This window comes from Ischnura elegans, chromosome 1 (genome assembly GCF_921293095.1).
Source record: "Ischnura elegans chromosome 1, ioIscEleg1.1, whole genome shotgun sequence".
Lineage (NCBI taxonomy): Eukaryota > Metazoa > Arthropoda > Insecta > Odonata > Coenagrionidae > Ischnura > Ischnura elegans.
Window position 1 is genome coordinate 166,970,213 of NC_060246.1, and position 72,089 is coordinate 167,042,301.

At 38.0% G+C, this 72,089-nt stretch overlaps 2 protein-coding genes across 2 annotated transcripts; one reads left to right on the top strand and one right to left on the bottom strand.

Annotated features, from left to right (window-relative positions):
* The first annotated feature begins 16,309 nt into the window (after positions 1-16,309).
* LOC124172359 lies at positions 16,310-17,857 on the top strand. Its single transcript, XM_046551840.1, has 2 exons — positions 16,310-16,649; positions 16,869-17,857. The coding sequence occupies exons 1-2, from the start codon at positions 16,607-16,609 to the stop codon at positions 17,855-17,857; spliced, it is 1,032 nt and encodes a 343-aa protein (XP_046407796.1). The 5' UTR covers positions 16,310-16,606.
* Positions 17,858-19,206: 1,349 nt separating this feature from the next.
* On the bottom strand, positions 19,207-21,581 carry LOC124154045. The gene is made up of 2 exons (XM_046527533.1): positions 21,234-21,581; positions 19,207-20,768 (listed from the first exon to the last, which is right to left on the bottom strand). Exons 1-2 carry the CDS (start codon positions 21,456-21,458, stop codon positions 19,344-19,346), a joined length of 1,650 nt encoding a protein of 549 aa, XP_046383489.1. The 5' UTR covers positions 21,459-21,581; the 3' UTR covers positions 19,207-19,343.
* Between the last annotated feature and the right edge of the window lie 50,508 nt (positions 21,582-72,089).

Here is a 72,089-nt window from a genome sequence, read left to right on the forward strand (position 1 = left end):
GTGGTAAAATATACCATAAATCAGAAATATGCAAAATTATTTGAAATAAATCAACGTGTATGCATTTTACAATAATGCATGCAGGGTATTGCTGTTGAGGAGAGAATGATTCTACATGATTTCATTATTTCTATTCCTTTGAACAAATTCCGAATACGAACAAAGAATTCACATGCTTACAGGGAATTCGTGGATACATGGCTTTTCCTTTTGTTTGTGGAAAAGGTAAGAGTAACTCAGGCCCTTTTTTAATCTCTAATATGCGTATGCAAATAATATCTGTCAATATTTATACGAATATGTCTTCTCTTAATACTTTTCTTCCCTCCCATAAAGAAATTTCACGGGCCAGAGTTGGAAGGTAAGCGTGGATCATTCACATAGATTTTTCCGAAAACTATAGTTGTGCAGATGAAATGCGTTAGTATTTGCTTTTAAAAGAAAATATACGGCTTTCTTGCCTCTCTTTGCAATATTCACAATAAAAGTTTTCCGTGGTCAAGGTGTTTGTAGCAGGATATCATTGGTTATGCATTGGCAACAGCACCGTGAGTAGTAGCATAGAGTCGAATGTAAGTAAATTAGAGATTTGGTTCAATTAAAAAAAGAAAATATATATATTTAAATGCGATAGGAAGCGGAAATGTACTGATTTTAGTACTTAAAATACAGGCGTTACGATAACAGTCGTCACAACTATATAAAATGCACACTTACTCTTAAGTGCCCGTTGGTGTTGTTTGCTAATCATTGTCTGAAGTAATGATTTTATTTTAGCATTTGTTCATGAATATCATTGGATTTTGCTGATCATTAAGTTGGTGAAAGGCGTAAAGAACTCTTTTAAAGTGAACATGCTCTCAAATTTTCGGCAAATTATCTTGTTGTTGCAAAATTGAAGTAAACACACATATTATTACCGTTGATAATAATTCTAGTCAAATTTCTGTTAAAACATCAAAAAAATGTTATTTATATGGAGATAACCGATAAAAACAGTAATACCAAGGCATCAATATTTTTAAGATCTAATTATAATAAGTTCCAACCGCCGTGACGGAGTTCATCCAGGTGTAATTTTTTCATGTTGCTAAATGATATAAGCGATGAAAGTCGCAATTATTTCCGGTTGATAATGAAAGAGCAAAAGCGTGCTCTGTCGCCTTTGCACGTTTTCGCATCGTTTATGCTAATTTGTGCGATGCGCAGCATGGCAGTAGCAGTAATGAAGGCGTGACGACGAAAAATTTAAACGAATTGGTTTATTTATTTTTCTTGTGCTTTGCCTCAGCGGCACAAAGCATTCGTTTAAATGTTTCGCTCGAGGTTTTCATACTCGTCTTAATGTAGTAAAGTAGCTTATCAGGGACTCTAGCATAAAACGCTCGCCGTAATTAATATTTACTCCTCATTTCACTAGATAAGTAACTAGTAAACCTATCTGTTTATAAAGCAAAGAATTGGTAACAATTAAACGTAGTAATTATTTGATTTAATTATAATTTAATGATGCATCTCCTTTCCAAGGACCATGGCAAGTATAAGTTACGACATGTTTCCTGAATTTTTTGGTATCTCCCTGGATATCTTTTTCAGCATGTTACGCTGCGTCTCTAATGCCAATTACTTCGACAGTGATTTCGCTCTCTCGATGAAAATTTACACCGAATTTCAAGATGATGACCTCAGTATGGCTATTGGGAGCCTTGAAATCCACCGAAAGCCTTCTATATTTGTTTTACAGCACCAAATAATTTTAGCAATGAACTTTATGAGTAAAACGCAACTCATTCCATTCAAAACACTCAATAATCGTCAGTATTTTAAGCGCCAAAATATTATTATATCTAATAGTCTTAAACTTCGTGGCCAGGAAATTTTTTGGGGCCATAAAATATAAACTATAATAACAAAATGCTGGATATAAATAATTTTGAATAATCGGCAAGAATTTTCACGGAACTTATGATAAATATCAAATTAAATTATTCGGCACTAGGCTATTTTTTCGTCCCATAAAAATTAAACTTGAAAGAGTTCAGCTGCTGGCGTTTTTGGGAAGTTGGCCTCTTCATGTTTACTTCACGGAGGTTGAAATTCTGGTCTCTGAGATAAACGAAGAGGGAGAAAGTTGTTTACTGTTTCTATCGGCAATACAAATTAGGTGGTTAACAAGACGGTTTAAGGATGAAAGTTACTACTCATGCAGAGGAAAGCTGTTTAGCATTAAGGTCAGTAGCACTTAACTTATTCTTCTCGTTTAATTACAAGACGTTTTCGCTGTCTTTAATGTAAAGTGAAAGGAGCACCAGGGTTGGTGTACATTAACAAAACATAGACAGTTAAAAATTAGAAGAAAAAAACAGGTTTAACAGCAAAGGAAGTTTTTTCAGCAACATTTCCCCACACTAACGCTAAACATTTAATTTTTTCGTTTAAGTCTTTAAAGGTACCTGCTATTAGGGGTAAATTACAACATTACGCATTTTGAATGGCAATATTTAGTAGGAAAATGATAACATGTCAGTTTTAAAATCCATTTATCGCTATATTCGTTCGTCAAATATTGATTAAATACAATGAACCTCTAGCAGGAAAATCAATTGAAAATGCACCAATGTACTTCGAAGAAATTTTTCGAAATAGTTTTGACGTTTTTTCATGATTGGGAAGTGGATGAGAAGTTCCCTTGTGTGCAGTTTGACCCCACCTTTAGATAAGTGTTTGGTGATATTGAGTTTAAAAGAGCATTTTTGTATAATATTCAACTTTTATGGGATTATTTTTGTTATGCTGAATTTAAAGTGAGTTAAATATCTCATCCAATAACTGTTACAACCACCACCAAAATTATTGCGAAAATCTAATCTCTAATAGAGTGAAAATTCATTTACATTAGTAAGTAGTGTCTTTCATCAATTAATTGTGAGATAAACCAATTTATCTTGGAAAAAAATACCGGATGCTCACCGTTCAATAATTTTAGCCTGAAAATAAATGAGTTTTAATTGGCAAAGTGAAGCTTTGATGCATTATCTTTAGTTCATATACATGTTTGAAGTTTTTTATTTCATAGACATTTGCATGAAAAATTATACTGACTGATTTTATTAATTGGAAATTGAAAAAAAAAAGACTTATGTGAAGCAGCTAGGGTGAAGGAAGTTATGTTTTGCTACTTTAAAATACCCTTGAATGACCAAAAATACCTTAAAGTAATATAATATTATCACCGTAATCTTTGCTCACATCATTGCACCTCACTAAATTTTGAAACTTGAGTTTAACATTAAAAAATGAAGTTTATTTCTAATCATGCAAATTAAAGTGCTGTAAATTTGATCTTTCCATGATTATACATACCTTAAAATTTCGCATTATTAATTTACACCGAATAGTCAAAGTTAACCCTGGCAGTACTTGATTTTGTTTCCTATCTATTATCTCATCAAATAAACTATTTTCACGGTTTCAATGCATTTCAATCGCCTTATCTCGTCGTCTCTGATACGTATTAAATTTTCTTGTGTACCTTAGTCTCTCTTGAGTCATTCACCTAAATAATTAAGGAAGTCCTCTCAAATATTTGCTTTTGCTTGGAGCCCTTTCATTTTCTTTCATCTTCCTTCAGGCTTTTCTTCTGACAAAGTTGAGCTCCCGGTTAAAATTGCCTCATCTATCGCTGGACCTTTTTTAAAAATATATATATTTCTTTATTTATTTGCATGAATCGATTTGATTTTTTTTCAAAAAATACAAAAAGGCGTCAGGAGATAAAATCCAAGGAGAAAAATTGACACGACACGATTTTCCGGCGGCATAACAGTGATTTAAGAGACTGAGAAGGAATTGAAGAAGATTTTAACGAATATGGGGATGATATCGGATCCGGTGCAGAGTGATGTGAACTAACTTAAATAAAAAGGAAAGCTGCACGAATCGTGAGAAACTGCAATTGGTGAACGAAGAGCTCTTCATATTTTTTACGCGAATTAGGCCGCTAGAGACTTGGAGATCACGTATTACTAATCAGTTCAACTGATTCGGACGTAAGATAGTGGAAGTTAGTCGTATTGGAATGAAAGATAGTGGCACTTTTTCATAAGTATTCAATGCGTTCGACGCGTTTCGGCACAAGGCCAGATGACGTCTTCTACGATCTGACAACTCTTGTACCAGATGATAGATCTGTGAGCCGTAACGCGTCGTTGGCATTGAATACTTATGGAAAACTTCAAATCCTTTCATTTCAATATTAATAATTAACCTATCAAAGATTTTAAATAGAGCCATTGGTTTCGGCGATAGGCTTGTGTTATTTACCAAAAACGTCTATATTTGTAATGATTTAAACAATTCGTTTTGTGCAAACAGGTATAAATGTAGTTATTTATATTAAACTGCAAGCTGTGGGATAACTACGGAAGTACTAACCGCTCAAAGTTGGACATCGTTAATTTACGCGCAAAGACAGGTACATGTGTTTTTTTAATTTAGTGCAAGATACATTACTAGTACTAGAGGATTTTCAAAGGTATATATTGTCCAGCGTAGACGTATTAGGCCTTCTCATGCTTTTTGTCGCATTGAATTTGGACACTTCGTTCGCACGATAGAGGCCCTCAAAGTCGCGTGTCTTGAATTTATTTTAAGACAACAGACTTCAATTGCTGTAATAATTGAAGCATTTTGTCATAAAAAATCAAATTTAATTCAAATTAGCACAGAGAGCCTCCTCTTCAAGCCTTGCTATGTTTTTAGGTCCGACAGAAACGATGGAATAAGGCGAAATATTTTGACGCACGAATAAGTATCGCAGTTAGTTTTTGCTTCAAATAATAGAGGAATTTAGTAAGTGCTACTCGAAAATCAGTACTCGAATCACTCCAAGGCGCAACTCGCTTTTATTCTGGTAAAAAGCGCAGTGTGCCCTCCGCAACAATCCTATTGAGGTGGTGATCTCGCGGGGTAGCATTAGTATGGATTACGACTCTGTTTTCTTGGCTGCTGCGGCTCTTTCTAGCTCCGCTATTATCCGTTTCGGTCGGCCGTGGCCTCGGTTTTCGTGAGTGTGCTGCGCTCAGTGACCTTCCGTTGTTTTCTCCTTCCCGCCGCGCACAGCAGCGCGATTATGTATACTATAATCCCTGCGCTCGAATGCAATAGAGGCAGCTGCCTCCACACCCGACCGCATGCCTTACATTCCAGGTCGAAGCCGCGAAAAGAGAGTGGGGAAAAGGGGTCAGCCAATTCGGAATTCATCGGATCTCCCGCCCGTGCTCCTCGGCTTCTATGCGACCACGTCCGCGCCTCAATGTCATAGGTAATCGATGTGAAAGTTAGTGCCGAGGAAGTGGCTAAGGGACCACCAAGAATTCGTTCGTGCGGTCAACGGGTGCTTCAAGCGCGGTGTGGTATGACATTTGGAGGGAGCGAGCGACAGCTGAGGTCATTTGCAGAAGACTTAGAGAACCCCGGCGACGGCGTTGTCCTTCTCTTACGGGAAGGCGCCAAGGGGCCAGCGGCTTAACGTCCCATCTGACGGACGGAGTGGATACTACGCATGGTGGATGGACGGAGTGGATACTTCGCATTGGACATCCCGTGAAAAACATCCGCTACCGCTGGAAATCGTATCCGGACCAATAGATTGGGAAGTCAGCACTTGGTCAACATCCCAATCCGATCCCCTTCAAAACGATGACACAGTAAAATTTTTCAAGGTAGCATACTGATTGTTGTTCATGGGTCACAGAAATCAAGTGCTATATAGTTGAATTAATGAAAATACGATTAATGATAGAACAATCAACTTTAATCCGAAAATAAAAACATGAAAAAATGAGGTAATTCCGAGATATTAATAGATTTTCGATGTAAAATGTTTAATATATTCAGGTATATTCCTGTAACCTAATGTACTGAAATTTTATAAATCATATTGATACTATCAGAGACGACAATGTCCCCCACGGAGTTGAACCTACCCCCTAGAAAAAAGCGTCGATATAGCCTTAATTTACAAATTTCTTATCAGCAAGCGTGAACGCAATCACTCCTATTACCCACGCCATTCAACCTTTAAATTTTGGTTTATAGGGTGGAAGTATGGAAGGTGCGAACTGATCTTGTGCTGGGTTTGAAGGCCAGTTTATCTCCATCTGGCCAGCTCCCACTGGCCACTCCAATTCCAATTGCAAAATTCTGTCACCCGAGTTCGGAGATCGATATCCCAAAGCCAGCTCATTATATTTTAAAACCATGGATTATTTTGCAGGATTACTACTTTTCCTGGCTAAAATCCACATCATATTAGAACTCTTTAATTTACGCGTTTGATGTTGGCATGCGAGCTTTATTGATATTTATAATAATTTCAATATGCTCACACAATCACTATACGTTTCTGTGGGAAATTTGATGCAAAAGTCAATGGTATTTCATGGATACAGGATATTGACGGTACTGGCAATTGCTACGAGTTACTGAAGTTAACCAATGATTTCCTTCGCCCAAACTTAACTTTCCCTCATATCTATCGAATTCCTTAATAGAATGGCGACTTTGGATTTTAGTCAGGAAAAGTAGTAATCCTGCAGAATTTTAAAGCGCCTTAATTTTAATTTTATTTTTTTAATTTTAATTTTTTTTACTTTGAGACTACACTCTGACTCTATCGAGAATTTGCCTTTATCTATTGCTGCATGTTATTCTAAGGCCAAGAATTCGAAGGTCGAAATAATTTGCGAAGCCCATATTCTAGGATTAGATTATTCTGATGAAAGTTATTCCAAAGACTTTAGGAATGCGATTATGCATATAATCTGATGAAGCACGGTATTTCAAAAGGTGGTCTCTCCTCAGCAGTAGTTTAAGATTGAAAAGTTTATAAATTGAGAGAACCTTGAAAAGAAAAACTCATTTAAATTTGACCCCGAGATCGTCCACGTGGAGAGGAAAGGCCGAAGATTCGGCGCACTAGAAAGATAGGAAATTGTGCTGTTTTAAGGAGGAGGCAATTCCCTAGTGGAGGAACAAACATTCACGGCTCACTCCCCGCCATCTCATTCATTCCCAAAGTGCACCACCCAACGATGTATCTTCCCCCTCCCTCTATCTTATCCATCCCAATATAATTTCCAAATCGAAAAATAAAGCTCCAGAAACTGTCCATATCATTGGGTACTTGAAAATGACCTAACAGTCGAAACGCATTGTGCGGTACCTACTCAATAAAATTATGGAAAACTATAATTTATTTTTCGTTAATCAGGATGTCCTTCCACTTTATCTCGACTGCGACCGTAATTTTTAAATAAACTCGTTATTTTGTCACCCTGATTCGTGCGTGTGGGTAACACACAACAACAGGGAAATTCAAATAATATCGAAGAGAAACATTTCTTTTGTTTTGTTGGTATTGAGGCACAGTTCACATTTTGTCATATTTTCAGCCTCCACTTGCATTTCAGGGGAATCAGTTGAGGTACAGACTGAATCTGCGATGTGTATATACTTCTCGATGAGGTATTTTCCACAAATGTAATGCAGGACGTACGCTCACTTTTGATGCCTTCTAGACCTTTCGTCCTGCCTCGGGCCACTCTCATAACCCCCTCGCCAATTAATCGCCCGGTTGGTGCGACACCAGAGCTCTCATCGGGCCTATCTCGAATTAAACATTTCGCATTAGAATTGCAGAGTGGCTAATCTGGAACGGCCCCTGAGGACGCACGAAAACTAACTTCATCCCATCCAGATGACAAGCAGAGCCCTCTATCCCCTCATTCCCTTATTATCCTTTCGCACTACATATTTATCACGAGTGATTTATTAACGAGATTTCAAATGACGCAGATTAAGGTTGAATAAATATATTGATGGCTTTATCGATTCACACATCTTTATTCGGTACAGTGTCGACCGGTTTCAATACTCCCGCGTCAGTATCAAGAGGTATTACAACTTTTTATCTCATGGCGAGTCGTGAATGATTCAGGGTTGGGGTAGGTTGCAGAGGAGAGGGTTGAAGAGGAAGAATATAATCGTGGCGGGAGGGAGGGAGGACGGGGATTTGGTTCAGAGGAGAAATGTAGTAAATGCAGTGGTATAAGGTCATTCAACGAATGTTTATCGGACAGCTTGGCATGTGTCATGATTTCAAAAATTTTATTAAAATCTATTTTAGCATCCTCGTCAGCAAAATGTGAAATATCCTCTAAAAAACAGAATCATGGTTGAAATTAAACGAATGAACTGTGAAAAGTGATGTGTTTTCACCATTGATAATATATCAAAGATGCTCTGCTGCACTAAAAAAATTTCCCGCAATAAAAAATCAATAAACATCACGTCGTCCCAGAATGTAGATTACTTTGCATATGCATACAGTTTTCAAAAATATTACTTCCCTCTATTTTTTTATGAGGGAGTGATTACTGTTGTCACAATGATTGCAATTTTCTTTGTTTCTTAACGAGTAATGATTCGCCACGAAAAAAATTGTATTTCTCTTGGCAACGACACCGAAGTATTTAAGCTGGTAAGGTTGTGCCGTAAAAAGCTGTATGGAATTGACAATTTTTTCAATGCATTAATTTAACCCAGCGTAAGTTCTGTAAATTTCGCTCGCAAACAAGTAGAAGAGTAGAGAATTAGAAACGAAGAAGGTACACGCTGCTGAAATTTGTTCACCTGTCACTTTGCCCGTAGAACTTTGGTCTGAGATATGCTTTGCATTCTTGACTTTTGGATAATTTCAAAGAATTTGACTCCAGGGAGCATTTGAGTGCTACGAGGAAATCCCTAGGATCAAACACGCTTTTTGAAAGTCGCTAACGAAACGCTCTCATTCCAATTACGGCAACAGTTGGGCACAACTCTTCAAATAATCATCCTTATATGTAAACGCTCAAAACCATTAAAGTCTAAATGCTTTAAAGTATTTTCCTGGCATTTTTTCTTTACTTTCACGGAGAAAAACTTCAGGATTGTCCATAAAATGAGACGAATTATCGGTGCAGTTTGAGAGAGATTGTTTCCTTCAGAAGTACTTCTCCTCTTCTAAATGAGTGTGGTATCTAATTCTGCTTCCATATTGCAACAATTTCATAAAATTAATCTTCTCCTAATGTTACTTCGGAGAAAATGGACAAGTAAAAATTTCAGTTCTGCTGACAATGATAGTATTTATTCAGATTTTTAATTTTCTTCTCATAGCTCTATGAAAAGAAACCTAATTATTTGATGCAATTTTCGAAGTGCTTCTTCAATAATGTCTCACGATAAATAGCAATACTAAGTGGCTTAGTATTATTTATTTGTTAATTTCATTTGTATGAGTACATCATCACCAGTCAGCAATCGGAAGCCTGGTTTGATTCAGATATCTATTAATTTCTCTCATGATCTAATCTTTTAGCACTTACACTCGTTATCATTTTATGTCCTTCATCGCCTGCTACATGCATCTCATCGGAGGCCTTTCACATCCATTCTTCCCTTCTACCTGTCCTTCGATGATAATTTCAACCAGATCATCAGGTCTCGTGTTTTCCTGCAGCCTTCAACCTTGACACCTCCGCTGCTATCGTCGTCCATCCCTCTATACCACAAAGAATCAGGCTCCAAGTATACTTTCGAAGACATTGCTCTCTTACTTCAGCGCTTTAAAGCCCAGATGTCGAGAGACTCCTCCTTTTGAGGAATTCTCTCTTCGCTTGGACTATTTTACTGACTATTTCCTTGTTGCTTCATGCGTTACAATTCCCTCGGCTACCTTTAGCTACCTCGGCTTCTCCTCCTCAGCAACTGTATTTTTACATAGCAATGCTCCTTAATTCTACGATGTGCCCCAAAGCCAGGGTTGATAAAAATCATGATTTTTTTCAAAAAAATCATTTTTGTTGATTTTTTTATTTAAATCGGATTTTATTGATTTAAATGAGATTTTTATGATTCTCCATTCATCAAAAATTCAGTTATTTGCAATATTAACTATTTGGGCAGCATATTGGAGAATGATCGTTTGCAGAAACAATAAGAGGCAACATACTCTAAACTTAATACAACATTTAGTCAATCAGGGGAGAGAACTACGGAAATGCCAATGGTATCAAATTAAAAATTACACCAGCATAATATAAAATTGCCATTGGAAGTATCAAATGTGCTATATTATGCGGTTCTAAAGCATATGAAGTTTAGAACAATTCTGTAATTGCAATTTTGTATGGTGCCTACGCTTAGAAGTTAAATCAGAAAACAAATTTTTTTCAACGGATACACTAGTATTCTAACCAAAGCCATTTTTTTTAATTTTCATGTTACATGCATTCCTACAGTATCATTTCTATTTAAGAGCCACCATTGTGCTGATAACTGTCGATTCATTGCATTAATTAAGAAATAAAAATCAAAATTATAAACATACAGCTTCCTTTTCTTGACTCTTTAAAAATCAAACGTATAGATCACATTATGATTTAAATCACCTGATTAAAAAAAATAAAAATCAAGTGATTTAAATCAAAGTGATTTAAATCAATCAACCCTGCCCAAAGCCTTCCTTTTTTCAACTTGAACATTACGGGAATGGAGTGAGTCTTGGCTCAGAAGTTAGGGAACTTAACCGCTCGCTACATATGCCTTTCCATCCACGGGGACGAACGAAGCAGCGCATTGGAGGCCTCGGAAATTTCATTCTGCTCACCTTAACCCCCACTCACTGCTTTCCTCCTTCCCCCCACCCACCCCCCTATTCTCACACCTTTGCGAACGCATCCCCTCGGGCGTACTAAGTCGCATGCCGAAGTTTCCCTTACTGAGATAGGATTGGAAATGGCTTGAGGACAGGAGGAGGTTTTCGAGAAATTATTTTATGCCGATGTATTTGATATCGGCTTAATTCGAGAATAGTTTAAAAATTATTGGTAATAAAATGGAAATTCAATTATGCTATACATCAAATTTTTAATCGTAGTTATTTCTGGCCAAATGCGCGCCGCATTTTATAATATCGCTTACTACCAGCCTCAATCAAAGAGGAAATTATACGATGCCTTTTTATTTCGGGGATTCATGGTTAATAATCTGCCAGATTAGTGCTGCACAATTAAATAATATATAAAGAAATGATATGCAACGGAGGCGTTGTATTTGAGAATTCAAATCCAAATATTTATTTATCCAAAAGGCTATTTTTTATAATTCATAATAGCGGGCTTAACTTTGTAGAAATCCTTTATCGTCGGAATTGAAGAAATAAAAACTTGGCTATTTCCACGAGGTAATTTATTATTTCCGACCATGTTTTCGTCACAGCGTAACATTATCAGTTGATTCTATATTGTTAGGTCTATATTGACCTTGAAAATGTTACGCCGCCATAGCGAAACTAGGGTCGATCACAGTAAATTACAATGTGGAAGTAGCCAATTTTTTTGTTTATTCAATTCCTACCATTAGTGTCAGTGGGCCAAGAACTTTTGATAATTGTGCTAAGTGAATGTAGTATAGAATAATTTAATTTTTTGCGAAACATTTATAGAAACGCCATTTTATTTGCAATGACACAAAAGTTTTGTCATGATTCTCTTAGTTGAGTGCTGTATAGGTAAAGAATCGCAAGGGTAATTACTTTGCCGCTCTTCCGTTTCTGGAAACAATGTAAGCAGCTTATTCATATCCTTTAAACCTCATGTTCACTGGGTCATTACTACGCTTTGTTATTTAAAAGCATTTGCTCCTGCCTTGTCAAACAAATTGTGCTCTATTTCAAAAACCGTACATTGAACAAATAAGTAGTGTGCTGGAAAAGCATGAGTAAGGCGTACCTTTGAAGCAAGCCCCAATTTGTATAACAACCCTTTCACTTTGATATCCGAGAATAAACCGCTAAATGAAAACACGAGGGAGGAAGAAAATATGATTTTGCATTTCTCAAAACATGTCGAAGTAAATTTCAACTACTCAATTGAAATTTTCCACCTGTTTCGCAAAATAACCAAGAGGCATGGGAATAAAATATTCACGCGGAGAATGTGGATGTGAAGTAAACAAAATATTAGGACATAGGAGTACGCAAATCTTAGAATAGCGAGTAAAATTCCGAAAATAATAATAATGAGTGAACGGGTGTAAGAGACTGCTGCTCCGAGATATGTCTTATGAAGGAGCTCTTATGTCATACGGCTGGATCGAGTCGACACAAATAGCGTAAAAATGCATGTCGCAGAGTTATGGGAAATCATTTGCAAAGTCATACCAGCTTTATTTAACTTTGGCGCGTAATTGAAGAGACAATAATTCCGTAGTGGTTAAAATTGAATATCACTGAAAATATTCTTTCAAATATGTCTCTTTGCGATATAGTCTGTGTTATGAAAAGGAATTTCCGACATAATTTTTAATTATTGATTACAATTATAAGACATAAATCAGTCCGAAGATTGGTTTGACGAAGCTCTGCACTAGATGTTTCTAATCTCTATTCTTTTTACATTAAAAATAATTAATTCTTTTTAAGAGTTCTCTCTCTCTTTAAGGCTTTTTTTCTGCCTTTCCTCCTGCTCCCATCGCACACTTTTATCAGACAATCGTCCTTCATGATGCGGCCGTCTTCGATGCAATGCACTCAATGCTCTCACCTCATATTCTTCTTAAAAATCCCACATTACCAACACGATCTATTATTGCAATCTTCATTGTTTATATATATCACTACATTTGAAATGGTATTGACATTCTAACCTTGACTCTTGTGCTGCTGCTGTTGTCCACACCTCACTACCATAGTAATCGTGCTTCCGATTAAATTCCTAATGAATTGCTTCCTTATATAAACGCCTATGAGGCCTGCTGTGAAGGTCTTTTTGAGGCTTGCCCTCTTAGGCTTTGACTGTTCTGAAGAGTATTTCCTTCAGCCATGGCTGGTGACTCGGCTAATCAAGCAGCACAACCCCTTCACCTGCTCAAGATTATTGCACTATTGAGAGAATTCGCAATTACTCAATTGAAAGCATAAGACTGCAAAGTACATCTCCGGAAGTTGGAACCTGAATTGTGAAATGAAGTATGAAATTTTTTTGATTCTCAGTTTATCAACGCGATTTCAAATGAAATAATAAATTTGTTTTGTTTCACGTACAAATTGTTTTTCCATTTACTTTAAAGCTCACGTTTTATAATATTTTACTAGAATTAGGCTAGCATATACTTTCGCGGCCTTACTATTTGGGCTGAACATCTGGTTTCAAATGGATATTTAATCAAAATCCACCTCCTACCACTTCATCAACCCCTAAATAAGTCGTGGAGATGTGGATTTCACGAACAAAATCACTTGTGTTTGTCCACGAGACAAGTCAACCAATTTTCATGCTTGCCTCTTTATGTGAACCGTTTTCCTCACGTTTGGCTTGTGCTGCTAGGGCTAAGACAACCACTATAGTGGGGTGTAAAAGTAGTGAGGGACATAACTATGCCTCGCATGTGACCCAAAGTCATTTTCGTTATATTTTGGCTGGAAAAAGTGCCTATTTAGCACTTTTAGTGGCGAGAGAACTTTTCTGGGATTTCAAATACCTTTTTTTGAATCCATTGTAGGGCCAAGAGCTGACCAAAAGGCAAATCCGGAGCATGTTTTGTTTCATGGGAGCGTGGTAGACTAGTGTAATTGACCACAGATAGAAGGAGGGGTCCCTGTCTCAAATCCCGGGTGACCCCCCAAAATAAAATCCTGAAAGTGAGAGGTTTCCCAGGGAAAAGAACTTGGCCCCTGACTGTGTGATATTCTCACGCCTGCGGATTAATCTGGGGTGGGCTCTACCCTCTCCGGTCCAAACAAGCCTTCGACCTAAAACAATTGACTGACTGAATGATCTCGTGGCATAGAAGGTGCTGTCGGGGGGATTTCTATCAGAAACAAAAGATCTTAACGTAAAACTGACAAAAAGAATATTTTATTTAGTTCAATATGCAGTGAAATTCACCATCTGCTTAGCTTCAGCTTAGCTTAGGACAATTTCGTGAAATTCATTGCCTAAGGAAATGGCCCCTTGCAGATACTTGTCTAGCGGCGTCACTTCGGCCTCGCAACGTATTCACCCGAGGTCATTTGTCCTTCTCAGAGGTGATATACGTGCACAGCAAGGAGACTCGACAATCGTGAATCCTTGTTTATTCCTTAAGACGTCTCGCCTAGAGATGGGATACATTGTCTGCGTGAGACAACAGCGTCCTCTCCCGCCAGGAAGGACCTATCTCTCATTCACATCGAGTTAAGTTGGTCACGCCCTGAGGGAATTAGATAGTGGAGCCGCCAAGTGTTAGCATTGCTCTATCTTCCACGGGACGGAATTGATAAATATACGTGATCTACTTGTAGGCTAAATATGTCCAATGGCAAGAAATCTAAATGCAAATTAAAGTTATACAATAAAGACATTTGAGAAATTAAATATATGCTATACTTTATCTCCCGCCACTGCGAAGGACCATCACTGAATGCATTAGCCGTTCCAACAAACGTTATAACGAAAATTATTCTGATAACGGTACTAATATTTCACTGAATGTATATTTTGACTGCCATTTTAATATAATTGTTTCAGTTAATGCTGAGTTCTAAGTCGGACGAGAGAAAATAAAAATGCCAATCAAATTTAGTAGGAAAAATATTTCCGACACAGGTTTTTCGAATGTCTCAGGTAATCACTGCCTGGGAGGAGAACCGGTGTTTACCCACCGAAGGATAGGTTGAGAGTTTCTAGTAGTTTCAAACACACGCTACTTCGTCTATAACGCGACGTAATAAAAATTTCCTGACGGGAATCAAACCTATCTCTCTTAATCTAGCCTTCGGAGGGTTAACCCTGTTCTCCTCTCTGTTCATGGTTACTCTGGACAATCGAAAAACGGGTGTCGGAGACATTTTTTCCTCGCAAAATTAAAAGGAATTTGGATTTTTTATCTTCGGAATTATTAGCTCAAGGCAATTGGCTGGTGATACTTATTGAGATATTCCTTCTCGTAGAAAATTGATTTATGTTTCCTTTTTTTGACGCTTTTTATTCGGATTACGAAAAGGTCCGCAGCGCGTCGATTAGTGAGCCATTTCTTCTTAGCATTCCCAATAGAGTATTTGCGTTAGTGAGGAATTTTGTTGAAATTTATTGTATCGAGTAATGTTTGGTTTCAGAATGCCACGTTCGAAATGCCAAGATGTAATAATAACTAATTAAATTAATAAATAGCTTTTAATATGCATTGTTTTAGCATCGAAAATACCAAGAGCTAAACGCCCATCCATTGGTCCTTCGTATTGTGACGTCATGCCCCATATTGGCGAAGCGGTATTTACGGTGACTGCGCGTTGAGAGCACGTTGAGAGTAAAGATAGTATTTGCCGTTCCTACGCTTTTTTCGCAGTTTCGTGTAAAACTGAGCAGGTTTTCACAATGGAACCTGGATTTTTAAAAGCAAGTTCAAATAACCTTCCGTGTGTCGACACATTAATGATAGGGGATTTCCTCAGCAAGAACGCCGACTACGTTGGTTGTGAGCAGCGAGGCGTGAAATTGTCACGGTAAGCCATATTATTATCACTTTTATTGCCTTCTATTATGTAATAAACCATGAATTAAGTAATCCGTTTAGCATTCGCCGCTTTAAAATTCTATACATTTTACTGAAGGTATTCTAAATATCAATTTAAATTTTTCCTAACAGTGCACGATTAACCTTGAGTTTGTTGTATGAGAGTATTACCGCATTACTTGAATGGAGTTCATTTAAAATAATTTATTAATAATAGAAAAGTGATGGCCTTTGTGATTACTGACAGACGGTTATATTTTTGCCTAACGCATTTGTCAGAAAGTGGTCTATATTTTATAATAGAAATGCTTCGTTTTGAATTGATGAAATGCCTTTTACCTAGTTCTCATAACTTAAGTACACATGTAATACTTCTCCTTTGGTTAAATATTCATTTTACTACCAGAATTAGGAAACGTCTACATTTAAAAGCATGCAGTGTACCTAATATAGGAAAAGGACTCGATTTCTTAATATATATTATGTTTTAGCAATGTTTACAAAGTGTTTTCACTAGCAATTGACAGAAAAACTGAAAAAAATACGATGAAGTCAGGCATTATATCCTAATATTTCCTGATTTTTTAGCCTAATTTGCAGTGGTAACCTAGTCTTAATGTATAAACGACAATAATAATTAGGTATTGCTTAGAAAAATGTCCAATTGAAACATACTTTTCCTTTAGTCTTTTCCAAATTCTATTTTATATACGTTTCTCCAACCTTTCCTGTCCGCCTATCTACAATAGGGATAGTGTTGTATTTAAAACTGTTTCTCTTACCTTTACATTTTGATATAACCTCCTGAATAGCAGTGAATATTGTTAAAGGTAATTATTAATTGTGCAATTTTAGGTCTTCAAGAGAAAGCTATGGGGATTCTGCCATTGGATATGTACAGATTAAGCGGGATGGTGGAAAGTGTTGTGTTCTTGCTAAGGTTACTCCGGAGCACAAAGTAAGGGAGAAGCCGTACTTGGTCACGGTTACTGTGGCCGAAAATGAGGAGATGATTGAAGATGCCAGGTGCCAAAGCTGTACTGCAGCTGAAGGTAATTATAACAAAATCCATTATAGTATCAGAACTGATTGATCAGAGCTAATATTTGGCTGATTGAATTATTGGTTATCAAGTCTTATGTTTATGAAAACTTTTAGTGAAATTATCTATCAAAGCGTTTGTTTTTACCTCAGACACTACTTTTTACTGTACCATAAAATGCAGAAATGTATTAAAAAGAAAGGATAACTTTCATTTCATTCAATTTCAGGGGGTTGTAAGCATGCCATTGCTTTGTTGATGTGGCTGCACAGGAGAAGCGAGGAGCCCTCTCCCACTGAGGTGGAGAGCTATTGGAGAAAATCCAAGCTCTCAGCATTGGGCGGTGGAGCAGCAGTGATGAAGGTGACTGATCTGCCTGGAGCCATTCCTGTGAGACGTGTAGAGGAAGGGAGTTTCAGGAAGGAAGTAATAAGGGCCCTAGAGCAGTGTGGAGCATACGACAGTGCGCTAATGGCAATGAATTTCCATTTGAATGTAAAGAACTTGGCCATCCATCAGATGCTCATAACTTACAGAGGGATTGCTGTGGAGGAAGGCCAAAGTGAAGAAGCATTCACACCCCTTAATTTTTTAAATTTTGCCTCAAATTATATGAAGCAGCAAGACTTGTGTGGAACTGTGTACAAAAGTACATTGTCACAGCATGTTTCTCATCTATGGCATCAGTTAAGACTGGGGAGGATATCAGCATCCAGGGCTTATGAGGTGATGCACTGCAATAAAAGAGATGGTGTTCTGGTTAATGTGATAGTAGGGGCGAGAAAAGTGAAAGACAATGCTGCCATGAAGCGTGGAAGGGAATTAGAAGGTATGGTGATCCAAGAGCTTGAAAGGGAATTAGGAAACAAAATTGAAAGATGTGGTCTTGCTCTGGATGCAAAGTATCCTTTTCTTGGGGCTACTCCAGACGGAATGTTTGGTGAAATAGTGGTGGAGGTAAATTGCCCCCAGAAATATAAGACAGTATGTAACTACTTAAAAGAAGGCAACCCTACGCCAAAGTACCACACTCAAATAATGGTGCAAATGCTAATGCTTAGGAAGCAGCAAGGTCTTTTTGTTGTAGCAGATCCTGAATTTGAAAGTAATAAAAAAATTACCAAATGTTTAATCCATTTTGATGAAGGCATGGCCCATGACATTGTCACAGAATGTGAAAAATTTTGGTGTGAAACAATTTTCCCAATATTAAAATAAAAGTTATATAGATAAAATATAAGTTTTGATGTTTTTATTTCAGTATTGTATTATGTGTATATTTAAAGGTAGACTACTTCAGCTTTCCTTTAGTACTGTCATATTTTTTTAAGTGCTCGTCCCCTTTCCCATTCTAAAGTTTTCATTTATGCTTAAATTAATTTAGTATTAACAATAATCGCTCATTCCCTCTTGGCCCATCTTTTCCAAGCTTATCTCTGCAACTACTAAGTCTATTTACAATTCTTTTTCTACTCCATGCAGTTTCTTTCCTTGTAGGTATATACAGTTGAGATGATTGAAGCTTCATCACAGGAGCTAGTTTTCAACCTAAAACAAAGCAACTGGTTCTGTTATTGTTTTAGTACATAACTACTGCCTCTTAAGATTCGCTTGTAGACAATTTCAAGGTGTTTAGAAGATATTTAGTAATAAGTTTTCCTCATTTTCTAGAAATTATCTATCTTTACAATTTTTTCCTGTAACTCCTCCCCTGGATATCCTTCAAGGCATACCTAGTATCAAAGGTTTTGCAAAAAAATAAGGTGAAAACAATGACTGGAGCAAGTTTTAGCATGTGAAATAATTATTACAGCTTTTAGTACTCAATTCTTATCTTAAATTCATTATATTATTAGAATTTAATTTCATGATATGCATATGTATTGTAAATTGCATGTTGGACCTAAGAAAGCATGGAGGAAGATCACACACTTCCACAGCGCAAGATGGAAATTCTTTTATGAATGATCATCACACACTTATGTCAAGGAATATATGAATGTTTGAGATGCCACCACATGTGGTAATAATTTAAGGAAGTAACATTGCCTAAAATACTTAATCTCAGAGTTTAAGGATGCTTGGAACACGAATAATCGAGTAAACTTTGAAGCTATGTACGATTGAACAAGAAAAGAAAAAAGATAATAGTAAATTTAAAAAGGTCTGCTCAAAAATAATTAGTAAAACATAGCATTTAAATTCAGTGATAGAAATTCATGCTAGATTCTAGACAATTTGCAGATTTTAGGAAAGGTGATAGTTTCATAAGTCATGCAATTTGAATTCCATTAGCATTTAGTGCTTTACTTATCTTAATTACTTACATATTGATGAACAAAATATGATACCCTTGATAGAAATAATATGATATCCTTACACAGAAAATATTGAGTAGCAGAGCTCTCTTTAAGTTAGTAAGCCCATATGCTATGACAATCATGCAATCCGACAGTCTTACTAAGCTATGGTCCATGAAACATGAGGGCTTAAGAATTGCAAAATCCATATTACACCTAATAAAAAGTTCAACGTGGATGTGGAGGCTGGCAACTTTCAGATGCATATCTTAAACAGGGCAGATACAGTAACTCAAGTCATTTATTTACAAAAGTCAGTTGCATATTATCATGGTCGAGAGATATAAACACATCAGTCCTAAATAAACACACCAATAAATCATCAAAAAACAACAACAACAACTTCATGTTCTCACTATCTGAGCATTAAGGTTAATAAGCCCACATGCTATGACAATCATGTGGTCTGACAGGCTTACTAAGCTATGGTCCATGACACTTGAGGGCTTAAGAATTGCAAAATCCCTAATGCGTCCAATTACACGTTCAACGTGGATGCGGAGGCTAGCTACTCTTTTTGTGTAATGGACATCACTTTGAGACATCTGTTGTCCAGCTGATATTGATGGAGGTCTTACCAGCTTGCAAGACCTCCTTACAAGTTCTCTTTCCAAATTCTTAAAGCCCCTATCTGCCATTACAGTGCTTCCAGGAGGTATATATTCTAAGAAACCACAGGCCTTGGTGATTGCTTCATCAGAAGCTCTGCCTAAATATCCACCAGAAATAAAATTGATTAATCCATTTGGCGAGCATGCAATTAAATACTTAATCGTGTTGGCTTTTTTGTAATTAGACCACGAATGGGCCTGATGTAATGAATTAGATGGTTTTTCTACTGAAATTTCCAAGCAGTCAATAATGCAGGATACCTCTGAAAAATTAGCAATAAAGGCTGTTGGCAAAGTTCTAAGCCTGCTTTCCTCTTCAGGCCAGTATATAAGGTCAATCATGAACTCACAAATTATTGGCATGGTGTCCTTGAGCACCCTGCTGACTGTTGAATAGTGCAGCCCAAATTCATTCCCCAATATTTTGAGATGGTCATTTAGTTTAATTTTTTTTAAGCATATCATGATATTCTTCTCTGGTGTTTTAACTTTTTCACACAAAAGGGAAAGAATGATGTAACTATCTGTAGGTATTCCCAAATATAACTTAGGGTCTTTTTCAATGAAACTTCTCATCAAACGAAAACTCTCCTCTTTCACAATTTTCAGTTCTTCATCTGAGTCCAAAAACTCATCACTACTTGTGTAATTACCATTCAACTGAATACTGTCTACTTCCTCATCAGAGGTAGAAGTTTCACTATCACTACTTATCCTAGCATCCAATACTTTCATTGGTGAGGTGCAAATGGAACGGGTGAATACTTTCAATGGGGATGTTGCCACTGTGTTACTTTTTCGTCCATCAGTTTGTATCAATTTGCTTCTATAAGGAGAGCGCACTTGAATACCTATATCAGCAGTCATTAAATGTAGTGAGTTATCACAGCTGATGGGCTCCTGATGATCCTGTTGGTGGGCTGTGTCATCATTTGGAGGATAGCCCGAACACTCTGTTGTTGGAGTTGACTCGCTGGTATTGGATATAACACTTAGCAGATCCATCAACTTCCTCTTCTTAACAGCAGGCCTCTCGGTCAAAAGCCTAGTGGATGGCCTAGATTGGCACTCAAACACATGAGGCAGTACACTTTTTTTAATACGAAGAGGGCCACCCATAATTTTCCACCTCATATAATTTTCTGTATCCTCTTCCAACTGAAAATGGAATAATGAATATTCAAGTAGTAATTACAGTAATTTGGTCCTTAATGTTCTAATTTGGTCATTAATTTTCTTATTTGGTTGCAAGTAAGAGTTGCTATAATATCAAAGGGGCAGTAATAATATATTATCAATCACTTAAAAACAAAAAGATGATCTAATTATTGTTTGCAACGCAATAAACCGTTAAAAACGGCATATGAAAACAAAATCCAAAAAATCGCTTCAAATCTGTCTACTGCACCACTGATCATGATCGATGTTGTCAGCCTCAATAAAATTTTCATAAACGGTTAAATTTCCTTGAATGTTCTCCGATTTCAACTAGACAAACATAAGTATAGCACAAATTGATTTGCTGTAACAGTCTAAGAAAAACATGGCCTAAGAAGTTATCGTGCGACACATACGTGCCAACCAACAACTTATTTTTTAAGTACATTTGTCATAGGTACTTACGTTAAAATGATCAGCACAACAACGTAAATGCGATGATCCAGATAATGGCATGGTTTTCAGGTCTCTTCTGGCGGCAATTAACCATTTCCTTCTCAATAAGGGATTATCCGGAACGTTTAGGAAAATCTTCTCCGGTGTGGACATTCTCGTGCTCCTACACAGTGGAACAAAACAATACTCGTTCCACTTTTTTTTAGCGTTGCTGGAATTATCGACTTCTTCCATTACAATACAATTAATACAGTAACAGAAATCGCCCCAATAATATTTGCAGGAATAATAGTAACCCTCGGCCAAACGCCAAGACCACTCCGTCACACTATATCCACATTAACAACTCGTCGAATCTGGGGGATGACGTCAAAGCTCAGTAAACATGGCGGACCACTGTTTCGGCGCAATAACAATTTAAGAGATTTTATTAGTTAATAAAAAATTAACGAAAAGTCTCTCGAACATAAGAATGAAAATTTAGCGTCTGAAGTATCGAAAGATTTTTTAGAAGTAACTTCCAAAAAGTATGCAAATACTCTATAGAATATTCGCGTTCGAGCGTTTAAAAGTTTTAAATTCCAGCGCATATATCGTTTTTTAAATGAATTAGGGCCAAAAGCCCTAATCATGGCTGGGACGCTGGGAGTTTTTGATTTTGCACCAAGGCCATCAAAATGCGCCGAATAGGTCATAAAATTCATCACGAAATCTGAGGTTTTAAAAAAATACGAATGGTAATCAAGCTACAAAGTATTTTATTAGCGAAAACTCAAGGAGCCCTGTCAGGGCTTCATTTATTGTGAAATTCAGATCGTTCGGCCGTTAACTTGGTAAGTGGTTGACTGAGGAATCCTAAATTTTAACGTTCATGATCTCTGTTTGCTCGAAGAATATCCCTCCGGCTTATAGTGGTGAGATTAAGATGAGAAGTGGCGGGCGAAAGCAGTGTCCTCTTTCCGCGAGATATGAGAGCTTTCTCTCCCGTCCTCATCGATTTCGCGTGTCGCCTGTTGATTCCTCCCTTTCCCTACAATAGCTCTCCACTTCACCAGAGTATCACAAATATCATTGGGGTAGAGTTTTCTGCCTTCGGCTACTAGTGCTTGCATCATCATCCACCACCCCTTTAAACGGGTTTGCAAAAGTCGTCACTCTCTTCTCTGACGGGTAGAGCAATCCTAATTCAACGGAGGAGTAAATTTTAATTACCTACATTTATATTCATAATGACGTAATCTCGCATTCGTGATTTTTCATTGCTAATCTTCACGATTATAAACAGTAAATATTGAGGTTAAATTGATCAATCCTACCTTATCGCTACGCTACGCATATATTTTGAAAGACATTAAAATGCGCTCAAAGTGGAAAATCAATGCATCATATACTGGACGAACAGAAAAAAAGTAAGGCTTTTTCGTGTCGTACCGTCCACTAACTTTTGTTTAAGTGTTGACTACGCGAGTGTGATAGTTTTCGCTTCATCCCCACGTCTAGTTGTGAGTCCATCGGGTCGGACTAGAGCCTCCTCCATGAATTAGTCCACTCGGATTTCACTCTCGTCTACGGGCGTGGGATACATCGGAGCGATAGCAGCGCTCTCTTTCATCGACGTCTTCTTTCTCTCCCATCGCTTTTCCTGTCACGCCCGCTCATCCGTAGCCAGGCCCTCCTTCCTTTCTTTCTTTCCCACGCAGGGTCATACCCACCGTCCGCACTCTCCTCCGCTCGCCTTTCACCATATCTCGTAGAGAACCTTGTCATTAGCGCCGCCTTTGTCCACCTTTGTCCTTCCCGCCCTTTCCTGTGGGGAAGGTGGCGACCCTTTTGGAATTCCACTCCCATAGGGTCTTTTCATTCTCCACAACCTCTATCCTCATTTGGTGCGCAACATAACTCCCTTTTTAAAAAACTTAACAAAAAGCATTGTATGAGTCGTAGCTTTTTATTTGCTTATAATAATGTAGGCAAATATTTATAATTATTTTTAGACAGTAGTGAAGATCAAATCAGGCAGGTGACGTGCCCAATTCTCCACACATACAATATATTCCTGACGTTTGTTATGGCTCTTGTCAGCATAGCTGGGGTTATGTCGGCGATTATTTCTGGATGTTGGTCTTCAACAGTTTTAGGCTCTTTGGACTGTTCACATAAGCACGGAATTTCAAGAAACTCAATACATCTACCCAGCTCTACGTGTGAACAAGGAGGGCCTATGCTCATTCAGGCGAAGGTGTGATAAACGTGAGAAAAACATTAAGAGCTTACATGCAATACCGATTGGGGGGTGCTTTCTTTAATTTAAACATTGTGCACCATAAACGTATAAAATATATTTCCGTAAAACGTATATTAGTGGATGGCACTTGGTTTCAAGAGGTCTCCATGAAAAGAGCCACGTCATTTCTGTCCTCAAAAGCGCTTGTTTGATGTGCCTTTTTAAGTTGCAGTGATCCTCACAGCAGCGCCAATGCGATGGCGGAGATGCCATCACCTTCAACTCTCTTCGCGATCATTCACCTCCCTCTCAATTCGACGATATTGGCGTACCTACGAAAATCTTTCCCGAAGTAGAAATACCCGCACAGAGAGGAGAAAAACAGCGCCCTCTCTTGCGTTTTATTTCCTTTGATGAAGTACTTTCCCCAGTCATGAGGAATTTTTCGAACCAACTATTCCTTTACTTCAAGGTAGTTTAATTGAATAATCTAATTAGCAATTCTTTGATACTTCAAAAATAACTGAGAATTAGTAGTAGGTTTGGGGTTACGGGTGCATCGACAACTTAGGTCATTAGCACCACGTGCAATCTAATTGCATCATAATAATATATTATATTTCCAATTAAGAACGGCACAGTCGAACTGAGAATTGCTAACTATAACGGGAAAAAAATTAAAAAAATGCGAAAGAGCGAATTCCGTGCTGACGTCACACACAGAAAAACTACATGACATCTTCTTCTTATTAAAGCTTCCGTTAGGTGGAGTACTATTGTGCATCAAGTGGCATAATATCTTATTGTCTTTTACGTGATAGAACGGGAATGACGTTTCAATGACGTGGAAACATATTTGATTGGGTGCGCATAAATAATTTCCAATTGCTCTTAGGCTGTAGAGTCCATTCATATTTCGAAACTTTTAATTTAAAAACCGAGTGAAACATTTCTTTTTTTTCTGTAGCCTCAGCTACTTTATTGCATTCTGAATTCAATGCTTTTTCGCTGTCTCGTCCCATAAGTAGGACACTCTAGTCGTCATTATTTCCACGCACTGCTCCTTCATACACTTCTATTATTCCTCTGATATCCTTCGTGCTTGTCTCAACACTCATGAGATGTAATTTTGAAGCACTCCCTGGGTGCGGCTCGGGGAAAATTGTATCCTTCAATTTGAATTTAGAAAAGTCATTCTTTTAAAAAATAATACGAAACATGAATTCTTCATTAAAATTCAAATAAGTGATACGTAACCTCAGCTTAATCAATTTTTTGAACTAGATTCCGTGCACCGAATATGAATACAGTGAATTTGATAGGGATTGCGGTGAAAAATTTGCATGCAACAGCTTAACAATTTGGAAATTTTTTGTGTGTAGTGATATATTGTGGATCCATTTTAATAGGAGAAATATCTTTATCAAGAACGGATGAATATAACTCCATGCCCAGCATTCAAATATTTCCGATGCATATTTTCCATTTATGCATAAATTTGAATACTGCCATAAACATTCAATTCATAATATTCATTGATTCCGCTATATATTTTGGAATGATAATTGGTAGTCTATTGGTATTTAAAAATGATTAATTTGATGCATTTCATTGTCTGATGGTTAGTTTTATTTTCATAAATTAAATGAACGAGTTTACTACTGAAATTATATTCCCTTCTTTATGCACCAACAGGTGCCCGTTAAATGTGTTCTTACAGAATGACGAATAATAACGATCATAATATCTTCGTTATTTATAGGCATTCGAATTCCGTGTCCGTTTCATTTGCTAATATTTTACCTTCGGAAATTTGATAACTGATTCTTAGCAATTTTGTGGGCTTATCTTTAAATACCGGATTGCCGGGGGAAATTCCTAAGCTAAATATCGACACAAGGTCGTCAGATATCTTGATTCATAAGCCTGGTGTACCTGGTTTCGGTCGAAGGTGACTGCAATAACAGTCGTATCGAAGCTTTATCTCTCTACTATTGTCAAAATTTAAGTGCCCGGTGGGTGGCAATACGCTCTATCATGTAATAGGTGCAAAATCAAAAGAAATAAGGTTGTGAGAAAGAAATAATTTCATCTCCTCGTCTTTTTTAATGGAGTGAAATTAAATATCGACATATGATTGATCCCTCATAAGTAATCATCTGAAATAAATAAGGATTATATGTAATATTTGTCTGCGTGGTTACTTAAACTTTTTCATTATCGATAGCCATCGATTCCTGCTGCGTTTCAAGATAAGCTGTTACAGATTTACGAAATATAGTGGAAAGTTCTTAGATTATTTTCTTTGATTCCAAAAGATATTCGTTTTCAAATGCTCAAGCTTTCAGCTGGTCATACATCATCCCAGTCTTTTGCGAATGTCAGACTAATTCTTGTGAAAGCAGTGGAAGGCTCTCTGTTCACAAGTTTGCTGTTGCCTTCCACTAGAGCCACAGTAGCTCTCAACCAATCACCTTCGATAACAGCGGACACTTTACGATCTTCTTTTCCTTTATCAACTACAATCGGGAAGAATACCAGTGATCCTGGGTGAGGCCTTCGGACGACCCCAGCGAAGTGTGAGGCGGCCCAGGGGAAGGAACTTACCCTGGGTGTCTGACATTCACACACCTGCGGCTTAGTCTGGGACGAGCTTTACCGTCACAAAAATAAACACGCCTTCGTGTTGAATCACTCGCTGAGTGAAATTTGCGGATAGATCAATCACGCCCTCGGCCGATCCGCACTTGTTTCGAAATCATCATGATCCACTCCATGAATAATGCAAAATAGAATCCTTTCAATCTAGTGTTGCCTGGCTCCCTTTCGTTTGCGTGCGAATTCAGAATGACACACCAGTCGACTAAGGATAATGGGATGATTGCATGGATTTTGAAAGCGATATATGCTGAAACTTCTCTTTATCTTAGGCACAGACACGCTATTTCAATTCTAATTGGTAGTAATTTTGGCGATTCCTGGCTGCGTAAAAAACTATCCGCTTTGAATGTCCACTCAAACAAGGGAACATGAGCATGGCCAATTCTGAAGGCACGTGCTTGAAACTTCGAGTTCTTGGCGTTCGAGTGTGCTCGATTTAATGGTTTAACCTAATTCCATGCTCTCGTAAATGAAAGAAAGAAATTTACTGAGCACAATTTCGGCATACAAATGATTTGTTGCGACAGGAAATAAAAATAAAAGCAGCCGTAACCCCAACAAAGAGTTTTTTTCTGATCGATAGGAAGAGGAGCAAAGAGATGGTTTAGATCTGCTGGATGGGACTTCAATTTCTCTCTGAAATCAATCCCTCATTACTGCAAGGACCATTTTAAGGCCGTTAAATACTTATCAGTGACATTAATTGAATCAGTACTAATGTATATGCATATAGGAAAGCCTGAGTTCCCATCTCCCGGTCTCCGACCCACGAAATTCCAACCGTGTTCTCTTGCGATTCAGTTGAGGACAGCCTTGAGCAATAGAAAGTGTTGCTCATAGATTCACAAACTTGGGTAGGGGTCGTTCACGTGGACCTTTAATGGCCTTTTATTGAAGGAATTACTTTGATGGTGTAAAGGGATAGATTAATTATGATAAAAAAACCTTCCCTCCCTGGCAGTCGCACGCAACTGTAAAATCATAAAATGAGAAAGTTTCTGCCCAATTTTCATGATTTCGGAGACCTGGTTCATTTGCAGCAAAAGTAGAGCCCTTCGTTGAGCGAATGAGCCTCTAACGATGGAGTGTAAGTAACAGGGAAAAATATGGAGCTCTTGCAAAAGGCGAAGGAGTGGCGAAGTGCCCGCTCTGGATGAGTTCGTGACGTTATCAACTTAACTACAAGAGGAGTTAGGTCTTCAAATTTTTTTCTGGACAACTCGATGAATCGAACAGCGGAAAAATATTTCCTCCCTCTCCTTTTTTATTTATCACAATCGGCTATACAAATGAAATCGGTGAAGGAGCTCCTTGTTTGTCTGATTTAATGCACGAGCCGTTTGATTCGCCCGATTGACCTCGACTGATGACCACGAGCTCTCTGACTTCACTTCTGGGCAAATTGACACGCACGTTAGTGGTCGTAATGATGCAAAAAAATCAAGGTTTTATTTCTAAGTTATAGTGCGGTTTAGATTTGATATGTGATAGATTTGATTTAAAAAATAAGAAATATTAAAAAAATATGATAATATCTTTCGATTGTGCAAAGCGTTTAAACATTCGAAAAATGACGAATTCCACCTTTTGTTCAAGGACTACCTCGCATTATTTTGCTATGTAATTGTAATTAGCAGAACCGACTGCTTTTATAAAGTAAGATGAATAATTATATTTTGGAGATGAATAATTAGTTTATCCAGAGACTATATATTGCGTAGGTCAATGCTAATAAAAAATGCACGAATTGTGTTTTTATCATTAGTTACTTACTCGTGCGTGTGTGTGTAAACCCTAAAATGGTTTTTGGCCTCTCCTCAACTCTTCTCTCCCTCCCGCCATTTCTATTTCTTCTCTTCTTCTTCTTATACTTGAGCACCCAGTATCTCCAATGCAATCTTGGTCTTCCACAATTACAAACCTTATTTATCATGGTATTGTCCCTTCTCAATTTGTGGCCCAACCATCTTAAACTTTTGCTTGTTATTGCTGGAATTATATCCGGCTCAATATATCTCTCTCAGTTCTCAACTGTTTCTGATACCTCAAACTCCCGCATTTTATCATTGATTGTCCAAACTTTTACCTCTTTTATCGTATGAAATTTCTCACATTTTAAAAATTAAAATGCCTCTTTGATATTCATAGATCAGTTGTGAAACCAAAATGCACATACTTGTGGATGGCTGTCAGCTTGTTTTGAAATATCGAAACAACCCCTACTCTCATTTCCCCTTCTCTCTCTCCACCTCCCTGCCCTCTTCCTTCTTGAATGATTGTCTCTCCGGCGAGAGCAATGCAGTGCTGCCCTCTGGTCATCTCCAGACGAGTTCTGCATACGCCTCCCAGGAGTCGCGAAACGCTTGTCCTGTGTGTGCGTGTGACATTTATACGTTGAGACGCACCTGCCATGCATAATAGCACAGCCACATACACACACACTCCGCTGCTGCTGCTGCTTGGTCCGCCGGATGACAAACACAGCCACTGAATGCGAGAGCATCGCTGGATGGCATTAATTCTCAGGAGGAGGGAAACGTCGCACATTCTGCACGGACATCTTTTTTTCTCGCTCGCATCAGGAAACTTTGGCGGTCCACTCTGACGCGCTTCTCGCGTTGCTATGCTTTTATAAAATTACTTTGTCATGTGCTCTGGGCAAAAAAATACTCCGAAAAAAATAATGGAAAGGCACCACATATGCTTGTGGATGATTTTTGATTTCCTCTGTAGCTGAATTTGATACCATGGCCATGCCTATAAATATTGAAATTCTGGTGGCGTCATGCTATGGGCTCTAAACAGTTATTAATGACGCTTGCTGCTTAAGGAAAAGAAATTTATAAAAATTTAAATAATATTTACTACCTTGAAATTAGATTGAAAATTTAAAAAAATTCACTGTACAATAATAGGCAGGCCTATGGTAGAATGATCATGAAAGAGTATTTTCGTGATAAACGATCTGCTTCGTGTTGCACGATTTGCGGTAAGATTATTGATTAGATTCCATCAGCCTACCATTAACCATTCGCTGACGACGCTGTGTGAAATTTTTATCATCGCAAAGAGACGAAAGACTAATACACCGTGAGAGATAAGCAGAGTTTGCAACGATTGTTCCACACGTTGTAGAGAGGAGAGGAGGACTCTGATTGGTCCGTTTCCTGCACGTGTGTTTTCTTTCTTCCGCGAGAAGCCTGTGTGTCTGTTCAGTCTTAAGGGTTCCAATCTACGGATTCGCTCAATGCTCTATCCCAGTGGATTTGTTCTTTTTGCATGGAATACACATCCCTTGGTAGTGAATTCTGTATCCGAACTTAAGACTATGCTCGGCTACAGAAGACTTTTCTGGATTGAATAACCGGATTTGTTGCCCGAGAATTTTTCCCACAATCAATTCGCCAGACACTCTGAAATCCCAGGTAAAATTGGAGATGGAATTTTTATTTCCAAAATCCGTGGAAGCCTGGCACAGATTTATAAACTGGTACTATGAATTATAGACCGGATTTTCGAACAACTTTTAGAGGCAAAATACTGAACGACAGGAATAACTAGGAGTCCTCACGATTGGTAGACACGAAAACTTAGGACACGTAAGATTAGGACAAAAATTAGGATGATTAGAAAATTATATTTCTGGCTTTTAACCAAAGAAAATTTCATTGCCAAAAAACTCAGTTAAAAAAATAGGTACCTTGATTTCCAATGTCGTCGGTCAGAAATGAGTGGAAATAACTAGCCAGTCCGTAGCAGTAGTCTATTTTTCCATAACTTATTTACTACTACGACCTATTCCTCGTCGTCTGCATACTAACCGCTGCGGTACAATTTAAGCAGCCACCGTAGCTCAGTTACACGGCTTCTGAGCGAGGCTTAATTATTGCGTTTTTAACCATCATATTTTTCTAATCTCTTATACGGAATTTTACCATGTCTTTTACGATTTTTCCTAGAAAATTTATTTATCCGAATGGAATAATTTATTTTCCGCCCATAATTTCCTCACTCTCTTTGTTCGATTCAAGCGAACCTTTCGTTCACTCCCCCAAGTTCCGCATTTCGCCACTTCGACGCTCCGATCGCCCACCTTCGCCGCATGAGCAACTCTACCTTTATTCTCCAATGACTCCAACTTCATTGACGTCCACCTTCAAGTTATATTTTAACCAAGGAACCTGCTCTGAATAACCATCGGAGCCTGTTCAATTGCGTGGTACAGGAGGAGGGATTAGCAAACCCTTCATCGGTCTTTGCTGATGTTCATAAAATGAGCGGAATACGGACTGGGCCCCACTTTCAGGAATTTTTAATCGACCTCTTCGTACTTCCCCGCAAGCTACCTCTATAGGCTTATAGGAGGTGATTGTTAGGACACCTTCCTTTGCCAAAAGAAGAAAAAAAGGAGCTCGTTGGAAATAGTTGACTGCCTGAGTTCAACCTATCCGTTATTCAAGTATTTTAATGTTTGTGGGGAAAAATGAATTCCCTTACATATCCGTTCGGGAAAATATATGTCTCAGTGTATCGTTTCTGTTAGCCATAGAGACAAAGTAAGGGTCTATGATGATTTATACGTGCTGACCAGAAAGATATCGGTTCTTATTAGTTGAAAATAGTCTAGCCTATCACGCAACCTTCGAGGCTCTAGCGACTCTCATTAAAAAAAAAACGCGGAAAAACTGAGTAACGCTCTTTGTTCTCTCGTTGCAGCTTTTGGCTCTTCGCGCAGTTTACCTTGCATCTTATTTAGTCATCGGTTAAAGTCTTTATACGCAGGATTCCATGTGCTCAATTTATATATTCAAGGTTTGCCCTGACGAGTGCCAAGTGACCCCTCTATCTCTCTCTCTCATCCGAAAACCTTCCCACAACACGCAAAGCATTTCCGACTATAGGTTTCAAGGTATCATCACTTCCAGCTCAACATCAATACCTATACTTTTACCCGTACATTGCTATCCTAGCTATGGAAATTTGAGAAATTTATGGCTTTATAGCGCAATTTTAGAGACGGGAAAGGACTGGTAATCCACTGTACATCCCAAGGTTGAAAGAAATGTGCATCGATGACTAACAGGAAATAATGGAAGGGGCCAAGAACGGTGTCTTGAGGAACAACCATGATTCAATCTGTGAATGTATATGTGGAAGTGACTAGATGACTTAGTGTCTAGGTCACGCTATTTATTATGGTGATTCCAGTCTTGGCATAGTTTGTTATCTATCAAGGAGCATGCATTACGGTTCGTGTCGATGTAAATACCATCTGCAGCTGTGGCGCTGCTAACTTCATCGTTGGGTTGTATTTTCATAAAAATTATCTTTCTTTTTTTCTTCTCATGTAAGAGCGTAACGCACGTTCTTTCATTTGTAATTACGACTCTATACCATTTATTGTTTGGAAAGTATTAGGAGAGTATAATGCCTAGATTACGGTATTCATGAGGGTAATACCGCTCTTGGCGAGCACAGTGAAGGTCATAGGAGAGGAAAAACACCATGTGGAGATTTACGGGCTTTCAGCAGCGTAATCCATCAAACTCTAAACTTTGTGCTCTCTTGTTTACAGGGCTGAGTACAGTATCGGTCGTTATCGCTTTGTGGTGTTTCTCGACCGAATGCTTCCAAGCGAGGGCGATGAGATTCTCAATTGGTGGCGCTTCCGAGAACATGAGTCGTTATGAGCGACGGAAATTCGTGGAACTAATGCGATGGAAGGTTGGGGGTCAGGGTTCTGGGAAGATTGGTGGCAGGGAGCGAGGCCTGTGACGATGGTCGGTCGGCAGGGAAGATATTGGGGATTAGAGGGGAAATGTCCCTCGCCGGAACGGATCCCCATTTCATTTACACACGATGCCTATCGTCTCCTTGGCTTCGAAGGGTTTGCAGTTGCCGCTCTTTCAGCGCTCCACAATACCAATGCCCTGACTACTTTCAAAAATCTGAAAAATGTGCTCCAGTAGAAATTGCATTTCTTTGAGTTTCCTCAGTGATTTATAATAGCACTTACCCAATGGGGTCGTTTGATCAGTCCCGAAATCGCAATGAATCAGAATGATCCGGTCGATGGAAGGGAAAGACGATAGCAGGAAAATGTTTCCCATTCAGATATGCTCTCGAAGGTTTAAAGTAAGAAAACGCCAAAGTTGCTGACCTCTTAAAAGTGGTGGATTGAGGGGCAGGAGGTGGTAACCTTTATTAATATACGAAGGGCGTAATTTTTACAAAACATTTTAACCAGATGACGATCTTTGAGGTTGCTTCCCAGTTAAAGCTTCCATTCCACATGCTTGACAAATATTATTAAAAATTATTTATGAAAACCTAAAAGCCATTTTTATACTCATATCATACCTCAGACGCATATTTGGACAAGGTTCTTGCATACCAACAAAGCGCGCAAAGATAAGCAGTGAACCCTTTTCGCAAATAAAGGCCTTAATTCAGCCCTGGCCGAGTTAGTGACATCACTAAAGTTCTGGTTCATTTAATCGTGGAGGGGGAATGTTTCATTGGCGCGAGGGAATCGTTCAAAAGGGAGCGATATCGTTGTCAACATCCCTGGGGAGTGCGAGGAGAAGCTGAGGAGAGGCCGCGCACTCATTAGGCATTAGCTCGTGACATTATCAACCTGTCTACGAAGGTGTTAGAGCCGTAGATTTTTCGCCCCCGATAGTTCAAGAAGTGGATGACGGATCTAAAAACGGAGAATAAATGGACTGCTTTAGTTTTCAATCTGCAGATAAAACGGCAGGAAGAAAACAAATGGTCAATGAATCAATTGCAAAGGAATAAACTAACGAGTTTTAAACGTTGAGTTCAACGGAGAGTGAATAAATTTACTTGGATTTAAGCATAATCATTGAAGCAGAGATTAACTTATTACGGCATTTGTGCGAAAGATCCACAGAGAAAAAATCATTCGCCTTGACCGGGATTCGAACCCGGATCCCCCGATTTCCGGTCGAGTGCTTTAGCCAGTTAAGCTGCCGAGGCGTCATTCTTCCCTGTGGATTATTACGGCATGTTTTAACGACGGCTCACTATGGTACGTATATGCTTTGAACGCATGTCTACGCAAGATTAGTATGATTAATTCATAACATTGGAATGGAACGAATTAGTAGAAATTCGGATATAAGCGGATGGACAAATTCCACAAAATAATTTAATACAGAATTCATTTCCTCACCTAATGGTATAGATTAGCACCAATTATTTCAAGTGGAAATGATTAAAAAATACAAAAGATACAAGATGTGCAGGGAATCCAACATTTGCCTAAGGGAGGGAAAGTTACTACAGTGGTGTAAAAACAGGCACAACAATTGTTTCTCAAAATATTTACAGCTCTTCTCATATATCCGGATATTGATATAAATTTGGACCTAACCTGACAGTGATATTATTTAAAAGACCCAAAGGAAAAATGTCTGCACCAAATTCAATGTTTTCTTATAGGAGCCTAAATTTTATAATTCGTGGGATTACACAACGCTAAAAATTGTTTTTTCGCAAAAAGCCTTTGAATTTAATGCACCTAAGGATGTCACAAGGAATATATCCTGATGATGACGTAGCTGTATCTTATCGTAGTTTGGGCTGTAGGTTGTCGAGTGAGAGAATCAGTCAATCGGTCGGGGGGCGCTGCTTTACATGAGAGATTATGTGGGATACTATAAGTGAGTGGAATAAAAACAAAAAAAAAAAACGTTAAAGTGAATCACGGGAATAAACGGGAACGTTGGGACACTCATTTCAATCTCAAAATGTAAATCCCGACTGATTTGTCCCCTGCAACCACAGCAATGGACATCGGCGGAAATTCATCAAAAAATTATATTTTTAGTCGATGGCTTCTAGCCTCATAGCATGATAAATATCGGTTAACACTATTAATATTATACTTCTTCTCCGTGAAATTCAGATCGTTCGGTCGTCGGCGACGTGAATAGCGGCTTATTTGAACCCAGTTAAACGCGCGCGGTGGGTGACAACACAAAATAGTGGCTGGGCTGGATTATCCTCCATTTGGTAATATTGGCGGCAGTGAATTTCGGCGACAGGTAAGCGAGGCAGCTAGGAGAGGCTAGTTGGGGCGACCACCGTGGAGAGGCGCTGGAGTGCCTCGCGTCCCTTCCTGGAATCCGGCAAACCGCCAACGCCGCAGAGCGACGGCGCAGAGGGTGGGAGGGATTGCGGTACACCGCAATTGGATTGCTCCCGCCGTGGGGCCTGTGATCCAGGGTGTACACACATTGTAGGGGGCGGTGAGGACCTTGGGGGGTGGTGTTTCTACCAAGGGTATAGCCTACCCCACCTTCCTCACTCCCCCTATCTGCTCCGGGTGCGGTCGAAAGGAGAGACGGAGGGGGCGAATCGCGGGAACGAAGAGACGAGAATATAGGCGCCGTGCTTCACCCCTCAGCCACACCGGCAGGACCACCGAATGCTGCAGCAGTAGAAGGCAATGAGGTACTCCATCAAAAACAGCTAAACGAAAGCATTTGTTAAACGGATAAGAGTGGGAGCCGCGAGAGAATCAGAGGCTGCGTGCTTGCCATGTGTATATTGCTTGAGAAATTAGGATAATATACCTTAGAGAGCGACACGGAAGACATCGTATTACGACAGAATCTCACTATATTTCCAGGTTCGACAGATATGGTAAATAAACAGTGATTAATTTGCCGAACTGATAGAACTGGGCATTTTTCCCCTCCGAACGCTGAAGGAATAAAATAAATGCTACGCGAGACTTTGTATGCGAATTTTCTATTTATTCATAAACAAGTGATGTCCCGCGCCTTTTGAGGCGGCTTGCGGAATAGTATGCAGATCCCCTTGAGCCTCTAGTTAATAGCAGGTTAATTCCGATGCCGCGCCGGGTTTCTCTCCAACCTTCCTTAAACACCCTACTAATTACGCAAATAGTCTTGGCTGTCGATCGCCTCCTTCAAATACCATGCAAGAAGATTTTGGAGTTCAACCTCCCACCCCGAAATTATTTTCCCTTGTGTTTGGCGACTACCCGCAGTACATCTACCTACAAGATCATTAGTAACTAGCGATGAATGTAAATGTCAGCTTTATGCAAGCTTAATAATGATGGTATAATATATTTTTGATCTAATTCTTGATTTTATTGAAATAAATGGTTTCCCGATGCGTGCGAATTGAGAATAAAATACCAACACAGGAAACGCTCATTTCTCTCCACATTTACAGCAACTCAAATTTATGGCTACTTGGGTGTATGGCAAATAGGCCCATATAATATGTGTACTGTATTTTTAGAACTGTATAAATCTTTAAGACGCAGAGAAAGCAAGGCTATTCTGTGACTCTAGCAATAGTAATTACGACTGCGACTGTCTAAAGACGACGGTGTAAAAGATAATAATTTTTTAAATTTAAACCTGACGTAAAACAATCTTTAATTCGCAATGCGAAACAGTTTCTGTTAAAAAGTAATCACAATATGCAAATGTAGACCTAAATTGCTGTTCGTTACTCTTAGTCATATAAAGTTTGCAAATTTTCCTAAATATACTTGAACCGTCCCCCCTGACATCTTCAGAGGACAGCATTGACGAATGCAATGGGTCCAAATGTTTTCGAGGAAGAGCAGAGAACATTGCCACCAGTTATTCCTACAGCTCGACAGTAAAGCGGGCTCAAAGAGACCTGATCACTACGGGACTTGTCGCAGTTATTGTTAAAAGCCAAGTGAGGGACAAGGATACTATTCAAATTTTGGGAGCAGCTGTGAAAGCATTTTATTAAAATATTGACGAATTTTTATGAATCGCTCATCTATCCGTCACGGTCGCTAGCGTTTAGAGGAGGAGTACGCAGCAAAACCACTCACAGTATTCGTATTAGAGGTGCTGGATGCAGTTACCATCAACTGGGACGGAAAATTGCTTCCAGCGTTGATGGGCAAAGAACTGATGGATAGGCTCACTGCCATAATCACCAGTCAGGGAGCTAAGCATCTACTTAGGGTTACAATTTCACAATCAGGAAGTGAAAAATACCACGCCGTTGCCGTGAATCAGATGCTGAAGGAGTGGAACCAACATGAAAATGCCCAAGCATTCTGATGCGATAAAACTGCGACCAACATTGGGAGACTCAGTGGCGCATGCGCCTTATTAGAGCAGCTTCTCAAAAAGGACACTTTACTTCTAACATGCCGGCACTACATATACAAGCTGGTTTGAAAATGGGTCTTCGACGCAAAGTTCAAGAAGTCTTGGGGCACTAATGTTCCTCTGTTTTAAATATTTCAAAACCTATGGATAATAAATCACTAAGCCCAAATACTAGCCCGTTTTGGCAATAAACAGCGATAAATATGGCATTCAAGATTATATTGACGAATATTAAAGTTTATATAAAGAATTTTATGGCTTTACGACGGGTGAGAATGTTAAACAAAAATTGGGCGTATGCAACCCGCGTGCCACCCATAATGTCTGTCTGGGATGGCACGCGCTCACTCCTGGGGCCGTATCTCGGGAACCAAAGGTCACAATTGGAAAAAAAGTTTAGACGCAGCATTTATAATGTCCAATGTATTGTTGGTTATCACATAAAATCAGTTGAAAAATACCAGCGCCTTCTCATCGCCATTCATATCCGAAAAACACCCAAAAATGCCAAACTTTCTCAACTTTGAGTGCGATGCGGCACGTCTTCCCTTTATTCAATTGCAATAATATTTTACAGGATATGTTTTACACCATTTGTCATAACATGAGGGGGTGTCCTGAAAGAAAATTGAAAAATCATCAATGGGCCATTCTAACATTTACAGCGTGCGAAAAAATAGCGAATGTACGTGAGTTTGAAGAGCTCTATCTTCCGAACGAAACAATCAATTGTAATAAAGCTTAAAGCATAGAATTGACCGTGTCTTTCTACGTTGGATATTATCCTCTGCCTGGTGGTGTTTATTGCACTGCCTAATTATTTTGAAAATTCGTTTTTATTTTGAGGCAATTACCCATTGACCATCATTCATTGCGTTCAATAAGTACCTTCAATTATTCGTTCACATGGCAGGTTAGTGCCAATAAATATTATTATTTTGTTGCTTTTTTACGGTATTTAAAAATAGACTTTACCGGTAAAATAAATTAAATTTAGATGTGATGACCCACATTCCTGATTAATTATTTCTCTCTGCTATAAAATATAACGCAAGAAATTTTGAGGAAAGCGTACCCTTTTCGAATAATTACTGCAATTTTGTTTGCTTCATTCCATTTTACGCAACTGGTCGTGTGGTGGGTATTTTATTTCGTTTGATATTAATGATTATGTATATTTTCAGCTCAAAATTTTATAATTACCAATCATTCTAGGTGAAAATACGGTCATATTTTTGAAAATTGGTGAACACGATTAATTCGCCACAGTTTTTTTTGCTATACCCTCTGTTGTGAATTATGCGAAATGTTGTTTGAAAATAAGATAATTAAGTAACTATTTGAGGTCACTAGTTAATAATCCACTTCACAATAAGAAGCATTTGAAGCGATAAAATGCGACATGCCGTAGCGCTGTGACATTTAAGTGGTTTGTAGACGACTCCGTTTAAAGCTCTAACGAAGCCTTAGAGAGCTCGAATGAGTCCCAAGGGACCACTCTTTCCTGCTGACGCCTTTTTAGTCTCCAAATTTGACTAATCATATCAAAATATGCACACTCTAGATCTTAAACTGTTTGAGACTTAATTTTGTATGATGTGCTCATGGAAAAAAAGTATATTGATAGCTTTGCCTATTTCACCCAGTGCTATTCTGTACAACTTCTACCAGGTTCAAAATTCCGGTATCATAATGAAGAGGACATGCACCTAAATATTACTCCTCAAGCCGCCTCAATATGCGTATGGCAAGGGTATTAGCAAGCCAGTAAAGAAAAGAAAATGCCCTAACGAAGTTCCGCCTAGCATTTATTAAGGTCCTTTATGGTTCGGGGGAAAACGCATTCCCACATCTAACCGCTCGGCTAAATATCTCCTTTGACTTATCGCTTCTGCCGTGCCTGGAAATATAGTGGTGCTCTTGTAGTATGTTCTCCATGTAGCTCTGAAAGATATCTATTCCTAATTTCTCAAGCAATCTAAGCCTAGCTTGCAGCCTCCGAGTCAATACAGGCTCCCAGTCTAATTCGTTCAACATATAATTCATTTAATGTCCGTGAATAACTAATTTTAAGGACTCCTAAGGGCAGTTTGTCTTAATAATGACGCGGAAGTGTGGACACCGGTCGAGGTAGTACCGAATAGAGCCGTGAGAAATCGACCGTTTTTAGTTTTACTTTCACTCAATAGGGGGTTACATTGGTCTCATCTCTTTATCAATGTTATTACTTCAGTATTTTATCAAATTAATTGATTTATTTGAAACACGGGGTTTATATATAAAAATAAATAATATAGCATCAAATTGGTTTATTACCCTGAAGTTTCCAGGATAATATTGTTAAAAATTACATTGAAATGTATATTGATATTAAAATACCAATTATGTACTTTAAAATCAGTAACACCTTGGATACTTGTTTTGAATTGCTAAGGACTCACAATGGTGATTGTTTGAATGACTCTCCGAGTAAGATACTCTGAGGTATGACTGCAGCAAAATAGCAAATTTAGACGAAGAGAATATACTGTGAAATATTAAACTGGAATTTTCTATTCACAGATCTCTACAGAAGCTGAGGAGAATTCAACAGCATTCTAATAGATATACTAAGATTTAGGTGAGTAATTTATCACCAAGAGGATATAAAGTTACTGTTAAAATAGGGATAATGCCATTTAATCTTAGGTCTCATTTTGAGCTCAGTTTTATGCACATCCACTTTGTTCGTCTTGAACGGAAGAAATCTTCCGATTTCTCGTGAGCGATTCGATGATCACCATGGGAACTGGCGCCGCCATCGTGAATCGCTTCAATTGGGAAAACGTGCCGTGGAAAAGGAGGAGGGGGTGGGGGGTGGGGGGGCGATAAAAATCTAGGACACAGAGGTTTATATGGGTGGCGTTAAAGGAGGTCTGAATTTCCTCGCAAAGAGGCGCCCTACGCGTTATTGGTTATTGATGAAGAGGAAAAGGGTTAGCGCCCGCCTCGACTCTAAAGCGAGAATGAATGAATATTCCCCCGTTCGGAGAAATCGGCAGTCAAGGCATCGTGAGAGTAGCAAATAAAACTTTTTACGCCGTTGGATTAAATCTTTCGGTCGGATAATAAATAAGTTTCCTCCGCACAGATCAAATGCGAAAGAAGATCAAGTGAAATAGTTGAACTGCTCCCTCCGCATAAACGATGATGGAGCAGTGAACTGAGGAATTCTCTCTTGAAAACTTTCTCTTTCATTCCACTCACGGCAAAGAGAAATTTATTTTTTTAGTGCGAGCGCCGAATTTTGCGAATGATTTTAGGCGATAGCACTCCACTTTCGCTGAACGTAACGATGATTCCATTGTGCCACAGCAATTTCACTTATTCCGTGATTGTATGGACAAGGACATGCACGTGAGTGACGATCAAAATAAAAAAAGATTTTGTTGCGGTTACGAAGGACGAGGATAGCGATGGTGCAAGATATTGGATTGAGTGGCACCTGCCGTAAAATATTTGCGCATTGCTGTAAAGAGTCTCGAGAATCATAATATCCTAATACCACTGGTTGCAGAATACTTTCATCAGCAGCAGCTGTAGAGTATGACGTTTACACCAAGCTAATTGAACGGTAGGTTACTAATTATAAACGTGAAATGATCAATTTTCCAGCATTCTGAGTGAGATTAAATACCAGAAATAACCAAACATTAGTAATTACTGACATTATCTCAGATCAGTATTATTTTTAAATAAACAAAAATTTATTAAAAAGAGGGAAGCTATGTACATTAAGAAAAAGAATTCCTTGACATAAAATATATTAAAAAAACATGGAAGGGCTGTAAATTATAAATGTGAATTATCCTTGGTGAAAGGGAAGTTGAGTATCTCAATAGAACATTAGGTATGGTCTTCTTGACATCAACGCCAGAGGCTAACTCAACCTATGTGGCATGTAATAATTTCATGAGACCTCATAAAAGGTAGTGTATGAAGAAAATAGAATGCGATTATGGCTATAAGCAGTCTAAGCTAGCTACTCATTACGCTATTTTCAGCGCTAGTCCGTTATAAAATTCTGGTCTTAATTTCCCTGACATGGCCGACACTGGTGGGCTATTCTATATTTCCTTTGCGTCTCAATCCTCTCGCCAAACCGTGTGGCGTCATGTAAAATGGAGATCCAATTATGATCAGAGGGGGAGCAATTTTGCGAAGAACGTATAGATTTCATGTGATACCCCACCCTACCCCCCGACGACATTTCAGAATGGACTTTTGCAATTAAACTTAAAAAATGGGATTGGCGCCACCTGGGTGGCGCTCCAGATCTGAGTCTAACGCTGAGGCTGCAAAAGCCCCGAAATTATCGCCCACGAGTCATGGAGCCAGTCATGCGCCACATTCTCAAGACACAGGTGGGTCACACCGTGGAAAATAAAGTGTATTTTCGGTGACCCGATGGGTCTCCCCGCCGCCTGTACCAGGGAAGGGAGATTCATCTCCGCAACGAACGCGTCGAAGGATTGGGCTATTAATGCAGTGAGTCAGAGCACAGAATGCAACAAAATTGGCTCACAAATCAAAAGCCTCGCAGCTGAGCTTAAAGCCACCGAGTGCGTCCATCGGGTTGCGGTTGGTTGGTGGACCTCTAGATAAAAGGATTAGCTGCGATATAAACGAGTTTATTTGTAGAGTAGATGGTTGTGGACAAAGGACGACGTGGTTGCATTTAATTCAACGGCTGTAGTACTGCGATGCGGAAGGCAAGAAGAAACCACCACATTATCATCCCGATGAGTCCAGCTTTATAAATTAGCAGATGGAAGAGAGGAATGGAGAGCTGCGTCAAAACAATCTTAGGATTGGCTTAAGGTTGGAAGGCGATATTTGGTGGAACTTGTTGACAGGAAACATAATGAAAATACACTTTTGTATGTTCCACAAGAGTTTTTAATACCGACCCAGGTTTCGGCAGTACACACTGTCATTATCAAGGTGAATATACAAAAATTTTGCGAGCTTATATATACCTTAGGGAGAGGGGGGTTAAGACAGGGAGGAGGTGGTGATGGTGGGAGGGGAAAAGCTAACGAGGAATAGTTTCCTCAAGGTCAGTGGGTTTACTTGCCGAGTCCAGCAGGACTGATAATAAAGGGGAGGAGTGGGAGGGGTACAAAACGTCGTTAACCACCCGTGCATTTTTGTTTCGACATGCTCTTAAAATTTCTAACTGCTCAAGAAAATCCATCTTTTTACCTTTACACACATTGTGGAGAACCTTGACATTGAAATCACTGCTATGGTTGCAGTCTAACAGATGTTTGGCAAAATTAGAGGGTGAATCGCCTCTTACCCAACACTTCATATGTTCATTTGTCCTAGTGCTTATGGCACGTCCGGTCTGACCAATATACACAGAATTACAATTAGGCATATTGCAATACAATTTATACACACCGCTTTGGTCCGTGTCAATAAATTTTGGTTTTGAATTAAATAAAAAATTGCCAACAGTTGTCATATTATAAAATGTTAATCTTAATTTATCTTTTGGGAACATACCAGTCACACGATAAGATAGGGGGCCAAGGAATGGTATTTTCCCCCAAGATGTTACGGGGCTATCACTGTTAGGAGATGTTGAGGGTAAGGTTGTGACGGTCTTCATTGCGTGCTTTTTAAGTTTCCTATTAAGGATTTTGTCAATAGTAATAGATTTATACCCGTTTTGAACAGCAATTAACTTTATAGTGGATAGTTCTTTTTTAAAATTTTCATTTGACATGGGAATGGCGACCAAGCGGTGTATTAAGGAGTGAAATGCCGACATTTTATGTGTGTGATGATGGCAGGAATCGTTGGGTATGACAACATCACTGTAAGTGTGCTTCCTAAAAATTGAAAATTCATGTGTACCGGAGTTAATATCTATTGTCAAGTCTAAAAAATTCAACGTATTGCCCCCAATTTCCATAGAGAAATGAATGGAATCGTGAAGGCTATTCAAGAGGTCTAAAAATCTGTCTAGTTGTCGGAAACTACCTGTCCACAAGCATAAAATGTCGTCAACATAACGATACCGGTAACTAACATTTTTTATTAACACGTCATTGGATTTAAAAAGATTATCTTCCAAGAAGTCCATAAAAATCTCTGCTAATACAGGTGAAATTGGTGATCCCATAGCCAAACCATGATTTGATTTATATAATTTGTTGTCAAAAATAAAATAGTTTTGTGAAATACATAGATTTAAAAGCATGTTCAGTTCAACAGATAGTCTGGTATCACCGGAGCGGGCTTTAACCAAATCCACTGCAATGCAAGTGGCTTCTTTAGCGGGTACAGAGGTAAACAGATTAGAGACATCGAAGGATATCTGTTTGCCATTAGGCGGAACAGTCAAATTAGACAATTTCTTGGTAATGTCAACAGAATTGATGATACTCCTTTTAGATTTAAAACCAGATAAATCTCTTAAGATAATATTTAATTTTGTTGCAAGTTTGTGCGTAGGGGCAGTGACATGTGATACTATTGGTCGCACAGGACCTTAGCACAGGTCTTAGGATTGTAGACATATGATGAAGGTGGTAGACATATGGTGGAGGGGGGGAGGAGGAGGGCTTGCTAATATGCAATTCAGGGAAGGGACGCTTTGCAGCATAGATTTAAAAGCATGTTCAGTTCAACAGATAGTCTGGTATCACCGGAGCGGGCTTTAACCAAATCCACTGCAATGCGAGTGGCTTCTTTAGCGGGTACAGAGGTAAACAGATTAGAGACATCGAAGGATATCAGTTTGCCATTAGGCGGAACAGTCAAATGAGATAATTTCTTGGTAAGGTCAACAGAATTGATGATACTCCTTTTAGATTCAAAACCAGATAAATCTCTTAAGATAATATTTAATTTTGTTGCAAGTTTGTGCGTTGGGGCAGTGACATGTGATACTATTGGTCGCACAGGACCTTAGCACAGGTCTTAGGATTGTAGACATATGATGAAGAAAACGGAAGCATGCTCATGTGTCACCTTACAGACTCATCTAGAAGAGTTACTCTCTGGAAAAAACAACTCCAATTAGGACTCGACCACGCGTGCATTCAGTTTTACCTTCGCCAGTGGCTATACACAAACAAATATTGAATGCTGAAAATTCTAAAGAAAAAAAAAACAAATAAGCATGCAATAGCAAAAAAACACGGAAAAAGTCAGAAAGTTTGAGAAATAGTGGCTGGGGAATTCAGGGGAGAGAAAGGTTGTAAAGAGGTTTATTGGAAGATGTATGGGCGCAGTTATGGCGGTGAGGTTTAAGAGTTGGCAGGGCGATGGAAATATCAGCCATTGGGTGGAGGGGGGGAGGAGGAGGGCTTGCTAATATGCAATTCAGGGAAGGGACGCTTTGCAGCAACTCAAGTGGATTGATCGAGTTCAGAATAAAAAGCCGCTTTGCGGGCGATCCATCTTGATAAGCCCTTCTCACTCACGCTTAAATTCGCCGTTATTCTTCTTTTTTTGGTTCCTTTCCGGTAATCAAGGATATGAATCGCCCAGAATTAATGGACGTTGATGGAGTGGCAGTGCAATTGCCTCTTTAATGAATGGATCGAAATATGGTCATGGAAACACAGAAACACAGGATAAGTTTTCACGAATTTCACGAATTTATAGTCATATAACTACATCTTCTGTCCGAATGCAGCCTCAATAGGCGTGTGACGGTTGTGCTATGAAAGGAGTGCGATTTATGAGAGGTATTTATGAGAGGAGCTGTTCACACTAGGCGAAATACTATGATAAATAATAACGTCAGCTGTATATTTATTATAAATTAGTAACACACTATCTTCCGAGGAACGTCCGATATCTCGACGAAAGCATATTGCCTTGCATTTTAAGTGGCTGTGGATATTTCGTGAAATCCATTAGCAGAATAGCTATTGGTTTTTAATGTATTTAATAGATTGAAATAAGTATCTTAAACAAATATTTGGAGGCACAACCAATTGAAGTCCTCTACTTTCACAATCATCTACTGCAAGGCATAAGTATTCACGGTATAGATATTTCATTTTTGTATTGATATTAGTGAGGACAAAAAAACTGAATTCAAATATAAAGGTTAAGCTATTGCGTAGAATATGCCAAAATATTTTATGTGCACTTGGAAGAGTTAACAGCAACATTGATAACGAAAACAATGTATAGTTTTAATGAGACAAAAGAAACTAATAGAAATTATGGAAAGGCATGATTATCTATATGCCACAATTTTGAGATGGATGTCAACGTTAAATAATAGTTTGTGTCAACGATGATGAAAATTCCAATAGAATTATTCATTCGAATAAAATTTGACACAAGGGTTTGGATTGTAATTTTCGACCTCATGAGTGCCCGTCAGCAACAAAAGATCCACAGAAACAATAAAAATATCCGTATGACCATGACTATGAGACATTTTTGCATGTTAATTTGTAAAAATGCACTTAAATTTGTTTTTATTAGATTTAAATCAAGAAAAAAACCTGTGAACGCAACAAAGGAATTAAAAGTTACATTTTGTTGAAGGATGTCTCCATGATTTTGGGAACTCCGGAATGAACAGCACTAATCTTGGTAATACGCGAAAGAGAAATAAGTTGTAGGACAGGCTGTTATAGCAGTAAAAAGTTAACTTTGAATTTAAAGAAAAATCAAATGAAATGTGTGTGAAATTCTCGCAGAATAAACATAAGTAGGCTTGGTAACAGTACCCGTCGGCCTTTTGTTGGCCAACAATGGAATATGAATTCCTCTCAGGAATATTAAGGGAACATCAAAAATCTGGAATTTTGGGACGGAGTTTTATTAATTTTCAAGTATTTAAGATCGTTTTGGCCTCATTCTCTGCTCAGTTCTCCCGTCAAATAATCTTTTCACAGCTTCATATTTCTTTTCTTTCACAATCCTCCTTCACCTATTCCACATATATGTATTCGATGTCTTTCATTTCCTTTCTTACCTTCCACTTGCCTCCCAAAGATTTTTAGGACACCATGCCGCAATATATATCCAATTTAGCTCTTCCGTCTTCATCTTAAAGTTTTTATAAGGCTCGTCTTCTCTCCGACTGTTCCCAAAACATACTCATTGACCTATCGATCGATCATTTTGCAATTATAAATCCTAATGAAGCATTTGTGCGAGATTAAACTGTCAAAAGTTTGGTTAAAAAGGCTTATTCTCATAAAAAGAGCCAAAGGTAGCGTAAACAACAGTGTGAATTCCAAGGATCGGTTACGAATTTTACAGTAATGACGAAAACGAAATTTATCACAGTTTCGAAATTTATCCTAAACACATATATTTTAAAGAAAGGAAATAAACTTTTTGAACTTCTGCGAAGCTGATAATGAAAAAAGTCCCTTGATTCTGAAGAAAAAGATGACGATAGGCTCATTTGCTCTATAAGTAGTTTGGAACTCTTTGGAGTGTTTCGATTGACAATGGAACAGAATACTTAAAAATGAGCTCATGACGTATTTGGTGACTTAGAGAGAAAAAGATTTTGAAAATGTAAATTATAGGTATATATGGATGTTAGGAAATGATGAATCAAAAACAAAATTCTTATTTAAGCCCTCTATTTCATTGTGCAATATTTTCCATTCATGCTTTGATGATCTTGTTTTTTTTTCAAAGGAGAACTAATTTTAGCAAATCTCTTTATTTAATATCAGTGTTTTCGGCGTTAAAATACATTGTCATTGCTTTAAAGGGGATAATGAATTTTCCGATTAGTGAAAATTCTTCTTCATTATCTTCTCTTTCTTCTAATGTAACGCTTGTGTTCAATGTCATCAGATATCAGCATAATTGTTAAAAAAGTCATTGAGTGACACATCTCCCAGAAGATATCCAGAGCGAATCCGTGCAATCACTTCGAAAATTCAGTAACTACAATGAGTGGGTCAATATCAAAAAACGTACATTTTCTACAGGCCAAATTGAAAAAAATTAATATTTGTTTATTGAGAACCAAAATTGTGTAATTACACTTAGTCAATCATACAATCTTATGACGTAAGTGATAGAGATCGTTACTAATATTTACATTTTTTTAAATTTTTACTCTTGTGCTGTCTACGGACACGATATATGAATGTGTCCACGGGCATAGCAGAAGAGGAATATTGTGTTTACTCACGAGAATTTTTTTTTTAAATTTGTCATTGGACATTCTGTAACTAGTCATGGTGTAGGAATCATCATGTCCGTTACCATCTGTCATGTCCATGGACTACAGATTCCAGCGGGCTCGGGTTCAAATCCCGGCAGCGGCAGAGAATTTTCAAAGACTGCCCGATCCCTGCTTGAATGTTGTGTGGAGGACATTTCAAGCGCAACACTCCGTCCGTCGGATGGGACGTAAAGCCGTGGTCCCCTTGGCGCCTTTCGTTAAGAGCAGGCTAATGCCGACGCCGGGTTTCTCTCCACACTTCCTTCCATACCCTTCCCTCATGGCGCAAATGACCTAAGCTGTCGATCGCCTCCTCAAAATACCCGACTACAGATTTCACGGACATAATGTCCACGGACATGACGATTTCCTCTAAATTAAGTTATAGTTGGGACTTTATTTAAGTTAGGGCACTGTCCTTACTATATTGAAATTGCATTTTATAGCTACAAAATATATATCAATGGTAATTAATAAAATATTTTGCTTTTACTAATTATTAACCTGTCCACGGACGTGACTGATTATCTTGGTTCTTTCAAAAAACTGAGCCAAAATTTTTCTTCCAGCGTTCAAACTTTCACTAAAGCAAGTATAAACTCAAAACACCCAATATAGCTGACAATATCTTTCTCTACACACTGGTTGTTCAAGGCTGCCACCATGCCGATGAATAATTCCTCCTTTTTTCTGTGTCTCCGCGGACATTGCCTTTTCGGCAGGGCAAATGTTTTTTTTATTTTAAAAAGTATTATGAAATAAAGAAACCCAAAAAGACTGTTTTGGAATGTTTATATTGTTGTAACTCGTTTAATCATAGATTTTATAATAAATTATTTAATAACGGTTGTTAATACAATTGAAATGACGAATCTTAGTCTGTGTACATTAAATTTGGGGAATATAATTTTTTCTTTGCTAATATATCGCTAAAATTAGCAAAAGGGTACACAAAATAATAAGCCACTTCATTTTTGATTTACCAGTTTTTGTTTATCTATGGCAGTCTATGGACATAATTTTGTACGATTGTGGGAGAAAGACCCGAGTGCATATGGAGGGGGTGTTCTGTGGTTTATCTATACGCAGTGTCCGAGACCAATGCAGCTGAATAACATTCTGCGTCGAGGCCCTCTAGTTGGATAGTCGTAAATCACTCGGGAGGTTTACGGGGCAGAGTTGGGATGCTTACATTTACATATCTACTTGTAGATTTGTAAATGTACAGCATTCTGTACATACATGTAGATGGGCTGTCTGATGCGTGAATGGTCTCGTGAATTTCATTAGCTCGCGGAGTAAGTTGCACTCCATTTTCTTGATGCATGTTGTGGTGATGACTTGAGGCTGGCAACAGATGATGTATGTCGTGGTTCAAGTATCGTTCAGTGCGCTGGAAAAAGGCAAGGTATAAGTAATGGCCCGGGAAATAATTGCGGTATGTCTTCTTCTATCACGCTTAGTGTAAGCATAGATGTCTTATTGCGGTATGTCTTATACTCTGCCTCAGTGGTATTTGTTCCAAACATCGACCCGGTTCTCTTAAGCAATATTTGGCGAACTCAACGGGTTCGAGTTCTTATAGTAGCCACACCATTTTCTTCCCACCTCGTGAACACGGAAAATTTCATGAAATTATCACCTCTAAGTTATGTTCAAATTTCCAATTAGCCTGAAGTTACATGCTTTAAGCAAATCGTCCTATAATCCTTGGACCCTTGCCAACATACTTGGAGGTTCGGTTTAGCAATTGTTTTGGATCCGTTACTGTACATTGAAAAATATTTCTGCTCCATTTAACACCAAGGAAAACTCTGTGAATATTTCTTTAAATCCACCAAAATATGGAGAGGCGCTAATCCCAAACACAGGGGGAATAATTTTTCTGGAAAGCTGTTTAGTTGTCGAGAGAAGGAAGGATGCTTATGGGTACATTCAGGTCCAATTAATCGTCTCTTCAAATAAAGTGAAAGGCTTTGATTATGATATTTATTCATATTTACTTGTCTGCTTTAGTATCTACTCTTATTTACAGGTCATTCACCAAATAGCAAATGCTTCAGGAAAAGCTGGGGCTTAATTAGCTGTTGATTTTGCATAATTTAAGTACGCCACAAGGCTTTCTTATTCATGATCAATGTAAATGGGAGGGTTTTTGGATGAAAACGTGTGTGTGAGAGAGAGAGTTGGTAGTTCGCATTCGTCAGCATGCCGCATGTCGAATACAAAGTTAGCATATGGTATCCAACGACGCATCATATAATCCGTGAATACAAATGAAGGCAGCGAAATTCATCAAACACCGATTTTTTCACTGCATAAAAAATCTCAAAGAACTGTATTACTGATACACATAAATATTGCAATTTTGATGTGTTTGAAATATTGAAAGCTTTGAAGTGTATTACAGTTAGCTCAGAGACGTTAAAATCGGCATATCGAGGAATTAAAGTGATTAGTGATATGAAAACTCCCTTCGGCATGTTATCAATAGGCATTCTCAGAAGTGGATTGATCACCGAAGAGTTGCCGTGGCAACGTGGTCAAATGGCACCCTCGTGAAAATCTCCAAACTCCTTAAAGACAAAGTGAAAGGACACATTTAAGCGATCATATTTTTGTGATAAACAAAACAATTTAATTTAGAAATTCAAGAAACATTCTTTTAAGTTCTTCTGAAGTATTAGCGAAAATTCAATAATTTTGTGATTTTCTGCCTTAAAAGTCTTTAAACTTTCATAAAAACTAAGAGCTGAAAAATTAGGGAATACTCGCGCACGAACAGCGCGTTCGCAGCGCAAATGTATAGCACAGGTATAGCAAATGCCTCGCCCCCGGGCTCTGGCAGGGATTCCCCTCCGCCCCTGGATATGACGTCGATATTACTCCGTGGTTGTGATGGATGCATCTCGCATCCGTTTATACCTTGTGCCTCCCCTTGGAAGGCGTCCCCTTTGAAGCCGACACGCATAAATGATATTTGCCAAAGCTTTCTCTACACCCAGAGCACGTTTCTATTTAGGTTTTTATTTGTCCTCCAATCACTCCTTCCGACTTCTTGACTCTGAGCACTTCGTCAATGCAGCCGAGGCGAGGCAGCACCTCTCCACCCTTCTCTCTCTCTCTCTATATCCTCCATCTCCACACACTTTAACATATTTTTCCGTCAGCAACCCTTTGGCATTGGCAAACATCTCCGGAAATAAGTCACCCTTCACTGTAGTGGGGCGTGATCCAACCTCTGAGCATATCGCATCCATCCCTCTCCTCTATTCTCTCCCTTCCACCCCCACCCACCCCACCCCTTCATCCCTCTCCCTCCGTTCGTTTTCTTAACAGCCTTTTGCTGTTCTTCAAGACTTCTTCTGCACTTTTTCATCGGAGCGACCCTTTTTTCCGTTAGTTTGGCCAGTCTCCCGTCCAATCTCTTGAGATGACGAAGCATCCCTCCCTCTCCATAGCGACCGTCTTTTGTTTTTTTTTATTTTTTTTTGGTGGCGTACTGCGCATTTGAAAATCTAACGATTTGATCATTCTTCCTCATAGAATTGTCCTCCAAGATTGTTAGAACATTAATTGCGTAAGCTTCGTTTCGTTAGTAGTAGGACCCGCCCGCCTCTGTGACGGTGCGGGATTCCTCGTCCCCTCCCTTCCTTCCCTATCCCCTCCCAGGAGGCGTCGTCGGGCTCCTATCGCGGCGGCGCCTCCTTCCTTGTTCCTTCCCGCCCTTCCCCTTCTGGGTGCAGAGGAGAAAAGCTAGCGCTTACAGTCCCTGCCCCAGGAGTGTATCCTTGCGAGCCCGCCCAAGGTGTCTCGTTTCCACTGCGCATTTGAAAGCACGGCTATTGGAATGGTGGGTTCACCGGTTTTCCTATGGACGTGTAGTCACCGACTGCGCATTTAATTGAGCTTTCGAAAGCCGCCACGAATGTCGCTGAAGGACAGAGTGATCTGAACTCCACGGGGATATAAGATATAATAATTACGAATGAAACCGAAATTCATATTCGTAATGATATGATCGATTGAATTCATAAATTTTAAACCCTAGTTCTCACGATGGCGAATACTAAAAGGCAAATATTGATGATGGATGGATCGCTTTGTACTCATCGCTGGGCTACCTACAATTAGGACAGATGCGTGCACAGTAGCAACATGCGACATCTAGGTCCGTTGGGATGGTCTGGAGTCGACTCCGTGTGGTCCACTTGCTTTTAAAAAAAATCACTATCATCTTGTAATTTTCAGGGTTGGTAAAGCAGAGGTTTTTAAAATTTTTCGATATCTTAAGTATTAAAATCTGTAATCCGTAATAACCTCAGTACGTGCAAACGATCGGCATAAACCACTATGTATGCGGAAAGACACCGCATTTACATGGATGTTTTTGATGTAAAAAATCGACGCAAAATATTTTCCTTTGAAAGCAAAATAACGAATGTTTTTGGTATCTTTTACGAATCTTTTCTGGAGAAAAATGACGAAAGAATCGAATTTGATCACACACATTTTTGAGATAAAGTTTTTAACTAGCCAAAATTTAATGTGTTTAATATACAAATTTCACTTTCAATGTGCACATACCGTTCAAATTATCCACCTTTTGCATTTCGGCAGGTGTATGTCTTGATTAACGCAAATGATGTAATTTTTCGCACTTACGTGTACTTATGTGTGACTCCGTATAGGTAATAATTTCGGCATTTCAAAAATATGCAAGATATAATTCAATTTGAATCCAATTCCGATTCAATCGGTTGTTTTATGTATGGCTACATATGTCGATCACCTCAATCCCACCCCGACGCTATGAGAACTCCTGCATTTCTTTATTTTAACACTATGATACGTCTAAGATCATATGCCTATACACATTTATATGATGGTTTAAAAATGATTTCGAAATAGTTGTAACATGTATTAGTGAAAATAATTTTGAAATAGTTTTGAAAAAAATAATCACACATTATTTATCTACGAGATAAAAAAATCATGCAAAAAATAAGGCATTACTTCCTACGTATCCTTATGAATGTTATCAACAAAATGGGACGACATGATGGTGAAATTTAAGAGCCATACCTAATACATAATTTTTAATTTACTTGAAATCTTGAAAAATCTATTTTACCCATCTTATGACATTTTAATTTTAAAATCATTTTTCAATGTCCTTTTGCTACTTGGAAATAAATAAGAACTCATGAAATTATGAAAGGTGATTACAAAAGTTTTGAGTAATATTTTATCACTTATGTTATTTATTAATGTTATTTCATTGTAATGGTGTGCTTAGTGAGACTTGACGATGTCCTAATGAAAGAACATAACTTTGGTGGTAAAGTTTTCCGAATAAATGTAATCCAAGGACTAAACGTCAATAACTCATCCCCTCCCATTGCTGATTAAAATTTACATTCGTGCTATTATTGAGGCGGAAATTTTAGCGTCTCTATCTCAAGGAAGAATGCAATGGTTTGGAGATATTTTAAAAAGGGATGAGGAGTATGAGGGGAGCAGAATTCGAGATTCGAATGTGGAAGGGGAGAAGAGAGCGAGCGGAAGATAGCAAAGAGAAGATTGTGTCTAGAGGACGATTTGAGGGAGAGGGGTTTAATTCTAAGGGATTAATTAATTTCTAGGACCGAGAGGACCAGTAAGGAACAGCGACCCCTACCGGGAATAGCTGCAGAGAGCGAGAGAGAAGGTAGAAGAACTTTTAGCACCTAAACTTTCGATTGCTCGCCACTGAGAGTTATCGAGGTGCTTGCAATCCATGCTCAAGCGCTATAATAGGGCGGTGCAAAGGACTCCTCGGAGCATTGATAATGTGGGACACATTCCTCGGAGCCCATCGTCGCTGAATCTGAGGCAAAGTGTTTGCAATGCATTCCAGCTGGGGTCTTCAGGTCGCCTTATTTGATGCCGTGTTTTGGTCATCATTATTATCTATTCTTATGCGCTTCCTCGTCTCTCATTGGTCAAAGAGAGGCTCGAAGCCAGAAATTTACTTCGGGAGATTTTTCCTATAATGCTATTTTGTTATACATTCGCACGCATCGAATTAGCTTCCATTTCGCTGAATAAGTTATTTATTTCGTTTCCATAATGCTGAAAGTTAATTTAGTCATTAGCTATTGGCAGTTTCTTAGGCAATCAGCTATGTAATATAACTACGATATCGACAAATGGAGTATCATAGGATAGACGCCCCTAGACTGGTGGTCTCCTCAGCAGGTGCATGACGGACGGTCGCCACGAGGGAAAAAAATTTCAAGGGGAGCTGATACCCCTGTGCTGTACCCCCCCCCCCCTACGTGCGTGGTCCGAGAGATTGAGTTGTAACGGATAACGGAGGAGTTAGGAATGGAGGAAATAGTCTCATCTAAGTGTTGCGTAGGTGATAGCTGTTGAAATGATGGGAATGAATGCTAGGAGATGTCTTATGCCTTTTTATTGATTTCGGGAAAATAGAGTGTCTCTCTGGTAAAAGAATTAATCTCCTCTAACTTAATTCTTGGAGCAGTAATTTAATTGAGGCTTTAGTTATTGCTCAAACTCTCCCTTGCTAAAAATTACTTTTCCAGATTCCGAAAAAATTGCCTCTTTAGAGAACACAAATAAAAAATATCCCCCCCCCTCCAACTGAGAAAGCACTCCTGGAGCATTACCATGGCCATTACCCATCCCGCTTTTATCTCGTGCAATTATTATTATCCCCAAAAGCGTCTCTTTTTTTGTCTTTCGAGACGAAGTCCTCCTTTGGAGGGGAGACGGCAGGTGCCACTCGGCCGTCTTTCTTCCCTTCGGCGTGTTAGCTATTAGGTAAGCCTGCGCATTTGTGGCCGTTATCGACACCTCCCAATTAAAGCGAATAAAGTGCCCATCCCTCACTTGCTCACAGCACATTTTAATTTTTTTATATTACTGTTTTATTTAAAGAAATACGAGAATTTCATGTTGTTTTATAAATAAGTCCTTTAGCCATAAAGAATGCTTGCTATAAAAAACCTACTGTTTAAGCACTTCCGCAGATATCATCAGCAAATTGTTTTTACTATTTTTTACATCAATATTCTCATAATAGTAAAAAAAATATTCACACGACCATACAAATTTTTCACAAGATAATGAAAAAAGTTAAAAAAGATATTTGTGAATAGTGACATATGTGGAAAAAAGATGAGTATTAATATAATAAAAGAATTTTGCGATATTTGCACAATATATTTGCAAAAAGTATTTTAAAATCCTCAAAATCCAGCCAACAGCAATATGGTCCTTCGAAGCTCAAATTAAATGTGTTCATAAATTTCTAGTAGTATGCTAAATAACGGTTTTTACTATGTAAGTGATAACTTCAGGCTTGACTATGTGAAACCAATCCACCTCCCCTCCGCCCAAACCAAGGCCTCTCCTCCTCCTCCATTCCCTGCTTAACCCCCACCCCCACTCACTCAATCCCTTCCGATAGATGTCCCTACTGTTGCACTCAATTATGCATAAACATAAGATGCATGCAATATCAGTCATCTGAACACGTAACTACGTTACGAAACCCGGGTCATGCCTGTTTAAATACACAGGTGAGCCTTACAGAGTTCTGTTCTTTTATTTCCGTTCTTTCCTCGTTCTGTATTGCGTATAATACATTGCTCCGAGCGTATCACCGACCGAATTCTTCACTCAACTACAACTCTTTTCTACACAATAAAGAGTTTCTAAACACTATTCTGTCTTACGCGACCAATGTTGTGACTCCCAACTCTCCAAAAATATCAGCTAAAGCCATCTAACTAGTTACCTCTCCCGCTCCTCCTCAAATCCTCAGGTAATACCAAAGAAGAATAATACGGTAATACTTAATTTCGAAAGGTTTTCTAACCTAAATGCTATATTACAGATCTCATTAATCATTGAATATGTAAAGCTATAAATAACGATGGTGCTTAGTGGCCGATGAGGTCAATGGACGTGGATATCAGACATTATTACTACGGCATTCGGTCAATGCTTCGTTACTATAGCACTATCGAACTACATATTATTATAAGTAAATGGTTGCGGGGATCGCGCCCGAATTTAAGGTGCTGAGTGGTCTGACCCTCAATGATTCTGAAGCACAAATACTACGACTACCTGCCCTCCTCTCTCTAAAGAATGCTCAAGTGAGACTTGATCGTCCCATAATCCACCCCTTTAAGTCACGAGAGGGAGAAATTCGATCTCATCTTACGGCGGTAAACAACAAGGAGGGGTAGGGGGGGGGGGGGGCGTGTTTTAATTAAGGGACAGAAAAATGAATGGCCGCGCGCATGAATGAATTCCTTTGTTATGAGGGAAAGTGAATGAGTGAGTGAGAGAGCGAGGCATCTTTTTGATCGCGAGTTGGATGAGTCGATACACTTACAGGTAACTCACTCTGGTGAATGCGGGAAGGAATGAAGTTGGTTCGTTGTGCGTGAGGAACGCTCATCTATACCAGGGGAACAAAGGATAAGCTTCAAAGCTTTTATTTCCCCAAATTGTGATTTCGAGGGACGGCAAAGGAGCATGTATCCATCCTGATTGGTAAGATAGGGAGAATGCGGAAGTAGGACGGGACGGCCACGATATGCGCGTCTACTGTGGTGCTATCGCTAGGAGGCTCTTCAATTTCCCTAAATAAAACAAACTCCAATAATATGTTAACTTGAATATGCACGCTCATCTATTTTGTTTAATTATAGCTAGTGATAGACTGCGAAGAATTAAGAGACGCGTATATTTCCGTTTTTCTATCCGACGACTACTTTTGAGATATTCGCGATGACAAATCGACGACTTTAACCCTCTTCCAAATAAGTTTATGGCGTCACGAATTCGTACCAAGCGCGTCTCTGTGTCCCTGCTGTTTCTCAGTATTTTGCTAGGGCTTTGCGTTGTTCGTTTGTTTTTCAATATTGATAGAAATGCCCTCCATCCATGACAAATTCCCCCAGAACGAGCTATAGGACCGCAACTGTCATGGCGTCACCATAATGTGGGCTGCAACTTTTGCGAATTTTTTGTTTTAATATTATTAGAGAATGGTTGAGTGAGGAAGATTTTTCCTTTCCATCTGCCGAACTCATCTAATGGATTGTGATAAGGGATCTGAGTGAACTGATTCTTGTTGAAGATTATAATTGCAGGTAGTTGAGGATGGGTCAGGTTTAATCTTGGAGTCCAAGCGAACGAAATCTTAGACTCGTCTGTGCTTGCGTGCAATGGTGGAAACGAAGGAGGACGAGGCAAGGGTATGATTTTGTCCCTTTGATGCAAGAAATGCGACACAAAATATGCAATTTAAGTTAGCATAGTACACATTATTTTTCTTGTTTTATACAAGGATATCTCTGATACCAACGACTAGAGTAAAATGAATGTGATCCCATAAAATATTGACTTCACTGATCTGCGTTCCCATGGACTTGCAGATGCGAAGTTTTCCGCGGCGTTGTTTACATGATATCTCCATGTTTCTCATATGACCCTCTCCACAGCTCGTGGAAGAGGGTCATACGAGAGAAAAGAAGGTGGACCAATCATCATCCAGCATGAAAAAAATTGCCGCAAAAAATGAACTATATAAGTCACCAAAAATTGAATCCCGACATCGACCTGAAGACGTCGGTTGGAATACCGGAGAAACGGTCTTGCAGAGACTTTACAGGAATGAGGCTGTTAGACGTAAGAGACTCCGAGGCTAGATCCCATACAGCACAGGGAGAAATTTACTCGTGTATATTGAGTCGAAATTTGGTGTAAGGAATAAGTCGAGAATTCGCCCATTTTTACACGTGTAATTGCTGCGTAAATTTGGTCCAACTCCCTTGACCCTTATATGCAAAAAATATGAAGCAAAATGTGGTAATGCAGATGCTAAGATGAGCAGTAATCTGAACGTGATTCAAGTTTCAAGATAGATGATTCAATAAAGTCGTCCACCTTACAACCAGCAAAATTTTCCCGACGAAATCTAGTTAAATCATTTTACGAATCATCTTGCGGCATATATTTTATAGTTGTATATTTTATTAGGATTACATATATGCTCCTGTCGAGATACAAACGAGTTAACCATTAATTGCAACTAGAATGATGCTGCTTATTAATTAAAAATTCTCTGTAATTTCGAATTACTTCCCTCAATGCCTCGCACCACGCGAATTGAACGCTGGGAAAACAATCACGTAACGATATAACATGTGTGACTCGGACTGGAACTGGAAGCATGAACGACATCAACAATTCGCTGATTCTCTTTATCCTGGTGTGCTTGTGCTCAGTGAAACTACTTGCGGTTTTACCAAGGTTTTGTGGTTATTTAAACTATTCGGCAGTGCTTTTAAGATCCATCCATCATCTCGTATTCGCTATTATCCTATCCACTAGGTCATTCACATTATTTTTCACATCATCACCACTTATTTTGTCACATCATCACCACTCGTGTTTTGTCCTGTACGTATTTCCTGATGAATTATTTTATACAGAGGAACCTTTTATTGACACAATAAATGAAAATTTTTGAACGAATATGTTGACTATGTCTTATTACCTGTTCAGTATTAGTGAAGTGCCACCGTTTGCGTGGTCACTGCCATTTTCCGGTCATCAACAAGAAACCCTAACCCTGGTGGAGAAAGGAATAACTACAACGGTCCCGTTATTGGGTTCCTTGTGCATACACGTGTATTATCCGGTTTGTGGCGGACATAAGACCATAAATACTTCAGATTTATTCTGTTTTTACTCGGGTAATAACGGTTTTTACACGAGATAAAACACGTGAAATACACGACGTATATGCCAGCTTGCGACCGTTTGTGCTGTATGGGATGGTAGTCTCAAATTTCTTAACAGCTCTTAATAATAAATACATATCACAGTGGCGCGGAGAACATTTGTCTTAAATTTTCCATATCTCCAATCGAAACGATAAAATAGGAGAGATATTTTTCCGAATGGATAGGTAAATAAATTTTATTTCCTCTCTAGCATCAGTATTCATCAGGAAATCGGTATTCAAATTGCTCCATGGCAAACTTTTTCAAACGGCTGCTGTCCTAATATTGCGGCTGTCCTAATGCTTGGGCCACACACCTATTCAGATGGCTTTCCTTGTGAGGAGAAATTCTGAAGATTTTCAATTGCTGGATAGTCATTACCAAGAACATGGGAGCGTACTTGTTGAACGGTGGTCAGTGTAATAAAAAGTGAAATTGTAGGTAGGCAGTTTGTATTAATTACGGAGAAAATTACAAGACGCGCCTAAAAATAATTTTAATGCCCACAATAGTTTTGCCTCTTATATGTGAAATATATCATAATAATGTTTCTTTCCTCGAATTTTTCTATAATGGCTTTAAACGAGGTATTTAGAGAAAAAATGCATGACATTAAGATAAACCTTCCCAAATCTAACCAAAATCAAAAAGCAAAATTTTAATCCGTACCTTTGTTAGCTCGCTTTGGAATAAATTCAGTACCAATTCAAAATCTGCTTATCAATTAGCTGTGTTTTCCCGTAAAGCAGAAAAGTAAAGTTCTTGTTGGGTATAATTTATTTTGTTCACAACTCTTTCACACTGGAAAGTTTCATTGGATAAAATGTCAGTGCATGTCCTGTGGTCATTTGTTTTTTTATTGGAATTCAAATTCTAGTCAAAGCCAAACTAGTCAAACCAGTATAGACCAAAAAAACAGAGGTCAGAAATTAATGTAATTATAGTGCTAATGGGCTTTCTGGTCTATTGTTGTCCTCCTATGAGCATTTTATATGACTACGATTTAACTAAGTTGCACCTTTTTATGTTTGCAGAATATTTTGATTCAATATTTTACTTCTTTAGATGTGTTATTATCTTTTGATTTCTTGCTAATTTTTTTCCTAAGGAATGCCTTGCCTTAATGAAAACATGCGGGAAAAAATTTAATTCCAGGAAACTGGAATCGTAACGATGTAGAAATAAATAATTTAAAACCATTTTCCTTAAAAAATTGCCTTATTATAACTGAAAATGGCAGTGACGACTTTTTCAGACGCATTGAAATTCATGTCGGGTAACATCATTTTTTAAAAAGTCTTCTGTTGAAATACTGGTGTTTTTTTAGTAAAAGGATATTGTGTTCCTACCAATGCACACATTCTCATGCATACAAGAACGAGCCCTAACTGGCTGATTCACTGTATTACTCACTCATCAACGCATAGCCCAAGGTACTTCAGTTACAGCAACCTAAAACTTTGTGCGAAAAACAAGTTTTGGACGTTTTTTTTTATTCCCACTAATGTAAAACTTTTGACTCCCATAAGAACAGAATTGGATTCGGTGTGGAATTTTTTATTTCTGAACTTTTAAATTACTTCCACTGTAATGATGGGTGTAAATTTATATCAGCATCCGGAAAACGGAGTATCATAGGAAAGTTTTATTCAATTTTTAAAACATGCTTAGTTTCCATCTGAAAATACCATTTTTGTATCGAAATTCTATAATTTTTTATTCATTTACAATAATTAAAAAAATACCAAAGGAACTAGACGCAATCTTGCATTCAAATCCACTGAAAAACGATTGAGAAAATTATATGATATCAATGCCGGCAGCCTTGTAATGCGATTTACAAGAAATTAATAATTTCATATTCCTTTAATTTAATTCCACGATGAATGTCGGCATATACAGTTTTTGCCATAAATTTATCTTTTTTTAATTGAATATCGTTTTGTGGCTCTAAAATGTTTCTGCTTAAGGCTACGTGATTTACGAGTGAGATTTTCTAACGCGGGATAATAGCCGAGGGCAAGCCGCTTTTGCGGCCCGTCAATCGAGTGCGAATACGTAATCAAATGATTAGATCCTTTGCGTATGCATCGTTACATCATCAATCACACGATTATTCGAGTTCGTTGAAAATTAGTGATCGCGCATCCTGACAATTAATTCAGCTTTGGTATCACATGCGTAACATTTGTCTGCGATTTGATGCTTGCATTGCGTGTTCAATAACCGATAATTGCCAAATGCAATGAGCTCCTTTATTCAGTCTCGCTGTTTTGAAATTTAACTGCTCTCGAATAATGCTCGATGCCTCTGGGTGACGAGGTCACCTCATTTCGCAGTGATCGTTGCATTGAATTCCGTACCGCTTATGTCCTAATGATGAATGGATCTGAATAATAAACGATTATTGGTTATTATGCGCACTCATCGGCTTAATGGTGTCGTTAAATTAAACAGGAAATCACAATTCACTGAAAACAATCTTTAAATGGAAGGGAATGATGAATTATGGCGAAAATCATCTCCTCTGAAAAAAAATCTTCCTCTGGCTAATTCAGAATACTTTGAAGTTAAAACTGCCGCCCTTTTTTCATGAGTTTGTGACGTCAGTAAATTTCCGGTTCATTGACTCGTTCTGGGGGAACATCTTATTGAGGGAATGAATCGCTCTCAATAATGTATACAGAAAATGAATCACTGGAGGCCGTTGCGCGCGGCCGAGTGGTGGCAATGAAGTGCCGCACCTGTCGTCATCAACTTATCTGCGAAAGGGTTTCGGCTTTCGACTTTTGGTTGCGAAGAAATGAATAACCTAGTGACGCTCCGAGAAACGTAAATATACCGCTCTTATTAATTTATCTATCAAATCAACAGTAAAATTACTAAATATAATTGATCACATAATTAATTTGTAACTGCCAGGGCTGGCATTTGTAAAAATTATTGGTGAAAAAAATTAGTCCCTTATTCTGAATATAGTATTGAGGCAGAGAAGACTAGGGAGAACTGGAACACATTTTGGAATACGATTTTTTGTGAAAATATTAGCGGCTGAAATCAAATTTTTGCAACCCTTAGTTGCTTTCACCCTTCTAAATTCCATAGAAAATTCATCGAGAAATTAGGGTGTTTGAGTACTGTGGTGCATAGAAATAACTGAGCACATAACATTTGCCCCAGTCCTCCCTCATTCCGAGAGGAATGGGACACTAATTTATAAAAAATGATAAGAAAAAAATTGATCATTAATGCAAAATACGTAAATAATAGACAATGTAGTTATTTCTTATCATATTTACGCGATTTTTGGTATCAGTAGTAAATGTAAACAAGGATTTCTATTTTTCAGTGTCTTCAAACAAAATTGGAGAATTCAGTTTCAGAACAATATCTTGTTACTCTACGAAACTTTCTTTTTGTTGAGGGAGGAAAATTTCTGCATTGGCTCCCCCTTTTCGCATGAATTTTTCGCAATTACTTTGAAAGATAACACTGCCCTTGTCCTTGGAAGCAAATACTTTTATTGCATGTCTTGATAATGCAGCTTTCGATGATTTCTTTACTCTCGCTACCTTTCTCACATTTTTGCCTTCATCACAAACCATCTTCACAGCTTCCAGAATGGTTCAATTTGGCACTGGTACCATTTCTGGATTTTTTCACTATTCCATTCTGGATTAGTTATGATATATAATTACCTAAAACTAAAAATTTAACTGCCTTATAGAATAAAACTTTAAAAAATAATAGTGTTTGGACGGAGTTGGACACTATCCCATTCCTCCCACATATCTGATGTCCCAGACCTCACTTAAGTGCCATTTTGTATTTCACATGTATTATTAGGTTTTAAAAAACAGCTAAATGTTATTAAATTATCAGTTATAAACCAAAAGGACATGCATTTTCATCAGTCCTTCCAGCGAGAGAAAGTCATGATTAAAATAATAGAAATTTAAAGTCAAAGCATATCACGCAAGTTTCCCAAATTGGTATGAAAACTCCTCCTCATTGATGATTTCTTTACTCTCGCTACATTTCTCACATTTTTGCCCTCCTCCTTATGATCCTCTTCTTTATTCACATTGAGAGAAGTCAGTCAGGAAATACAGCTAGCTTGGACTCGATGAGTTTTGAAATGCATCACTACTCACCATACTCAAGTTCCAGTTAAAATGTTTCGATGAAAAATCAAATTCCTCGACATGTATTTGTATACTGAAATTCTTATGCCTTACGAAGCAAAAAAATTAAGAAGTTAATTTTTAAAATTGCAAGATGTCACAATAATGAAGCAAAAGAAGAAGAATAACACGAGTTGCTACACTTAAATCTTCTACTTCTGATATTATTCCAATGCGTAAATTATTTCCAAATGAATATTCTTACTTTGGTCGTTAGAATAGGACTTCAGGCTGAGAGGTGCTAACAAACTTTTACAAAACAAATTTAGTTTACCAAAAACTGTAATTATATTATAGACTTTGGCAATTACCACTGCGATCGTCAGTAATCCGATACAGGACTACCAAAAACAGTGGATTAATAGAAATCACAATGAAGTAAATACCATATGCTGAATAATATATTGAGATATAAATTTTGGAATCGTCGTCAGATTTAGAACAGACTCTTACAGCAATATTTTACGTTTGCGGCACGCTCGCCCGATCTTGTTTTTTTGCATCACTTTACTTTCGTTTCCCGGTATCGAAACAATTACATATACCTATTCTACAATTACAACAATTACCTATATCTATTCCGTGTTGAGTCTTCTGTGGTAATGAAGGTTGATTTTTTTCCAATTAGTAATTTCAACAATAGTAAATTCCGAATTTATACAAATTAATCAAATAAACAGAGCATTTATTCATACTGATTATAGTTTTACACAGTACATTTTTAAAATATTATGACTGTATTTCATTTTGAACAATGATAAACTTTTACTAATACATCTAATTATAGTATCCGGTTGGTTAGTCCTCTATTAATCAGCGTCGACCGAAAACTATAGTTCATAAGTTTTAAACACCTTAAATGGTAAGTAACATTCAATATTTTCATTTTATAAATATCTGTTTATATTCGGAAGTCGTGTTTTCCAATTTTTAAAATTATTTCAACTTTTTTCCAATTTAACAATTATGTAATTACGACGGTGGCTGGTTCTTGAGCATATTTCACAAGAACAAACCCAAAAAATATTTGCTTCCGATGGAAGCTGTAAACAATCCAAATTCCTCCTGTTAGGAAGTGACGTGATTATGTTTTGTTGGTTCGGAAACGAATCTGCCGCATGATTCAGAAAGACGCTGGAGTTTATGATACAATTCCTCAGTATTATCACAAGTGACAAAGCTAAAATAATCCGGATTTTGAAAAATTAATAACAGTTTTACTATGGGGAATTGAACAAAACCTTAAAACGGATCGCATTAGAATTGAATTGACACACATTACATACCAAATAACGAACAAAAGTATTGTGAATTGAAAAATATTTTATTTAAAAGAGACGAAATTAATTCACCCGATGTAAGAAGATTGCTAGCCCAGGTCGACGGGATATGGACATGTCTGATTTCCGCAAGGCCGCTTTAGAGACATTGAACTGTACTTTTGAGTAACAGCGAATACTATTTTCAACAGATGAAGGATAAATATGTTCTGTAAATATATATTGAAATCAAAGAAATAATCAGCACCAATTATTTCTATTCTCTGGAACGCTGCATTCAAATTTGATGCTGGAGTGAAAATGGTGTAACCGTGAGAGGAAATATTTTACTTGCACTAAAGGGGAATTCAATGCACTCATATTTTCATGTGCATTGGGACGTACAACAATCTCTCAAAACCCAGAATACTCTAGTTTTTTTAAAAAAAAACTTGCGTTTTCTTTGTTAGAGATGAAGGCCATTTTTTAGGAAAAACATTGGAATCGAGAACTTAATTTATTTTTTGCGACAAAAAGTCAAGCTTACTGAAATATAAGTTAATTTATTCATAAAAAAACATTTTTTTGTAAAGGTTGATAATATTATAAAAGTTGTGCAAGAAATGAAAACAGATCTTTTTTTCTCCTAAAACCTATATTTATGAAGACCTTCTTATTATTCATGTGAACTTTGTCAAAGAGGTTTCCTTCCTTAAAATCTAATTTTCTTGAAGACATCTGGCATATCCTCTTTCCCTTTTGGCTTACTTTATCTTTTTATGCTCACTTACTTTTCGTTCACGTCGGCCCCTAATTGCATTCCCGTTTTCCTTTTTTTTCTCACCAAAATTGCCACGCTTCCGTGAGATTCTTGATGGCTTCCAGAGAAAAAAATTCGATTAACAAAAAGAAAGAAGAGCGAAATATTTTGGCTGTTTTATACATTTCCCTTTACCTTAAGCACCCGTAATGGGTAGCGTTAGCCATTCATCGCCGTGTCTCCCATGTTTTGGCCGAATTTACGGTAATTTGCCAAATTTCCCCTAATTTCGTTTCGTTCCTTCGAAAGAAGCACGACTCCATTCTGCCCCTGAAGGGAGTGAGGCTCTTTTGAGGACATGATATTCTTGAGGGGAAGAGAGAGAGAGTGGGAATTGCGAGCAGAACGAAAGGCTCGACCACCCTCTCCCTTTTACGCATTTCTACCTTCTTTTGAGGACTGCGGTCGCAACGGGGCCTCCCCCTCTCATCCCCTCTTCCTCCCCCCTTCAACCCTCCATGCGCTTCTACGGCTTCTAAATTTCTTACTCGGGAATCTTTTACAGGAAGAATAGATTGATAAAAACAGTGTACGACGATTTTTTCACCTCTTCACATGTAAACCAACGTTGACTCGAAGATTTATAATGATGAAAATACATTTTTTTAAATCTTAAAACACATTTTATGCTGAAGTAAAATCTGATACTTTTCCGGCGAATATATTCGAAAAAGGCTATTCGGGCTTCCAGCCGGGTTAAGCCTAAGGCTTAGCCCTGAGGATGGAACCCGACTCGTGTTCCGAAACGTCGGCAGAATGGAGGGAGACCACCCGGCTGGAAGCCCAAATACCCTTTTTCGAGGACATTTAATGGTGGTTTTCTTCAAAATACAGTTGTAAAATATATTAAATTATTATTATATAGTATTATTATACAACTTATTGAATGAGTAAAATTATTAATGTCATATTTATGAGATACTTGAGTATAATAAACAAATAATCAATCAATGAAATGCAAGTAATCACTGTCTGAAACAAGTAATCTCAAAATGGGTGATATTGGTCAATCGTTAATCAAAGCTCTCGTTTCCATTCTGTGATTGACGCCTTTGTAGAACGAAACATGGTGGTGAATGCATTCATCTTCAGTACCTCACCTCTGTATCAAGTTTCCATTGCTATAATCTCCTCGGTAATTTGGGAGAATTACAGCTCTCTTTCCATACGAGGAATGCTGCACAAGGGTCATGACATCGGTTTAAGTTTATATATCATCCGTGCAAATAATGATAGCGAAATGATTTTTCTGCCTTAAAAAAATAAATGCTCGTAAAAATGGGTTATCAAAAGTGCCATGTCTTAAAATAAAGCTGTTATCGTAAAAAATACACCTTTGAAAGTTGAAATTTCTACTATTATTTGGATTCTATTGAAAATAATATTAAAATTTCTAATATGATGGCTGAGATAGTAAAATAAGCTTTTGAAGTACATTTCAGATATCAAAAACGAAAAACTAGGTGCTCATGTGATATTATAAAATTAATATTTGCGGGTCATTATTTATCAGATTTGTCTCATAGCGAAAAGGAATGTAATGCAGGAGACATTAAGAGTCGAATGTTTGTGACCTTTTGCACATTATCGGTCCTTATATTTTAACGATTTTAGGAGGAGAGATGATTACTAGAGCATAACTCATTACTAAATTCATAGATTTCAAACGCTTAATTTGAGGCTATCAGATTTTGCTTAAAGGTGGTAACAAGTCAAGAAATTTGAAGCAGCCGCTGCTAGATCGTTTGATAAAAAGATATATTTCATTTTTAGCGAGAAAATAGTATGTGCTCTTTCAGTCAAGTTTTAGATCATTTTATATCACAAATAAGCAGTAGCGTCTAACTGGCTGAAAATTGGGAAATATTGCACTTTAAATTTTCTTGGGTATGCACATGTCGTTCGTGGACGCGTGGAGGTAATCTCGTTTTTTCCTATTGCCAAAAAATTTAGGAGTAAAATGCGAAACGCCGCGTATAAAACTCCTTCGTCTAACGTTTAGCCGGCTACATCAATAAATGAAAATCAGTATCGTGATTGAAAATTGATTTTTAAGTACACATATGGGGAATGAATGATAGAATACCTTAATGATTTAGATTAAAAAATAATAGATCTAAAATAGCTGGACCAAAAAAAACGGATCGCTAAAATTCTATCATCTTGGCTTAGGTAAAAGAGTTTCTTCAACTAAACTAATTACTGGTAAAGCGATACCTCATAAAAAATTCTACCTTTGAAATGTTCATGAGAGGTTACTGTCCATCCCTAAAATATTTACGTCCCAATTTCTGGTCTTTTCTGGTATGTATCGAGAGAAGCCTCTTGTATATTTAACATTATGGTTGTTTACAAAAACCATGAATGGAACTGTGTTCATTTGTTATAAATTTCCATGTGACCAGCATATTCCAGAAACAAGTGAGCACAATTCGGCTAATGAAACGCAACGGTAATTATATTTTGCACAATTGTAGAGAGATGCGCCTGCAAAGAAATGCAAAAATCTGGGGATGGTCGACGCATTGCATCATCTTAGGCCTTGGAACCATTCCTTTAAAGTAGTAGTAAAGGCACCCTCGACCTCCTTCAAAAATGTAGCATTACTATTAGTGTGTTTGTTGACCTGGCTGGCGATGAAGATAGTTTAAAAATCGCATGTAGGTAGAGTAGTCACTACAAACGCGTGATGCAACGTTTAAAAATACGGCCCACAGTCCCCTCTCATGAATCTGAGAGGCGGTTAACAATTTAGTAAGCAATTGTATTCATCGAAGATTTAAGTGTAGTAATTTCGAGTATTTGGTCTCTAAAACCGTTAGTAACAAGGAAAATATAATCATACATAAAAAGCGAATAAAAAACAAACTGTTTTTTCATTCTTCTTACGGTTAACTTTGCAATCCGATGTCTCAATTGTACTAAGTTCTTAAAAGGAGAAAATGATGAAGTCTTTGCATCGATCTTTATGCTTTTCCCTTTTATGGATTTGGACTTTGAGGTCTCCGAGGCGTTTCTGAGATGAACGTGTGGTATGTATTCCTAGATTGAGTCATGAAGATGTTTAATTTGAGGTCAAGGGGATAACTGTCCGCGGTTTAGTATGCACATAGGTAGGTAGTACCATTGAATGCAAGCCTGTATTTTTGTCTTTCATGAAGTCAAAAATTGCTATGCCATTTATCCGTTCATCTTGAAACTTTGCGCATTAATGTATAGCTGCAAAGAAAAGGTTTTTAGACTGTATAATAATTTACAACTGGCCCAGAGGTTTACATCTGGTTGTCCTCATTCAATTCAATTCATTCAATTCTAAGTATTTGTTTCATCGGGCTCATTTTCGCTTTTATTGAAGTAATATGCTGAAGGAAGAAAGCTGGGATTTTTCAATTAGATGGATAAATAAATGAAGATTATTATTCTTTCAAACGATGATCCTTCACCCTCATTAGTTCCCTTCCACATAAAAATCAATCATTCTGGAATCTGTTATCTCTTCTGGAATCAGCTATTGCCTCTTTTGTTGAAGATCTGCAGTATTAATAGTTACAAGTGGTATTGACTTTGAAATTTAATTCCATTTTAATTCGATTCGAATTTATTGCTAGATACATACATGTGTTTCCTCTTCCCATGTTATCCCGGTGTTTTCACTGGGAAAAGAAATGCACTCTTTCAGGGCATTGTGTGCATGGTTTTCCTAGTTTGGAAAGAAACAGAAGCTGGATAGCTTTCACCTACAATGGAGTGGGCAGTTGAGAGGTACTCCTATAGCTCTTGGTGTGGTCTTCAATGGGATGGAGAGGGGGTGGACATAAAGTCGTCCGAGTCGGGAAGCCACGAAAAGGCACCCTCGTGTGTCGTGTTCGTTTGACCCTTTGAAGCCTGTGAGCAGCCACGGAGGTAAATACCCTCTATTCGGCAGAGCACGGTGTTAATATTACCCTAAAGGTCTTCGGGTGACAAAGAGCTTTGATGTTATGTAAACCCAAGGAGCGGGACAAACGACGACGAGTAAATTGTATACAAGTGCGACGAAATTTTTAGAGAGGGCTTTGACGTTCTATTCAAAGCGGGTGAAACAAATTGAAGTACCGACTTGATGTTGATACACCCTTGTTTTTGCCTGTGCCGCTGAAGTGTACCTAATGATAAAAGGTGTATGAAGCCGGGTTTCTATGCAAGTAAATAAGGATTTTAAAGGGAGATCTTTCGAAAAACGCGAAAGGAGGAAGTTCTTTTTCCTGGGAATTAACGCCTCTCAACTTTTACTTCTTGGGTTTGTTGCCTTTGTCTCTTTGCTAATTCAACAGACATATCGTTTATCACTTGAAGTTGCATCCATGAGTTCATGTAAAGCGCACGTGATCAGTTGAATTACTTTCCCGCAATGTGAATCACCTTCTATGTCAAAATTAAGGCTCTTCAACGGAAATTAATTCACTTCTCTTTTCATCAAATACATTATCACCATGATGCATTAAAGCCATTCCTTCGTTGTGTTGAAATCATAATTCTCGGCAGTATTCATCACATTTGTTGTTGTTTTTGTTAGGTTATAGTGGAGTGAAGCATACGATGGTCTGTTTATCGATGTGGCCGCCGTAATGATTGACCGCAATGTTTGTGTTTTCCGTCAGTGTGCATGTTAAAGTACTCGTCGATTTTGCTGTAGTCCGGGGCTGCCGAAGCATTAAGAAGGTTGCATTATACTTTATACATTAATTCATTTCATCCATATGATGACTAATTAATACCTTTGACAAGCAATTTAAAACGTGCTTATTTTTATGCCACGCAGCCAATTTAATTTGTTCGTGTTAGCGTTGAAAATGGACTGTGATAATACCATAAGAAAAATGATTGAGTTTCCGTAGCGAAATTTATAATAAGTGTTCTATATTCCTCCTTTACTCATGGTAGAACAATACGGCGGCCCACTGGTTTTTTGTACCATCGGTAAGAGGTGCTCGTGAAAAAACTCTAAGTATTTTTACGATTGTCACTGTTACGGCTGTAAAACAATGCCCCGGATCACTACATCATAATCGGTTCACCATTTCCGTTCCATTTGAGATGCTTGTAATTGGTCAATTGTTCGAGAAAGAAAAAGTAAAATACGCGGCGCGACATGGAGAAAAAAAAAATCCTTTTCTGACGTACGCGAAAAAAGTTTGTTAAATGCGTAATTTAATGGTGTATGTATTTTAAATCCTTGTTAATTAAAAATTGTATGTATGAAATTTAAAATTTTAAAGTACCAAGTGCCGAATGCTTCGGTAGCCTAAGATTACAACGAAATCGATTATTTATTTATCGCGCATGCATGCAGGAAACACAGCAAACGCGGTAGATCACCATGGCAGCCATATTTGTAAACAAGCGAGCTTCTGCCCGCTTCACTTTTATGCACCACTCCAGAAACAGCTTTGATCCATACCGATAGTTCCTTTGCAAATCGATGGTCGGCGCTCTTTCTCCATAACAGTGACTCGTTCGTGCGCCGCCAATTTCACGCTGCGTGCAGCCCGCCCTTGGGGCTGCGAGGGAACGACCAATTACACGCCCCCTCTGCCTCCACGGCCTCCACGCAATGTCTCAAGACATGACCATGTCACGTCTGCGAATCGTGAGGCAGCAGAACGCCTACTATATTAGGATCAGCTTCCAAAATTAAAGAGAAGGTCGAAGGAATATGGGAAAATGTGATTGAAGTACACTTTGACACAAGTTTAGCAAGAAATCATAAGTTTTAAATTAAAGAGCGTCCTCCACTCGGTCTGCCGTGCATAAATATAATGAAATTTAACAAATTAAGCAGTTACTAGAGCAAAGTGTTTTATAATACATATAACCGATCTGGAGTGAGATAATGGTAAATTTACATTTTTCCTATTATATTTTTAATTTTGCACTAATGAAAAAAAGGAACTTTATCAAATTAAGGCATTCGTTTTTGCCTTAATCTGGGACATTATATCATCGAATAAAATGTTTCGAGTTATTTTCCAAAAATACTTCAGTTTTACTTTACAATCGGCTTCAAAACGTCTTGCACTACCTCCAGTCAATTTCAAGTTGTTGTGGACAATTGCCGGTAACTTATCTCTCTCTTTCATATAAAAATATTATCGTATGACAGAGGTCAAACCAAGATTGCCGGTCCATATTTGTTCCTTACGTTCGGTGCGACGTGAATTGACCGGAAGACTGACATCACCAAGCTTTGTCTCTTCGAGCATTCTCTTATTGATCAAAACTTAAATATGATAAACAGAATTTGTATTCTCAAGAACGTAATGCGTGCTTTTACCTATTGCTTTTCGGAGTTAAAATCAGTAATTAACAAGAATAAAATTTTGGCGGTGGAATAAATCTGTTGGAGAGCCTCACAAGGGTGCCTTATTTCACCGTTATTTATTTAATGCAATTTTAATGTTTGGAAAATTTTTTCAACATACTTCAACGTCGGTTTATCGGTTAAATATCGGGTATATCTTTTATGATAATTTTGACGCAATAATTAGACTAAAATAAGGGGATACGTAGTCACATTAAAATAAGGGGATCATAATTTGTTTTCCTGGTGTTACCATACTTTTAGGAATGGCGATATTTTTTAGACTAAGTCACTCTTAAATGCTTGTTTTATGTTAATTACTTTTTTCTCGGTTGGAAGCTTGCCTCGACGTTTGAGCGAAGTCTAAATCTCACGGTTGGCGAGGCTTAGCAGCTTTGTTCTTTCCCGAGAAATATTTTTCTATTAATCGTTAAACGACACAAATGCTCGATCTCTTCATGAAATCAAGATGCATGTGCGTTGAAAATTCTACCTCTTGCACTTTTATTTTGGATAACAAATTAAACGTGGGTATGTTATGATTAGTTGGTACTATCACATAAATAAGTTTATCGATAAATCTAGCGGCGCTTTTTATACTCTCAGATAATAGAGTAGATAGTATTGTTTCTCTTTTGTTGTATGCTATTCTTTGGCCACACACACGAAGCAGGGTAACATGGTAACGAAGCCATTTTTTTACTTTTCAATTGAAGATTGGAATAGAATAAAAGGCGCCATTTCATTAACTGTGCTTGATCATCCGGTAGAATATAAAATCAGCCATGGAGATTTCATCGTTCTGGTGCCTTTTCTGAAATTGCAGTTATAACTTCCGTAAGGGCAAACTATTCTAGAATATGTGCTCCGTAAATTGCTTCAATCTTCATGTGGGTGGCTTTGAATAACATACAGCAATAATCGAGAAAGTCTAATTTCTTCTGAGACCGTTCATTGTATTGGCGAACTTTTTTTGACCCATTGTAAATGAATAGTGTGGAGTGTAATGTTATTAATTAACTATGGGTTGTCTTGTTTTAAACTTTACTGGAGCCTATTAGAGGACGCTTAAGTATTGAGAAGTCACTCACTTGGGAATGAGGGATTTATTTAATTTTATTGACCCAGTTGGAGTAGAGGTCACAGCATTGCTTACATAAGACTGGAGGTCGTTATCTTTCAGAGAAGGAATGAAAAGAGGTTAAGAGGACGGTTTTACGCTCAAAGTAAGTTTTGTCTACAGTGGAAAGAACACCCACTTAGTGTTTCGTGTGATGTGTATTAGTAATAATGATAATAATTTATTTCTATATTATTTGATATTATTGCATAGCTCAGTAATTGAGGACCTGCTTTTATCCTCAGGAATGATTTTGCAGTAAATTAAAATGTATGCTCCTGAAAACCGCTGTATAAATAAGAGACATTCTTTCGTTTTTTATAACATCGACATTATACATTAAAATTTAAGGAATAAATAAGTTTACTTTAGGAAATGGTTTATCCATGCAAACACAAAAAAAAACACCTGCAAAAAGAGATCTGATATAAAAGCTGTATGCAAAATATAACAAAATTTAATCATTATAAATTTACACGTCACCATGTGGCTTCGTTAACATTAGCACCTCATAGAATGGAATGCGAACCAAATGTCATATTTGGAGTTAAATTACCGGCATACTTTTTTCATTTATTTAATTTATTTTTTGATTATTTTTCATAATTGTTATTTGCACTCAAAGCTATTGTAAGAGATTATTACAGCCTTTAAAATTTTTTGATATCGCTAAACTGTAAACATTTATTCATTCAAGCCATAAGTATGGCACCATTTACTTCTAAACCACTGGAATTGAATTATTTCTAGAAATGTATACAATTAGAGACCTGTGCTTCAAAATATTATCAACATTTATTTTCACAGTTCAAGAATATAACTTATTTCATATTATTTTATACATTCAGTGTACTAAATTGTACTAAAAAAACACTCATTCCGTTCCACTGACAGTGGGGTAAAGTCCTGACCCGCTAATCCAGGGGTCGCTGTTCGAGTCCCACCTGAGTGGGTTTTTCCTCTCTCAGGATATGGATGCGTGTCAAATTCTGCTGTTGCGGTCCCTGAATAACCTAATCACATGATAGGATACCAGAGGGAAAACGGGCCTGAAGTAAAATCGTCAG

Bases quoted from the DNA above. Each gene is read 5' to 3' on its own strand.
- LOC124172359 (XM_046551840.1), top strand. From the start codon at position 16,607: ATGATTGAAGATGCCAGGTGCCAAAGCTGTACTGCAGCTGAAG. The intron at 16,650-16,868 runs GTAATTATAACA...ATTCAATTTCAG, and splicing joins AAGCTGTACTGCAGCTGAAG to GGGGTTGTAAGCATGCCATT.
- LOC124154045 (XM_046527533.1), bottom strand. From the start codon at position 21,458: ATGGAAGAAGTCGATAATTCCAGCAACGCTAAAAAAAAGTGGAACGAG. The intron at 20,769-21,233 runs GTAAGTACCTAT...TTCCATTTTCAG, and splicing joins GTTGTGCTGATCATTTTAAC to TTGGAAGAGGATACAGAAAA.